The sequence below is a fragment of the Hibiscus syriacus genome, unplaced genomic scaffold (assembly GCF_006381635.1).
Source record: "Hibiscus syriacus cultivar Baekdansim isolate YM2019G1 unplaced genomic scaffold, ASM638163v2 tig00110988_pilon, whole genome shotgun sequence".
Lineage (NCBI taxonomy): Eukaryota > Viridiplantae > Streptophyta > Magnoliopsida > Malvales > Malvaceae > Hibiscus > Hibiscus syriacus.
The window spans coordinates 603165-654578 of NW_024062942.1; the positions used below are offsets into that span (position 1 = coordinate 603165).

The following is a 51414-nucleotide window of genomic DNA, read 5'->3' on the forward strand; positions in this document are numbered from 1 at the left end:
TATCGACAACATCATAAAGAAATGTTACCAGTTCTTAGTCTTCATCCATTCTGATCTCTTGGACCATCTACTTCAAGATCGCGAAACGCTTTATGTTCTGGCACCGCTTATTATTTTTCTCCAATAGAGGCATAATGAGCCTCGCCAGCTTCAAGGACCTTTCACATCTGAAACAGTCATGTTTGAAAATGTTTTCCCCCTTTCTCTTATTTTAGGGATAAAAGAATGAAAGAATTTTATAAAATATTGCCCCTTAATTCAGGCTCATAATCAAATCAAATCATAGACATGAGTTCACAAAATATCAAAAGAATCAATAGCTCTTTAATGTTTTCAGGGTTATAGCTCTTTGATAAGTGTCAAAATTGAGGGGTTGGTTTTAGGTTGGCTTCCTATTTTTTACGGCTTCAACCAGCAAAATACCATCTCTTTCTTGATCATTGTGACCATCGCAACATGCCCTTCTTTCTTGGCTTGGTATTTTAATCGGATTCGGACAAAATGACGCAACTAGTATAATCCATTACTAGACTTTCTAGAACACTTCTATTTTAGTTCTCTGAAATCTTCCATTTGTTCAAGCTTCGTAGACTTTTCTAACCAAGGCAGTGCAGAAATGTCGATCTAAAAATGAAATTTCTGAGTGCTCGTGTGAAATTGACTCTGACAGGTGTTCCTTAACTCCCTTAGTCCATCTTTACCGCAACTCCTTATTTAGATAAACTTGATTTAATTTTCCCTTGTCTGGCTAGCTGAAATCAGCTTTATTATAATTTTCCTTTATCGGACTAGCTGAAGGATTCATCTCATCACAAAGTCGTTGACTTGAAAATCACAGTAGAGTATACACCGAATTGCCAGGTACCCGATCAAGGTCATGGTTTGAATATAATCTATTCATAAAACCAGGGCTTTCGAGTTTCCTCTATAACCAATTGCCTTAGCGGAATAACTCAGCTTTATTGTATACACATATTATATATATATATATAGCGGATTCAATTTCTTAAGCTTGTCAAGAAGAACCTGTCATAGTCTAGGTGTTGTTAAAAGTCAGAAAATCTCATTGTTAGAGTTCAATTTCCAAGCAACTGACCTAAACTAGATTCACCTACTCGACTATTCCATCCGTAAAGATCATAATCATCATCAAATGTTCATCAACAAAAGTGTGATCTATTTAATTTCGTAACATCATACACAAAAGATGCCCCATGTTGTCCGCTCCAATGCATACCTGAATACCAAGCCTATTGTTCACTTCCTTATAAGAGGAGGAGGCTATATCGGTCTCTATAATAGAAAGATATGGTGTTCGAGTGTATCTTCTGGGGGTAATGTCCAGGGTCCTTGTTTTATCAGGTTTCAACCTTTCCATTTTGTCAAAGATTTATAACTCTAATCATTAAAGAGCTTTTAATTCAATTGTTATTCAAAGAATTTCAAGTCATGAATTTGGCTCAATGCTCACCATCCTTAAAGCAACATAAATTCATTTAAATATCATTGCAAAACTGATGAGAAAGCTTTAAAAAAACATGTTCAAACTAGATATTGCAATGAAAAAGTTTCATGATGAACAAAATGATTTCTGTGCAGTCAGGATGCCCCATTATTCTTTTGATGCAGTGGTGTTTGATTCGATCAGGTGCTATATATTGTGCTCTGGTGCCCCATTTCTTGTGTCAACGTCCCATTTTCAACCAGCTTCTCTATTTCTTTCAACAGCGGCCTACAATTCCCCGTAGAATGCCCCAATGCCTCCAAGTGAAAATCACAAACACTATCCTGATCATAGTTATGAGTAGAAGGGTCTGGTTGCACTTTCACTGGCCTCGGTGTGAGGTATTGACCTTTAACCAAATGGGGACATAAATCTGAGATAGAAGTTTGGAACACTTTCAAAGTACTTTTCGATCGTGGGACCTTCTTTGGGCGACCCGAGTAACTTATTGCCCCTTTTCTTTTACGGTTATAGGAGCTCTGGACGTGACGTTCATTCACCTCATCAGCTCTTCGCTCTTCATTTCTTGAGCTTTTAGAAGTGACTTTCAAGTTTCCCTTACTGATTGTATCCTTAATTGACTCTCTAACTAGCATAAGGTCCTTGAAGTCATTTGTCGAATTTCCCAACATTAACTCAAAGAAAGGAGCCGGAAGAGAATCGTGAAACATATGTGATATTTCCTCTTTTACCAAAGGAGGTTGAACTTGCGCTGCCACTCATCTCCATCTTAGGGCATATTCTTTAATGCTCTCATTAGCTTTCATCCTCATCTTTTGAAGGTGATGACGCTTTGGGGGTAAGCCTTTAACATATCGATATTGCCCTAGAAAAGCATCAGCTAGATTGACCCACGTCTTGATATGCTCTCTGTTCAACCGGTTATACCACACCACAGCTGGCCCAGCAAGACTATCATAGAAGTAATGAATCAACAGATTATCATCATCTAAGTACCCTTCTATTTTTCTGCAAAACATTTTCAGATGAAGTCGGGGGCAACTGGTGCCATCATATTTCTCAAAATTAGGCACCCTAAATTTATGTGGGATGACCAAATCAGGGACCAAACCGAGTTCTCTGGCTTCTAACTCCTTGTGAGTGGCATTAACAACCTTCATATTTTTCACGGCTTCATTCAACCACTTGAATTCGTTCTCAAACTGCCCATAATTGACTAGGCTCTTCCCTTGGTTTGAGTTAGATGCTCCGGGGCAAATTATCACTCTTGATGTACCAGTCTGATGAGATTGATTTCCTTTATCCTCTATTTTCTCTTTACCAACAGCTCGTGGTGCCATCACCTTGATCACTTGATTCGATACGCCTTGTAGAGAACCCGATGTTTGATTCCTCGTATCTTATTATAACTCAACCAACTGCTCTTGCAACTGATCTTGTGATTTCTCATTAGTTTGCTCCATTGCTTCCATTTGTTTGCTCATTGTGATAAGGAACAATATGAATGAATGATCTAGTTATTATTGTCACATAATCTTCCATAAGTTATTTCTGTGGTTTCATAATTAATGCATGTAAAATGCTTAAACAAATACATGCAATGCAAATGCACATGCTAAATGCAAATGTAAAATGTGTTAATTCTAAAGTGGCCACTATAGAACAACCTTCAGTTAGACAACAAGAATTCATTACATCATGTAGCCAAAATACAATTGTGATTATTCGTCTCTTCATTTCCTTGAGTCGTACTCTTCATGGAATCTTACATTGCACCCGTCAGTTGTTGGCGTATTTTATCACCTTTGATGACGTCGTACGTCCTTAAATTGAATCTTGGGATCTCCATCTTCACTTTTAACGCAAAAATAGTCTTCATGTCTTTGTGAATGGTCTTCTCATCTTTATGAATGGTCTTCTCGTCTTTATGAATGGTCTTCTCGTCTTTATGAATGGTCTTTTCGTCCTTGTGAATGGTCTTCTCATCCTTTTGAATAGTTATATATATCTTCTAAGTCAACATCTCGGCCTTTGCACCTTTAAAGGAAATCTCCAATCAGCTTCAGATTCTTCATTCATCGGGTGTCTTTCTTCGTGAATCATTTGAATGTCTCTGGATCTCCCGATTTTGACTCCATGGCTAAGAATTTCTTGCCTCATTATGACCAGCCTTCTTATTAGTCAATCACTTGCGAATTAACACCTTTGAATGACATGAAGATGCACATGCAATAAATCCACAATAAAATAGACATAAAACAAAAAATGGGTTAGTACTCATAAGATAAACAACAAAATAGTAAGTACCGTAAATATCAAGTAAAACCTATCCTCAAATGCTGACTACCCAATCATGCTTAGTAGATCCTACCCAACATGATATCTACCCCCATGCTTTGTTATTCACAAAAAATCCTAACCGCATGATATCAAAAACTTTTCCTTGTGTACCCTCCTCACGGGATTCCTAAGGTTCGGGCCAGACTTGACCTAAGTTTGGGCTCTATGTTCACTACATTCTGGGTTAGGTTCTAAAGTAATAGGTTCTCAAATTGTCATTGCCGGTGCCCCCTTGGGCTGTCGAACCCTCAATCCTGGCCCATCACAAGCTTTTGGGACCGAGTTCAATTTCGAGGGAATACATCTCTTTATGTCCATGCAGAGATGAATACCATCACGAGGACCATAAGGCATGAGCTCCAGAAGTGATCCACTATCCCATGCGGAGGTGAAAACCACACGAGGGAGTAGTCTCTCACTCCTACTTAAATAGGATAGAGCGGGGTTTTAGCTCATGTTATGCAAATGCAACTGTGCAGTGTGTGAGGAAAAGCGAAAATAAAACAACACATATTCACTTAAACACTCAAAAGATCAAACTTCTTTAAACACGTAATTAATCTGAAAAATTAGCAAACGGATCAGTACAACTATTTATTTGTTAATCAAATTCTGAACAAACACATTAAAACCAAATATGGGATCAAAAACCAAATTAAACCGAATTTATAACTTTCAATTGCAAAGACAATCAATTAATCGACTATAGACTTGACTCTCTAAAAAAGGTCCCCAACAGAGTCGCCAAGCTGTCGAAACGATTTTTGATTAGTGGGGGAGATTTGGAAAACCGCATCATTTTTAATTATACATTTTACGATTGATTTTTAATTAAAAACAATGTGATTTTAGAAAACCTCTCGTTTCGAAAATTTGAGAATTCATTCAGGATAAAAACACAGGTTCAAAGAGTCACCACCAATCTTTGATTAGGGTGTGATTGGACACCCAAAAATGTATTTTCATTTTAAATAAAAATTAATTTTAATTAAAACAACAAATTTAGGTTTGCATTACCAGAAAATGAGTTCGGGAGTCGGTTACGCGTGGGGAATGATTAGCACCACCACAGCGCCCTAAATTGACACCTCGTCGATTAATTAATGTCTTTGCAATGAAATTTACAAATTCGAGTTTAATTTGGTTTATGATCCCCAACAGAACAACACATGAATTTTACAACATTCAAAAACGCCAAAATAAATTAAATTAAAATTACCAAGCCTTTAGAAAGATAAAGAATATTCGATTATTTACAAATATCGAGATCAGATCTTAGATAAGTTCTAACTATCTTTTCTCGATAAATTTAAATAGCCGAACATTTATTTTTCTTCCATTCCCAAATTTTAAAGCAATGAATCCATTTCTTAGGTGTCACTAATGGGATACACTTTTAATTTAAAATCGTTAAAAAAGAATATCTAATAAGTTAAGACAACCCGCTTAAAATAATTTTAAATTAAAGGGTATTACCCTTAATCAAATTATGTAATAATATCAAGTTATGCACGTGAGGCTAATATGCATTTCATATAAAAATGATGTCATGTGATTTGCTATTGAATTATTTGCATACTCATACATATGTAAACACATCACCATGCGAGATAAATATAAACAATTAATTTAAGCAAACCACCCTAATAACTGATTAGATTTAACTAATTTTAAACTTAAAGAATTACTCTAAAAAGCTCTAAATTATGACAAAAGTATTTACAATCTAAATCTATGGATTAAAATAAATTAACATAATTACTAATGCGGAAATTAAGCAAAATCTCTAAACATGCATTGGATTGCAATAGAAAATTTTCAAAATAACAAACCAAATGTTAGAAATACAAAAAAGATTAACTTAACTAAAAAATAGGGACTAAAATAAAAAAACGGGTAAAATATAAATCAAATATATAAACAAGCAGAAACTAAATACATTACCAATTTAGGACTAAGCTTGAATTCGGGTAAAACATGGAGAACAAATTAAAAATACGCCAAACTCTATTCTAGGACGAGAATGAATTAAAACGAAACCTTACGTGGCCCAAACAATGAAATACCCATGCGTGAAACGGGTGCCCTAAACAGATACTAAACGACGCTGTTTTGATAAGTTAATATATATAACATTTTAGGATTAAAAACAACCCTAAATCCATTTGCAACATCTCCCATCCGCAATACTCTCTTTTCTCCCTATCTCCTCCATCTCGACAGCTCCACTCGAGAGCTCCAAAGCTCGCCCTACGCCGGCCACCGCACGCCGATGGCTAAAACCCACCTCATGGTAAGACCAAGACCTAAAACAACCTAGACCATCTTCTTTAACTCCTCTCTACTTCCTCTCGATTAAAACCCAAGCAACCTAAACCCCTAGCCAACAACAGCGCCGCTTCTCTCATTGAGTTGCCATCTCCTCTATGGTAACCCTAAACCCCGAAGAAAAATGAACCAAACGACCCTAAACCCAAACCTCCATAAGACCCAACTCCAAGATAACCTTAAGCCCCCTTTTCTAAACCCCAAATCATAGAAAATAAAAGAGGACTTAGGGACTACCTTCGACGACGAGAGGCTCCGCTTTTGCTCCGGTGACAGTGGCGATGGTTCATCCAAACGGGGTAAGGTTTCTCTATTTTTATTCATTCTTTCGTTTTCTGCCTGGGTTATTTAATGTTGATTTTCTGGTTGTGGTTGATTTTGGCTCGAACTCCCCCTTCGAATAATAATAGGAGAACAATGTAAAAAAAAAAGATTTTTCGAATGCTTCGTTTCTACCGCTTTGTATTCATTGCATTTTCTTAATATCCAGGAAGGATTTGTTACATTGCTTGTCCATATAGAAAAAAGAATAGGAATCCTCCCCTGTTACAATTTGTTTGAACCCCCTCCTGTTCGTGAACCCTTATTCGTGTTGCTTTTCCCTTCTTCTTTTTTATGGCCGATGAAAACTTGTTGGTTGATTTTTTTCCCCGTTGCCTCCTCTTTTCGTTAATGAACTCTCTCCTGTTACCAGGGCCGTGGCAGGGTTTTCGGGGGCCCTGTACAAATTCGTATAAATGGGCTCATATTTTCTAGATATATTCGATTTCGGGGCAATAATAGTGGCGTTTTCTTGACAAACGCCGCAATAAATCCATCTATAATGGCGTTTTATCAATAAAGCCGCAATAATAGTGGCATTTTTTGAAAAAGCATCGCAATAGGTCCATCTATAGTGGCGTTTATTGGTAAAATGCAACTATATATTTTTTTGGGGCCCATTTTTTGGGGGGCCCTGCGCGGTCGAGCAGTTTGCGCCCCCCAGCCACGGCCCTGCCTGTTACAATTGTTTTTTTTTGTCATCCCTCCGTTCGTGTTGCTTTCTCCTTTTTGTTGATAATCACTGATCCCCCATTTTAATTTTTTTTCCTGGTATTATCTGCTAATGGTTGGTGTTTTTCATGACCAGAGTTTGGGCCACTGTTGGTGGTCGAGCTGCACGTGGGAGGAAGAGCATGGACTGCTGCTTGGTTTGGGCGTGTCTGCTAGATATGGGAACTGGTATGGGCACAGTTATGGGGAGCCGAGCCTTGTCTGCTCGGGTGCAGTGCTCCACATGGCTGCACGAGCATGTGGGAGGCGGTAGTGGGTGTTGTGAATGGAGTAAGGCGTGGTGTTCCACGTCGAGGTTGGATGATGCCGTAGTGGAGCATGGGCAGGAGTTGGGGAGTCGAACCTTGTCTCCACGCATGAGTAGCATGGGTTACTGGGGGTTGCTGTTGGGTGTGCTGCTCGGTTGGAATGATCCACGTGGGAGCCATGGATGCTGATCAATTGTGGTGCATCACATGGGAGAGATTTGCACAGCTAGTGACCGGGTGTTGTGGAGCAGAACAAGGCCTTCACGTGGGGTGCTCGGGTCTTGGGCTTGTCTTGAGTTGTTGTTGGGCTCTAGATTGAGTTGTAATTATTTTTACTCTAATTTGGGCTTGTAAATGGACTCTAGACACTTAATTTTGGATTTTGGATTTCAATTTGTGTCCCGATTTCCATATACAATTCCAATTCCAATTGAGCACCTAAAGCTTCCAAACGCAAAATTTCCCGCTTCATCATTTGAATTAATTCTTCATCGAGCACCAACACCTTCAAATTAATTATCGGTCATCTTCAAATGGATTCAAATGGCCCGGACAAAATTAGGGTATTACAATAGTGTCTTGATCTACTATACTAAGAATAGAAATTCTCTGTCCCCTACCCCTTAATCTATTTTTCTTACATGTTTTTTCTTCGATAAATAATGATGCACCTTGTTTGTTTTGATTATAAGTATCATTTTCCCTTCTTTTATTCACGTTAATTTACGACTTATATTTTTAAAATTTATTTAAATTTTTAATTATATAAAGATAGAAAGTTAACTATAGTAAATAGTAAATAAAAAATCAAATTATGTAACCATGATATTTGATAATTTATATATCTATTATATTTTTATTTAATAAAAAATAAAATAAAATTATTTTTAATATAATACAAGTTTCACTCAAATAACTAATCAATATAAACATTTTATTATCTTTTTTGGTTGTCCTCCTATTTTTCTAAGGCTATGTTCTGACTAATCCGAACTGACACAAGTCACACACCTAGTTTTGTTGGGTGAGTCTCGTAGCGGAGATTTTCTGTATATACAAGAACTCGAACTTGAGAGATAATTATAAAAATAATTTTATTTTATATTAAATAAAAATATAATATATATTGTAAAATGCCACAGTTACTTAATTTAAATTTTTATTTTTTATTCATTATTGTTAACTGCACGAACTATCTTATCTCAATGGTTAAAAGAATCATTATTGTTCATAGATGTTACGAGTTCGAGCATCAGCGGTTGCAGCAAGGTTATTAAACATTCATTGTCAAATGATTCAGAGTATTTAAAACAGATATTACTTTGTAATCACAATCTTAGTTTAATAAAAAAATAATTAATATTTGTATAATTAAAATTAAAATAAATTTTAAAAATATAAGTCATAAGTAACGTTGTTTGGTTATTTTTTTAATAAACTACCGATCCACCTTTATTAAAGAAAAGCATACGAATATATTAAATTAATCTCATGTAATTTAATTAAATTAATGAAAAAAGAAAATACAATTTTATCGTGACTAAATATAGACTACTCAACCCAAGTAAAGGTTGAAACAAATTCTTTAAATACATGATTTAAAAATAAAAAAAATCAATCAAATAAATCAAGTTTAGATCCTAAATCTATCCACACACAAATATTTAGAACAATCTATTTAAATATTTTATTTTTAATACAGAATAAAATAATAAATAAAAATATTTTCTTTAAAAAAGCAAAAATTAAGCTAAACAAAGAAAGGAAAGACAAGCGTCAGATTATAAAGGGCGTCAAATATACACTAGTTGCATGGATTTACTTTTTATGCATCGTTTAGATATAGACTAGAAACTACGCGTATGAATAATCATGGGTGCATTGTTAAGGTTTCCTATATATATAATACACTCATTGGAAAAACAAGAGAAATAGGGAGTTTTATTTGGTGTTCATGAGAGGAACACGATTCTGGGACAAAAAACCAGAAGAATCAGGTGTTACAAGAGAGATGCATGGTCAATATCAGCCTGCTGCGTAGAGATTTCGTAGCCTTTTTCTTCTTTTCTTTTTTGGTTCTTTGAGAGGAGACTAATAAGAAATAAAGACAGCAAAATGTGGTACCCAAGGGAAGTACGAGTACATCCATGAAAAAAGGAGGTGGCAATGGGCTGGTAGCGGTAGCCATTGATAAGGACAAAGGCAGCCAACATGCTTTCAGATGGGCTGTTGAGCATCTTCTTTCCAAAAGCCAAACCGTTGTTCTTATTCACGTTGTTAATAAAAACGGAGCCAGTAATTTTCAAAACCCTAAATTATGCTCGGTCGGTTATCTGCATGCTCGATTCTCATAAGGTTTATTCTGGTGCAGGTAACGGTAGCGACTCATCGAACAAACAGCTGACGGAAAAGATATCCAAAGAATTGTTCCTCACCTTTCATTGTTTTTGTACCCGAAAGGATGTACGTTTATGAGGGAACAGACAAATCCTCGTGTCTTTGACATTTGTTAACGTTGTATATGGTTTGATGTGAGCTTGTCTCCTTTACGACAGATACATTCTCTTGATGTCGTGCTTGAAGATTCGGATGTTGTAAAAGCATTGACAGAATATGTTTCTTATGCTGCAATTGAGAAATTGGTTCTGGGTGCCCCATCTCGAAGTGGATTTATGAGGTATTTCTCCCCAACTTGATGGCCATGCATGATGTTCATTTCAGCATTGAAATTCTTATGCAAAAATGACCGTTCTGCAGAAAATTCAGGGCCGACATACCGAGCTGTGTGTCAAAAGCTTCACCGGACTTCTGCACCGTATATGTCATTTCGAAAGGGAAGGTATCTTCGGTAAGAAACGCCGTTCGTGCCGCCCCATTCGCCTCCCCGTTACTTGATCAAATTAAGAAATCTACTACCCGTAGCCAAGGCTTGTCTGTGAGCAAGCCCTCCCTGAGTAATCCTGGTTCAGGAAAAGGAGGTTTGTTCCCTTTCTACACTAATCTCCTTTCAGTTTAGTTTCCATTTACATCTAGACTAATTGGGAATGTAATATTTGCATCTTGACTATGCAGTAGATAATCGGTCAGCGAGCAAGCATCGGACTTCAATCGACTGCGGCTCCGGGCAAGTCTCGAGAAACAATCCTGTTAAGCAAAAGATGTTTCTTTTATGATGACATGACTTGCTGGTCAACTAACCATCATCTTTATAATACCAGGTTACCCCCTACAAGAGCCAGTCTCGCCAGAGCATTCGCGGATTTATCCGAATCGGATACTGATATATCATTTGTTAGCTCGGACCGACCAAGCACCGACTGTGGCTCTTCTTTGCTCTTTGATTCGTTCATCGACTCTAGTCGAAATATGCGGTTATCGAACTGCACAGACATTAGCGTTGGATCATTGCGTTCAGGAATGAGGTGGGACGACTGTAATTCTCAATTCGATTTCTCACAACCGTCGATTGACAGTGGAAGATCATCTTGTTCATCGCAGAATCTGGTACGTTAATCAGGTTGTCTCCAATGGAAGCTAGATTTAAAATGGACACCTGCAGGTTCCATTCATTTCTTATCATATTGAAGATAAATATTATTATAAACAGAACTGCATTTGTTTTTGTCTGAATATTCTCAACAAGTTCATACCGTTGATGGCTGGTCTAAATCGATTTTTCGACTTTTTTTTATCTAAAACCGAACAGGACGAAGTTGAAGCTGAAATGAAGAGACTAACGCAGGAATTGAAGCAAAAAATGGACTTATACGGTAATGCATGCAGAGAAGCAATTTCAGCAAAGCAACAGGTACAAGCATCAAGCATGTCATCTTTTTAGCCCTCTCACTGTGAAATTTTCTGAATTGTAGACTTACGAACCTCAGGCAATTGAGATAAAGCACGGTAAAAATCAAGAAGAGCAAAGACTGGAAGAGGTACAACGAGCCGAGGAAGCTGCAATGACAGCTGTAGAGAAAGAGAAAGCCAAGTGCAAAGCAGCCATGGAAGCAGCCGAAGCGGTACAGAAACGAGTAGAATCGAAGCGAATGTTGGCGAATACAAGAGGGGAGCGCTAAGAGAAACAGAGGAAATGAAGAGGATGTTGCAGATTCTATCCAACAGTAATATCAAATACAAGAGATACTCCATTGAGGAAATTGAGAAGGCAACAGAGAACTTCGCCCCCAATCGAAAAATCGGAGAAGGAGGTTATGGTCCTGTCTTCAAGTGTTACCTTGAACATACACAGGTTGCAGTTAAAGTTTTGCGACCAGATGCTGCTCAAGGGAGATTACAGTTTCTTCAAGAGGTAAACATAAAATTGATAATATAATCGACAAGGGATTCTTTAAAGACAGAAAATCATTTGAACATGATGCTGTTGATTATTGATTTGCAGATTGAAGTACTGAGCTGCATACGCCATCCAAACATGGTACTTCTTCTAGGAGCCTGCCCAGAGTATGGAATCTTAGTGTATGAATACATGGCTAGGGGAAGCTTAGATGATTGTCTATTCAGGAAAGGGAACAGCCCAGTATTGTCTTGGCAACTCAGGTTCCGAATCGCTGCAGATATCGCAACAGGCCTACTTTTTCTCCATCAAACGAAACCGGAGCCGATCGTGCACCGTGACATGAAGCCCGCAAACTTATTGTTGGATCACAACTACGTTAGCAAGATCAGTGATGTCGGGTTGGCAAAGCTAGTACCGGCCGTCGCAGAGAACGTGACACAGTGCTGCATAACATCGGCAGCCGGAACATTTTGCTACATCGATCCGGAGTATCAACAAACAGGTGTGCTGGGGTGAAATCCGACGTATATTCATTGGGGATCATACTTCTTCAACTCCTAACAGCAAGGCCACCAATGGGGTTGTCTCACTACGTGGGGCTAGCTATCGAGAATGGCACATTTGAAGAGATGCTGGACCCTGCAGTGACCGACTGGCCAGGTGAAGAGACCTTGTCAATGGCCAAACTGGCAATTCGATGTGCTGAACTGAGACGGCGAGACAGGCCTGATATCGACAAGGAAGTGCTACCGGAACTGACTCGACTCAAAGAGATCGCTGAAGAGAACATGCCCCCTAGCTGTCTTGCTGATAGTGGGGGAACTTCACCAACACATGACTAAGCTTCTTTTTTTATAAAAAGGATCAAGCATAAAGATAGTATTACTGCGACTGTTGCTCTTAATTCCAACCTATTTCATTTTGAATGTATGTTCCCTTCCCTCTCTTCCTACTTTGAACCGTTGGGAAGAAGAGAGAGTACTAGTACTCATTATTCCCTACTAGTACTTTCTTTTCTTTTACCTGAAATTCAAAGTATATTCACACTGTCACACCAAAAAAATTAATTAATTTGTGTTTAATCCTTTTTCTAGAACTCGGTTGAGTTTTGCACAAATGTCTTTAACTTCTTCTTTTTTTGGCTTGAATTATATTTGATTTTTTTTTATTTTAAATTAATATTAAGAATATCTTTTATTTTTAAAATAATCGTTTAAATATTAGTATAATTCGATTTAGTTTTAATTCATTTGATTTCTTTACTCTTCTCTACTTTTACCCAGGTTTGGATCAACCCATTCACTAATTTATAGAAGATAAATTTATGCCTTTTCTAAATTAGCAATTTGGGCTTATTAAATGAACAGAGAAAAAAAGGACCCCAACAGAGTTTTATATATATATGAATTTCTCCACTCCAGTTGTCCTATCCGTTTCCTAATCCCCCAGGCCAAAACCCCCAGAATTGTAGGTTTTTCAGCGGTGCTTCCTTCGTTGCAAGCCAAGGAAATGGAACAACCAGCGACACCAACAGCCGTTCCTCGAAAACTTAGTGACAGAGACAACAACAACAACACGAGCAGCAGCAAAACAAAGAGGAAAATCCCGACACCACAAGAGCTAATATCCCATTACGAAACCCAAGGCCTGGATGCCCAAGAAGCTTCCGTCAAAGTCATTGAGGATCTCCAGAACGTGGTGATGAGGGTCGTCTCGTCCAGCACCAAGCCCAAGAAAGACAAGTTCTTGATTGACGCTTCCAGAAAGATGGACAGTCTCAACAACAGGCTGGCGGTTGTGGATGTGAAGCTCGACTCCAAGCCTGGCTATTTGGAGTCTTTTGCGATTGGGGTTGCTTCCGGGGCTGCTTTCAATGGCATCAGCAGTGTTTTGCCTCATATTTTTGAGGGTATTGCCCAGATTTGGTCTTCTGTTAGGACTGCTACAAAGCCTTCTCCTTAAATGTGCTTTAGAGTTTTGCTTTAGAGTTTTGTTTTGTTTTGTCTGGCTTGTGTTGGTTTGGGAATTTGAGATAAGAGAACTTCAATGCTACTGAACTAGAATCAAATTATATAAATTTCTGCTCGTATTAATGCATGTATGTATTATACATAATATTGTGTGGTAATCTGCTATGGAAGTTTGTTGAAGGTTATTGCAGGGTAATTTTTCACCTTTGCCTTACAACTTTTGCGTTTTGTTTTCGCTTAACATCTTCATTGGAATCTTCCTGTAGGTAACCGAAGCTTTTCATACATTTTGAATTGCCTATGCTGCAGATTACAAACAATGTATGATAGGATTCGAATCTTGTGTGAAGCGGAACCGGTATAATGACCGAAAAGTAGAGCTACTTTGAATGAGAATTGATCTTCCAATGCCCTACCCAAGAGACAAATAATGATGGTTTTGTTTTATATTAGAGCTTGATCCTTCCCAGTTGAAGAATTCAAGCAGTTGGATTTATAAAACTATGGTAACATTTGAATGTGTAATGCATGTATACATTTCTTGAGTTGATCTAGCCGTGTGTGAAACTTTAGTGGTTGGGATCATAAAATTATGGCAACAGTTGAATTTTGTAATGCATAATTGGGTTATACTTGTTGAGAATTTTCTTCCCCGATGTCACACGGTAACTCAATATTAAAAAGTCGAGTTCCGCACGCCGAAGAAGGTAGAGGAATATGTCTGACAAGCTGAAAATGGTGGTCGGGCATCCCATGGCTAGTCAAAAATGTCATAACTAAAAATCAAGAAACAAGCACCAATACCTTACTTAATCTGAGTATAGAACTTCATTTAACAGGAATAAAACAAGAGTAAATTATATAAATGGACACTGAGCTTTTCAGAGACTTGCATTTAGGTCCCTCAACTTTTAAAACTTGCAATATAGTCACCAAACATTTAGGTCCCCGATCTTCTCTTTCCCGATTCCCATTTATTTCTCAAGGTCGATTCAGTGATTGTTTTCTTCACTTCAATGCTCTTCTTTTTAAGTTAAAATCGATTCTATTTGTGTTAATTTCATGATAAAATATAATAATATTTATTTCATTTTTCAGAGATAAACCCTTGATCTCTTTCTCTTTAAGCTTTCTCTTTATTTATTTTACTTTTTCTGCATTAAAAGTCAAAGATTGTGAAAAATAAAATGAGTATTTGTTGTTTTGAAGAATATTTTTTCACGGCTTTGATTTCATGTTCTGTAATTTTCTTTCACATAGGATATTAATTATGTGCATAAACATCAAGAATGCAGAAAACTAAAATGGGTATTCACTGTTTTTGAAAGAAAAAAGAATTAAAAGGGGAAATATTTTTTTTACTCAAAGTGTTGATCTTTGTGTAATTTTAGTCCAAAGGATTGATCTTTTGTGTGATTTTGGTCGACATAAAAGCTTGATCTAGTATATAAATAAAGCTTAGAATGAAGAGAAATAAAGTGGGTGTTCATTGGTTTCGAAGAAAAATGAGAAAATTTTTGCTCAAAGAGATTGGTAAATCTGAATTTTTTTTTATGTAAAACCGGTGCGCACCTTGGTTCTTGCATTTTCTGAGCTATCCGAGAATGTTCCATTTGTGAGCAGAGATGGTGGAGAGATTAGAAGGGAGAGAAGAAGATGTTGGAGAGAGTTTTGATGGTGATGGTGATGGTGATGGTGAGGGTGAGGGTGAGGGTGAGGAAAGTGATCAACTGGGTTAGGGATAATAGAAAATATATATAAATAATATTAATAAAATGTTAATTGATTAAGAAATTAATAAAAAAAATATCAGATCATTACAGTGTTAAGAAATAAACGATCGAGTGATAAAAAATTTAATGTTTAAAGTTTAGTTAATAAATTAAAAAAATTAAAAATAAGATGAGTGAAATAGAAAAAAAAATTCAATGAGTGAGCTTGTAATTTACCCTAAAAGTTTTAAAGTTGGCTCTATATCTACTTGAGGAGTAAAATTAATACCTGAATATGTAAAAAATATTTAATTATTAAAAATAATTTTATGAATAATATCCATTTAAATAAATTTAATTTTTTTGAAAATATATAATAAAAATATTTGATGCCATCCAAATATTATTATAACAATATGCATTTTTTAAATAAGATTAATTTTTAAAACGAGTGGATGATAATAGGATCCTTTGGAGGCTGGATCGTTTTTTTTTTAATTTACCTTTATGTCAAAATGGTTTGACCTTTCATTGTTTGACCTTTCATCTGTTCGTCCCAATTATTGATTTATATATCACTCATCATTAAAAATCTGACATAAAGGTAACGTGACAAATTCACTATTTACCTTTCATTGTTTGACCATCATTTTGACCCATCTTTCTCTTTCATCTCTACACTTCTTTTTTAATTTCTCAAAACTCATCATTTCTCTTTAGTCTTTCTTATTCGATCCTCACCGTACATACACTGCTCCTAGAGGAAAAACAAAAAAGCCATGCCGACCACTACATCCTACAACCTGGTATATACAAAAGTTGAGAGCTGTGAAAGAGGTAAAAGAGCTGTGGAATGTTTATTAATTTCTTTGTGAACCTTAACAACAAGTGCAGAATTTTGGGGAGCCATTTTTCCTTGTTATTTATGAGGGTGAAACGTTGACTGAAGTGCGAATTCGAAAAGATTACAGGTTCGAGATGAGGAATTTGCAGAGGTATGATCTCTGCCCGATAAAAATCAAGTTATCATGTCTGTCAAGATTGCATTTCTTTTCTGTTCTCTGTATTATTTTATCTTCTTTCTTACCTCTTTATGTTTTTTAATGGATTTAAACAAACTGAACCCTTGTTCAATTTTTGCTCGTTATTCCAAATAATTGCTCCACGGTATGATCTCGTCCCGATTGTCTCCAGGACTCTGTTGTAGTCTCTGCTCGTTTTTAGATTCTTTTTACCTTTATCATCTTGAAGTTTTGTATTAGTCACTTTCCTTGAGATATTGTGCCATTTTTACCGTTGTGCTTTTACTTTGTTCTTGTAGAGAAAGGATGTACATGGTGCTTGGGAACAATATCTTGGACTGGAACACTTCTACAATGAGCTTAAATTTAGAATCTTTCCATTTCAAACAAATTTCACCAGACATATGTTGGTTGGTAAGAAAGGAAATATGTCGTACATTGGTAAGATGCTTTATCATCTTGATTAAATTTTACAGAATCATCATACATTCGAGAAGCCAATAAATATCTACAATTAGATCAAGAATCAGATGAGCTACAACCATCGCATTGGGTGGAAATCAATTGTCGATGTCATATTCAACTGTGTAATAAGCGAAGAAAGTCGGAAGGAGGCTCATTGTTCGGTATTGCAGAACCGTTAACTCGGATAGATGAAATGTGATCCGTTCAGCACTTTGGGAAGATGTCAACCTATAAAACCCTTTGCCTGTTTTTCCTCTAGGAGCAGTGCATGTACAGAGTGGTGAGGGTTGAAGAAGACAGATAAAAGAGAAATTGTGGGTTTTAAGAAGTTAAAAAGAAGTGTGGAGATGGAAGAGAAAGATGGGTCAAAATGGTGGTCAAATAGTACATGGTCAGCAGTTAACGTGCCACGTCAGCTTTCCTTCGCCCGTAGTAACGGGTGTTAACGACGAGTGACATATTTGTTATAATCAATAGCATTAGTGACCAATTTGTTACTTTTGAAATTTCAGTGGGAAAAACAAAAATTTACTCAAACATTAGTGACTATTTGTGTAGTTTACCCAAAAATTAATTCCAAAGTTTTAAAAAAAAAATCATTAATAAGACTTTAGGTTTTTAAATATTTTAACTTGACCCTATTATTTATTCTAAAATTCTCACTAAAATTTTTTAAAAGTTCTGATTAAATCTCTAAAAATTTTGGAAATTTTAATCAAATCCGTTTAAGTACTTTTAAGTTTTAGCTAAGCCCCTCCAAAACTTAATATCAAGTTCCCCCACTATCAAGTATTCCCCTATATCTAAAAATAATAAAATATTAAGTTATTTTTTAGAATGAATGATAATCCAGACTAGATCAAGTAAGCTGAAATTGTAAAAATCCTTTGACCCGAACAAGCATAGATCAAAATTGATATGGCCTTAACTCCGTAATTAAATTTGAGTTGCAGTAGAACATGATATCGAGAAAGAAAGAAAAATGATGAGAACTAAGAATGTATTGTTAAATGTAAAGATGGGATCATCAAAGTTGAAATTTACACTAAATAGGAGGACATCAAGTTCCAACTGATTTTCATGTGTTTAGGCATCGATGCTACAAAGCGCAGGAGATCGGGCTTGCCACTTAGTCCAGGAGGCAGGGTTTCTGCATTCTCACTCAACAGCGGAAGGAACTTTGCAATATTTGGAAGGACAAGCTCCCTGCAATGCAGATGCAACAAGGGAACCTTGGACAATACACTTCCCTTCTGAACATCCAGACCTTCCGGCCTTCGTAACTTGTATGGTTTCCCTGTCCTTGGTTCAATATCAGCTCGAGGCATCTGCTTCCATTTCCGGTGGACAAACCAGCCATACTTATAGTCACCAACTATGGGAGTCCCTAGAGCTTCAGCACAGTGGACTCGGAGCTGCAAGAAATTGTAAGTATGAGAGATTGGGTGTGATTCATACAAATATATGCCTCCTGCGTACAACACTTGAATAAGATAAACAGAGATAAATACGGTACCTGATGCTTCCTGGTAGTAAGTGGGCGCAGTTCAATCCACGAGCATCCATTTATCATAGGACCTAGTACCCGGTACTCGGTCATGGCATCTTGAGAAGGTTCTAAACCCACATTCTGAGCCAAGATGACCCTCTCAGTCTTACCATCGTCAAGAAGAATCTAAAAATAAACAAAAGATACGTGATTAAAACTCTGGTCAAGGAAGAGGCAAAGAAAGATTGCAAAAGAGAACCTTCGAAAGAGGAGCACAAATTAAGCCTTCATTCTCCTTTGGAGTGCCTATCACCAACGCCCAATACCGCTGAAACTTTGCGTCACAAGCATCATTCCAAGCCTAAATGCCAGAATATTTGTAAACTAAAAGAACAGAAAATGTTCAACCAGCAGTCTATAATGCCTGTACAAGTTGGCAGCCACCGTGCTAATAAAATATACATATTAACAACATGGATGTAGGAAGCAGGCATCTGACAATTTATTTTCACTAGTTAGGGTACATGTTACCTTACAGGAGGATTTTGCCGGATTTATGTCATTGAACAGCCAATGAAGATGATTTATGCTTTCTTTAGTTCTCCCCATTAAGAGGAGGCCACTGCTTTCTCTATCAAGCCGGTGCACCTGACAGAAGTTCATAATAAAAGCATGAGTGAAAAAGTCAGACAGAATTGGCTTTCCAACAAAATAAAAAGTAAATCAGATAACGACTCATTAACAGCTACAAACTACATTTCACTTACAACTACAAGCAAACCTTTCAACATATAACTTACACTCCCCTAAGCCTTATCCCAAGTACACAAAAATTCAACATACATCTTACGTCCTTTTAAAGAATTAGCTGAATAAGAAGCACCATAAATCCTCAAAAAAAAATTAACTTTTTAGTCATCATTACTCTCAAGATATACAGTTTAACATCAATACATCAATGAAATAAAATAAAATTACTTCAACAAGGTCCAATTAACTTGAGACTTCAATATATGATAATGATAAAAAGAGGGGAGGATAAAATACTTTGTACTTTTTTAATCCTATTCCCAAACATATCTTGTCAGGTTGATACAGTTTTTACCACCGAAGCAAAAAAAAACATATTTCTCCCATGAAATAATAAGACGTGTGCTTTCTTTGCAATATTGAAGAAAAAATAAAATCAAATACCATGTTATGGATCTCTAAGCAGAAGTCAAGAATATATCTACCCTGAACTCTTAAGTCATAGCTACATGTGTGGTATCAGGCTATTATTCATCCCATATGCCTCACCATGATGCTAGCTCTGCTATCACACAAGAAAGCTTGTGTTCAGTTAAATCCAAAGCTTAACCATTAAGCAACATTCTATTATCATATGATGCTATATATATATATATATATCAGTGGATCAAGAAAAGTATCGACTTTTTACCTTTACTGATATTGGCAATAATAATAACAACCAGCAACGGGTAAAGGCATTCACCATATAATTTCTACAATAAATGAGCATACCAGTTTAGGGCCCTCATCATAATCATAAGACAGAGCTGCTGCTGCTAATGCATCCATGCTGTTATGTACAGGCAGACTTCCCTGAAGATATTGTGATAAACCAAAGTGAGAGGAAACACAATATGCTGAGACAACAACTCAAATACCTTTAATGATGTAACCAAACCTTTACTGGCAGCTTGGGCGGTTTATTTAGTACAAGTATAGCATAGTCCTGAAACATAAAACAGCATAAATAAATATAGGAAGAACATGTTGGGGGGGAAAATACCTTCAGACTGAAGTAAGGAACTTGGAGCATGCATCATCATTCATCCATCATGCGAAAAGTAGCATACTAGTTAGGACAGATGCTTATCAACTTAGAGGTTTGCCCCCGAGGACAAACGCATGCAATAACATATTAATAAGCACACGGATACCAAAGATACCAACAAGCAAATACATGCTTGTACAATTGCCTTGTACTTGACAAGTCTTCGCAAATAGTCAATCTCATCAGCATTTGGATGAAGAGTCCCACTCGGTATACAGTCAATCTCTTGGAGACTCGAGTCTCTGCAATCGATACAGGTACCCAAACTCTTGCCCTTACTTCCATCACCTCATTATGCTTGATCTGTAGGTAAGCTGTATAAGTACAGAGTAATTAAACCCGCACAGAAGGGCCCAAGAAAAAAATGTTTTTAATTCTGAGATTAAGGGTACCTTTCTCAAGGGTTTCATTTGCCCACCACTTTCTATGAAGGAATCAGCTGCACCACGATTTGAGGACTCGATCTCAACCTGCAACAAGAATGAGGGATATGCATATGTTGAATGCTGAGATAGGAAAGTGGCAGAGAGAACTACTTGGCCTAAAGCATCTAGCAAAGAAATAGGTCTCTTTTTATGTGTAATACTAAAAGGGGGAGTAGTTTGGAATACGTACGAGGCCCTTGTTAAAATGAGACTGAATGGCGGAGTCTGAAATTTCATCGAAGTAATATTTGAGCCAACTGATAGCAGTGATGCGACCAGTGGCAGAGTTCTTCCCAGGCAAAGGATAACCAGGGAAAGGGGGCAAGGAAAGGAGTTGGCGAGGCTTTGGACCCTGTTTTGGACTGCCTAAGTAAGCCACGTTATTGGAGACGCGGATGACCGGATCAGCATACGCAGGTGGAGGCGGAGCTACTCTGGAGTAGTGTCTCGCTAGAGAATAAAGATGGTGACCAAGCCTATTCTTCTGCATTACTAACCATTCAGATTCTTTTTCTTCTTTAATATGTAAAAGGAATTTTATCGAAAACTTGGTGTGCAAAAACTCGTTGCCTTATTTAGCGCACGGTCGAGTGGGAAAGCGCCTGTGGGAATTTTCCTTCTAGCTCGATCAAATATGACTGTCACCTAAATCAGAGGCTCATACAATTGATAATTAGCTTCATAGGTTAAATAACTCATGAGAAAAGAAAATATAAAAAATATAAATCGATTTGGTTTTAGAAAATATAAATTATTTTTATAGAAAATAAATAATGTCGAAGAAAATATATTGATTATAAAACTGAAAATGATTTCTAAAAATAAAATAAAAATAAGTGAAATATAAAAATAAAAAATTGTTTTCAATATTTTCATTAAATTGTTTTGGAAATTCAAAATATAATGAAACATTATATCTAAATTTTAACTTAACTCGCACATATTTAAATCATTCGAACAATAATTTTTTGATTTAATGGTTTCTGAAACCCAAAATTTTTTGTAAAAAAAAAGTCAATATGGTCCCTAAACTTTTTTTACACTCAATATAATCCTTAAATTAATTTTTTAATAATTTCATTTTTATATTTAATTTATTGAATATCTTAATAATTATTTATATTTTATGTTTTTAATTTAAATAATTTTTAATTTTTTTAAAAAAAATTAATAAGTCTTCAAACATTTTAAAATAATCAATTAAGTCCATCTACCAGATCATCTTCCATCGAGTATTACCACAACAGTCTAGTGAACTGTTACATCAATATTGTAGATTGTCATGTAAGTTTTTGAATTATCATGTAAGCGTCGTAATAGTCAAGTTTGACTCCGTTGTTCAAAGGGTTAGATTTTTTTTTCTAAGATTAGCGATCACATTTGGTGCAAAAAAAATTCAGGAACTACACTAATTATTTTTCCAAAAGTTTGAGGGTCTTAGTTATCACTATACACATTTTTTTATGTTAACGACACTTTTGTGTGCTACTATTTATAATAGTATTTTTTTGTATTTTTAAAATTTAATTAATGTCTAATATGCATTAACATTATATTCTTATTATAAACTAAAATAAATTTTTTGTTTTGGAATTTCTTATCGATTATATTGTTTTATATTTGTATAACTCATATGTTAAATTTATGTAATGGTTTTTAATAATTATAATCTAAATTAATTATTTAATAACTATTCTTTTTATTTATATTTTAAAAAGTTAGATACTAAATATATTTTTAGTATTTAAGTTTTGAATTCAAGTTTTTATTTACATTAACCAAATATGTTTTCTAATTTTCAAAAAATAAAAAATGAAAACTATTTTCTGAAAACTAAAAGAAGAAAATAGGAATAGAAATTATTTTCTAGAACCAAACGAACCCTAAGTGTTTGGAAATTAATTTGGAATATAAAACATTAGTTATAATGCATGTAGAATTTACCACGAGGAATAACGAGTTTCATAAAAATAGGCATAATATCAAAAATAGTCCCCCCAGCATTTATTAAAATTGTCATTTTGATCTATATTCTTTTTTAGAGCATTTTGACTCTCAATGTTCCATTTTAACTAAAAAGCCCCCTCTATAGATGAAAATTATTAGTTAGCACACAATTAACACTCTAAAATATGAATTTTTTACCTAAAAATGAAATATTGGTTGTTAAAATACTCTAAAAAATAATAAAGGTCAAAGTATTTTTTTCCAAATATTATGGGTCTTTTTGCCTTGAAATTCATATTATACATAATAAACATTGAAGCCTAATTTTGATAGTATACCTAACATAATAAATAATTGGAACTCTTCGTAAGAGTGTGATGAGTTTCATTCAATTTTATTTCAATTTATATGACGAGTTTTACTTTTTAAATATATTTTATGAAACTTATCGTCCGCTTGTGACAAATTTTGCATACATTATATTAAATGATCTAGATCATAAAATAATTCTCAAAAAACCCCTCATTTTCTAAAAAATATTGTGGCCATAATATTCTCAAAATTTGAACTCGATAATTATAAATTGTCTTTTCTATAAAAGTAAGAATTAAAGGGTGTTAATATTATTATATAATTGTAGGGTTAATTAAAAAATAATTGTTTAAATTATATTGTATACACTTTAAGCTTTTAAAAAATTTTGTCAAAAAGGAATAAGATGTTCCTATACTTTAAAAAAAATGTGTTCATTGTATTATTTTTTCTTAATGTGACCCTCGAACTTTGAAAACAAACCCAATGTGGCCCTTAATCAACGTTTTTCGTCGTTGATCATTACGATACTGATGTGATAGTTCAATAAGCTAACATAGGGTCCATGGTACAAATGTGACAATCCATTGTGGTTGATGATGTGATAGATAGGCTAAATTGATTTTTTTTAGTTTTGTTCGATGACTAAATTGATTTTTTTTAAGTTCAAGAGCTTATTTAATTTTTTAAAAAAATAATAAAAAATTAAAAATTATTTAAATATTAAATATTAAATATAGAAATAATAAAAATATAAATTGAATTACTAAAAAACTGAATATACATATTAAAAAACTAAAATTATAATATATTTTTAAATTTTAATGTATATAATAGAATATAAAATAATTACTTATAAATTATTAAAAAAATTAAAAAAATATTTTTAGAAAGATATATTATACATAACATATTCATGTAGCATATATGCATATTATCGACACTTATATAAAGTTTGGTGTATGAACAAATTGATTTTTGGAATGAATTGTTATTTTGAAAGGATTGAATTCAAATCGTTGGCTAATAATAGGTAATTTTAACACGGTTAGGTTTAGAAGAGCGTAGTGGTTGTTCTAACATGAGTTCGAGCTATTTACAGTTTATTGAATTTATCTCCAATTGTAAATTGATCAAATTACCTTTGAGAGGGGAGAAATTCACTTGGTTTGACATGGGCAATAAAAGGAATAAATCAAAAAATTTCTTATCGATGAGCAATGGTTCGTAAAAATTGAGAACATAGTGCAATTGGGTCTCAAGAGGGTTGTTTCAGATTATATTTTGGTGCTTCTATTAGACGGGAATGAAGACAATGCCATTCAAATTTATCAATGGATGGCTGTCCCTTTTTCCCATATATATGGGGGGTAAGGGGAGGTAAGATAGTAGGCTACCCCCAACACTAGGTTGAGAGCAGCTTCCGTAAGGAAGCTCCGAATTATGAAATGTTCTCCGTGGGACTCGATCCCACGACCTCAAAATTAAGAACCTTGTGCTCTACCAACTGAGTTGGATGGTCAGATGACTTATTAAATCAAATTGTAGAAGTGTAATCAACAAGGTACTCTAAAATGATTCGGATGTTAAAGCTGGATTTTATAGAAGACTAAGCAAGATAAAAGGTGCACTGAAGAAATAGAATATTGAATCTTACCAGAACTTCAATTCAAAAGTTAAAGACTTGAAAGACAAGATATATACCTTGGAAAAACATGTATTGTTAGTGAATTAAACGCACAAGATCAAATGAAATTAGAAGCTTACATGAAAGGGTTGTGCGATTCACTTATAATGCAATAATAGCTTGGAGTCAAAAATTTTGAATGGTGGGATCTATACCTCCTTCTTCAGTCGTTGCTTTCATTATTTCTAGTTTGTCCATGAATAGGAGAGGTGCGGTGGCATTTTAAGGCTTACCTTTAGGAAATTAAGAGCATTTTTCTCAAGGTCTGTTGATGAGACATCTGTTGATTTCACTGAAATCGTAGCCATTGAATTGGCATTGGTATTGTTTGTTTAGACTAGTTGGGTTGGTAAGATATCGTTGACAGTAAAATCGTGTTCCCTTATTATTTTATTTTAGATTAGTAATCCTTTTGGTTATCCTTTAAAGTGGTGGTCAGAGCTGTACGATATAAATATTTGGGGTTTATCAAATTAAAGTAGTGATGTTCAAATTGGTTCTTTTTCTAAAAAAGTTGTTGGTGCGCTTGTTGATGTCAAATGGTCACTCAGGGCAGGATGTGTTTAAAGTCTGGTGATAATTTTTGTGTATTGTTTGTTTGTTAGGGGTTATGTTTCTTGTTCTAATTGGTTGCAATATTTTTGTTCCTGCAGATGGTCTGTTTAGTTTGTTTAGGTGTCAGGTTATTTGTTGCTAAGAGTTTTCGATCTGGATGCATAGGTTGCTTTTCCTTTCATCTTTGGTGGTTTCCTTGGTTGCATGTACTCTTTTTCTTGGTAAAACGTTTACACAAATATGAAACCATAACCATTTACAAAGAGGGACCAAAATATAAAATTCATTGTAACAAATTCATATTGTTTGTCTCTAAAATCATTAACAACATTCACAACAATAATTTTTTTTAAAACTCTACAGTTCAAATCATAGCTCTAATATCGCTTGTTAAGAATTTGAAAAGAGTTAGGTAAATGATTTTTTTCTCTTAGAAATTTCTTTAGTGGGATTCGTAACGTGAAAAGTTTATATTTTAATATTAAACCAAAGAAAACACGATCGCAAGAATGATTTCTCCTATATCATTTAGATTGATTAAAATTCTCAAATAATTTAATTATATTATTTTATTAATGTATGATATATTTCTTCAACAAACAACATTTTAAAGTGTAGAACTTTGGGATGAACGACTAAGGGAAAGAAGAACTTGAAGAGAAGTATGTCTCCAAAATTTAAAACTCATTGTAGCAAATTAATATTATATGTCTCCAAAATCGTTAACAAAAATCGTAACAATAATTTTTTAAAGGGTAAACTACGTCAAATACCATTCATCTTTAAGTTCGGGCTCGAAAATTCAACTGACGTTTCAATTTTGCCAATTTTAGCACGGACGTTTATGTTTCACTGCAATTTTGCCACTTTGCCGTTAATCCGTTAAGGGGACGATGACATGACATCTTTATTTCGTGACAGCGATGACATGGCTCCCTCATCAAAACGACGTCGTTTTGGCACGACCGTTATGATGCTCAAAAAACTCAAAACGACGTCGTTTTGTTGATGAAAAAATATTTTTCATGGGGTTCGAACCGTAAACCTTTAGAATCCAAAATTCAATACCCAACCACCAAGCTTACTTAAGAACTTGGTATAATCTTAACAAAACGATTATAAATAAGAAGGTCGAACAACTTTATGTCCTCTTACAATTCTAATCTTCACATGGTCAAAGAATCTCAGTCTGTGCTTGCTATCATCTTCTTCTCTAATCCTAGCTATCGAGTTGCCCGTCGAGTTCGACCTGTAGAGTCTTTCGATCCCTTCGCGTCTCGTATGATGATTTCCCTTTGTATTTGAAGAGTTGCTTTGTGCTTTGGCTTCATTACCTTCCTCGATGTCTTCTTTAATTTCAATGCAAACGGAGTTGCGAAGCGGGCTATTTCGGTTTCAATTATTGGCTCTGATATCGTGCATGGAATTGCTGTGAAGAAGCACTGGAGATTTCTCCGATGATTTCCTCGATATGTTGAGCTCACAGCGACAAACCTATACCGGAGGCCTATAACTTACAACATTCTTAAGGATACACTTGCAAAAATGAATTGTGAAGAAACCGAATAAGAAGGAAATGAGGAAGATTGTTGTTATGATCACAGGTATCGGGGGATTGTAGGTTGGTGATGATGGTGGATGAGCAAGATATGTTGACATTGAATAATGAATACAATGGATTGCATATATCATTGGCTTGGGACCGTTTTTTTTTCAGGTTTTGTTTACCAAAATATGAGCATGAACAAGTGGTTAAAACAAGCTTTATATGTAGTAGTTTTGGGCATTGAATAATGATATCTTAGGAGTTTGCTCCATTATCAACAGATTCACTCATCTTGCCAGGGAGTTGTTTGACCTTCTTATTTATAATAGTTTTGTTAATATTATACCAAGCTCTTAAGTTAGCTTGGTGGTTGGGTATTTAGTTTTGGATTCTAAAGGTCTACGGTTTGAATCCCATGAAAACATTTTTTCATCAACAAAACGACGTCATTTTGAGCTTTTTGAGCATCAAAACAGTCGTGCCAAAACGACGTCATTTTGATGAGGGAGTCATGTCATCGTCGTCTTGGAACAAATATGCAATGTCATCGTCATGTTAACGGATTAACGGCAGAGTGGCAAAATTGCAGTGACACATAAACGTTCGTGCTAAATTTGGCAAAATTAAAACGTCAGTGACATTTTCGAGCTCGAGCTTAAAGATGAGTGATATTTGACGTAGTTTACCCTTTTTTAAAATTCTACAATTCAAATCATAACTCTGATACTGCTTGTTAAGAATTTGAAAAGAGTTATGTAAATGATTTGTTTCTCTTAGAATTTTTTAATGGGATTCGTAACGTAAAAAGTTTATATTTTAGTTTTATAAATTGATTCTATTAAACCAAAGAAAACATAATCACAAAAATGATTTCTCATATATTATTTAAAAACATTATTTAGATTGATTGGAATTCTCAAATTGATTTAATTATATTATTTTATAAATGTATGGTATGCTTCTTCAACAAACAACATTTAAAGTGCAAAATTTTGGGATGAATGATCAAATGAAAGAAGAACTCAAAGAGAAGTATAACATTTCAAATATTGATAAAAATATTTCATTAATTGGAATTATTGATTCAAGTGTGAATGTCAATCATGAATTCATTCACAATAATAATATTTCTAATATAATCAATTAAACGAAAAGATGATAATATAAAAATTCTTTATAAAATATAAAATCTTTAATTTTTTATTCAAAATTAATTCATATATTTTTATTAGCTATAAAGAATTTTGAATAATTTGTTTCATCAGTTAATTAGAACTACTGGTATTATAACTAATCTAATATATTGATACTTCTATTATTATACAATGTAGAAAAATATTGGTATTAAAGACTTTTATCAAAATATCAAATTCTAATTCTACTGAAGATCTAAATATGAGACTAAATGTGCTTCAATTGTTGTTGGTTCCTGTGTGAATTTAGAATGTCTTGAAGATATTGATGGAATTTCAAATAAATTAATAACTGATGTTAATCCAAATGCACGAGTTACTTCTTATAAAATTTCAGTGGTGCTAATCCAAATGCATGAGTTACTTCTTAAAATAATTATAATAGTGAAGTGAAGACTGTAGGTGAAATATATACAAAAGAAAAAAATAGAGAAATCTTTAATGTCATCCAACAAGCAATTAGTTATAAGGTTAACAAGATATTTATATCTATAATAAAATGAATGTCGAAAGAAGTATTTTATTTTTATGATATGATAATCTTGGAGTCTTTTCAGCAATTAGAGGAAATATTGTGATTTGTGCATTAGGTGGGAATTATGGTGACAAAAAAATAATAGATTCTTTAGCAACTTGCTTATTATAATTGGGTCTTGTAACTTTGGTTGTCGATTTTTCCTAAGTATTTCCTTAGGGGATGGATAGAAATTTAAGGTAACATTTATTTCATTTTTTATTATATAATGTTGATCAAGTTTACTAATATTACTTTTATTAATACAAAAATGTAAAACACAAATCATAAGTATTCAAGTATTACACAAAATCACCAAATGGACTATCTTTTAAAAAAAACATACTCACTTTAAAACATTTACACAAATATGAAACCATAACCATTTACAAATAAGGACCCCAAATTTAAAGCTCGTTGTATCAAATTCATATTATTTGTCTCCAAAACCGCTAACAAAATTCGTAACAACAATGTTTTTTCAAAACTCAACAGTTTAAATCATAGGTTTGATACCGCTTATTAAGAATTTGAAAAGAGTTATGTAAATGATTTAAGAGAAATGTTTTCATGAGATTCGTAATGTTAAAATTTTATATTTTATTATTAAAAATTGATTTTATTAAACCAAAGAAAACATAATCGCAATAATTATTTCTCCTATATTATTTAAAAATATTATTTAGAATGATTAGAATTTGTAAATGATTTAATTATATTATTTTATAAATGTAGGATATACTTCTTAAACAAATAATATTTAAAGTGAAAAAATTTGGGATGAACGATTAAAGGAAAGAAAAACTCGAAGAGAAGCATGTTTCCAAAATTTAAATTTTATTGTAGCAAATTCATATTGTATGTCTTTAAATCGCTAACAAAATTTGTAGCAACATTTTTTTTTTCAAAACTCTACAATTCAAATCATAGTTTTGATATCAATTGTTAATAATTTGAAAATAGTTATGTAAATGAATTTTTTCTCTTAAAAATTTATTTAGTGGGATCTATAATATGAAAATTTAAATTTTAATATTAGAAATTGATTCTATTAAACTAAAGAAAATATTATAACAAAATTGATTTCTACTATTTTATTTAAAAATATGATTTAGATTGATTGAAATTCTCAAATGATTTAATTATATTATTTTATAAATATATGATATACTTCTTCAACAAATAAAATTTAAAGTGGAAAACTTTAGGATGAACGATCAAAGGAAAGAAGAACTCGAAGAGAAGTGTAACATTTCAAATCTTGATAAAAATATGCCATTAATTGGAATTATTGATGCAGGAGTAAATGACAATCATGAATCCATTCACGATAATAATATTTCTAATATAATCAAAGACAAATGGAAAGGTGATAATTTAAAAATTCTTTATAAAAGGTAAAATATTTTACTTTTTTATTCAAAATTAATATATATATATTTTTATTAGCTATAAAGAATTTTAAATAATTTATTTCAGTAGTTAATTAGAACTACTTACGATAATACAATTATATTATAACTAATCTAATATATTGATATTTCTATTATTATACAATGCAAAAAAAATATTGGTATTGAAGAGTTTTATCAAAATATCCAATTCTAGTTCTACTAAAGATTTAAATAGTTATGAGACTAAATATGCTTCAATTGTTGTTGGTTCCTGTGTGAATTTAGAATGTTTTGAAGATATTGTTGAAATTTCAAATAAATTAATAAGTGATGTTAATCCAAATGATCGAGTTACTTCTGAAAATAATTATAACAGTGAAGGGAAGAATGCAGGTGAAATATACACAAAAGAAAAAATATAGAAATATTTAATGATATTCAACAATCAATTAGTGATAAGATTAACGAGATATCTATATCTCTAATAAAAATGAATACTGAAATAAGTATTTTATTTTTATGATATGATAATCTTGGAGCATTTTCAACAATTAGAGGAACTATTGTTATTTTTTGCATCAAGTGGGAATTATAGTGACAAAAAGATCATAGAGTTTTTAGCAAACAAACTCGTTATTATTGGGTCTTGTAACTTTGGTTGTCAATTTTCCTCAATATTTTGTTAGGGATTGATTGAAATTTAAGGTAATATTTTTTTCAATATATAATGTTGATCTAGTTTACTAATATTATTTTTATTAATACAGAAATGTAAAACTCAAATCTTGAGGATTCAAGTATTACATAAAATCACCAAAGTGACTATCTTTTTTTAAAATATACCCACTGTAAAATATTTACTCAAATATGAAACCGTAATCATTTACAAAGAGAAACCACAATTTTAAAACTCATTGTAGCAAATTCATATTGTATATCTCCAAAATTGCTAACAAAATTTGCAACAACATTTTTTTTTCAAAACTCTGCAGTTCAAATCATAGGTTTGATACCATTTGTTAAGAATTTGAAAAGAGTTATGTAAATGATTTTTTCTCTTAGAAATTTCTTTAATGAGATCCGTAACGTGAAAAGTTTATATTTTAGTTTTAGAAATTGATTCTATTAAACCAAAGAAAACATAATCCCAAAAATAATTTCTCATATATTATTTAAAAACATTATTTAGATTTATTGAAATTCTCAAATGATTTAATTATATTATTTTATAAATGTAGGATATGCTTCTTTAACCTACAACATTTAAAGTGTAAAACTTTGGGATGAATTATCAAATGAAAGAAGAACTTGAAGAGAAGTATAACATTTCAAATCTTGATAAAAATATGTCATTAATTGGAATTATTGTTCAGGTGTAAATGTCAATCATGAATTCATTCATGATAATAATATTTCTAATATAATCAACTACAAACGAAAAGATGATAATATAAAAATTCTTTATAAAAGGTAAAATCTTTTACTTTTTTATTCAAAATTAGTTCATATATTTTATTAGCTATAAAGAATTTTGATAATTTGTTTCATCAGTTAATTAGAACTACTTAAGATAACACAATTGTATTATAACTATTCTAATATATTGATACTATTATTATACAATGTAGAAAAATATTGGTATTGAAGAGTTTTGTCAAAATATCAAATTCTAGTTCTACTGAAGATCTAAGTATGAGACTAAATGCCCTTCAATTGTTGTTGGTTCCTGTGTGAATTTAGAATTTCTTGAAGATATTGATGGAATTTCAAATAAATTAATAAGTGATGTTACTCCAAATGCACGGGGGTGCTAATCCAAATGCACAAGTTACTTCTTAAAATAATTATAATAGTGAAGTGAAGATTGCAGGTGAAATATACACAAAATAAAAAAATAGAAAATACTTAATGTCATCAAATAAGAAATTAGTGATAAGGTTAATGTAATATCTTCATCACCAATAAAACGTATGTCGTAAGAAGTATTTTATTTTTATGATATGATAATCTTGAAGGCTTTTCAGTAATAAGAAGAAATATTTTGATTTGTGCATCAACTAGGAATTGTGGTGACAAAAAAATTGATTCTTTAGCTCATTGGCTCGTTATAATTGGGTATTGTAACTCTTGTTGTCAATTTTCCCAAGTATTTTGCTAGTGGATGGATCGAAATTTAAGGTAAAATTTATTTCATTTCTTCAATATTTAATGTTTATCATGTTTTCTAATATCACTTTTATCAATACAAAAATGTAATACCCAAATTCCGAGGACTCAAGTATTACACAAAATCACCGAAGTTACTATCTTTTTTTTAAAGACATACTCACTTTGAAACATTTACACAAGTATAAAACCATAACCATTTACAAAGTAAGGCATCAAATTTAAAACTCAATAATTAAAGTAAATAGTTAAAATATTACAATTTAACTCATTTGAATATATGACCTCTACATGCCTACTAAGTCGACATAGTTGTACTCTGGTACTTCGTTGAAACTCCTCCGATGATATCATTGTCCCATCACACTTCATAAAACTTGAAACCTGCAAACGGAAACATATTTCGAATACTGAGCTCGCAAGCACCTAGTCACATAATATCTTTGTTATACTACATGCATTCATAACATAAGCATGAAAACAAGTACAGTAAGAGAAGATATACTACTATTCCATTAAGCTACTAGACCATTTATTCAAGATGCATCCTCTATCATTATGGTATGAGTCTCATGTTTCCCTTATTCTACTGCTAAGGGCCTCGCTATGAGTATAGATATATTGGTCTCAAACCATAATATCATGCTATTATACATCATCGTATGCAACACACAAGCTAAGATAGGCATTATGGTGTAGTCGGAGGGTCACTTAGCATCTCTGGATTCACACCCCTCAATCCTACCCAAGGTACCCTAGATAAGACTCGTGTCACTTAGCATCAGAATTTTCATCTAGAAAGGTCATCGTGGCTTAGTACCTAGGATGCCTCAAGGTTCACATAGCATCGGAGCTTACGTCCTGCCAGTTTACTCGTCGAGAGTACTTGGGACGTCTTCGGGGTTATATAGCATCAGAGCCTATACCCAACTAGCATTTTAACTGCCTTGGCACTGACTTGGATATATGTGAACATTTCTAGCAAACAAGATGGTCGTCATAAACACACAAACATAAAAGGGTACACATAGGCCAAATATAACACCCTAAACTCAAATGGGCCTATAGTGTCACATTGGGCCGCCGAAGTAACCTTTAAATTTAAAAACCTGATTATTTTCATTTCAAACATATTGAATAGTATCCTAAAAGACATAAATAATAATTATAAAATATTTTATAAACCAGAGCTTCGTGACACATAATTTAAAATCAAAATAGTACAAACTCATAATTGATAAACCAAATACATAAGTAAGGTCCTATGAATACACATGCCTACTAAAGTTATAGTCAATACTTTAAAGGAGATGATGGAAGTTCTGTTGCGACGGTGCTCCACGAACGACTCAAGGTACTAACCTATGAACGAAAAATATCCAAACATTGAGATTACAAAACCCAATAGTATAATCGCTAATCTAGAGCAACATTATAAGTCTCATAAACATAAGCATGCTAAAGACATAGTACTAAGCAGTAGGTACACGTGCATGATCTTAATAAAGCGATACTTACTTAGGGGTCAACTAGTCGATCAATGAAGTAGGGGTCTCATGTTTCCCTTAGTTCTCTACTAAGGGCTTCGCCATGAGTAAATGTATATTAGGTCTCTAACCTCAGTATCATCCTATGATGTACAATCATGCAACACACAATGATAATACTTGATATCACAAAGCCGACAAGTTTGGTGTTTGAACAAATTGAGTTGTGGAACGAATTATTGATTTTGAAATGATCAGATTAAAATCATTGGTTAATAACAGGTGAATTTAATGCAGTTAGGTTTAGAAATGAGCGTACTGGTTTTTCTAACATGAGTTCGAGTTACTTACAATTTATTGAATTCATCTCCAATTGTAAATTAATTCTCTTGCCTTTGTGAGATGAGAAATTCATTTTGTTTGGCATGGGAAATAAAAGGATTAGATCAAACAAATTTCTTATCAATGAGAAATGGTTTGTAGAAATTGAGAACGTAGTGTAATTGGGTCTCAAGAAGCCTGTTTCAGATTATGTTTCGATGCTTCTATCAGACGAGGATGAAGACTTGGGTTTGATTCCATTAAAATTTATCAAATATGACTTAGCAAATCAAATTGTAGAAGTTTAATCAATGAGGTACTCCAAAATGATTCAGATGTTGAAGCTGATTTTTATAGTATACTAAAGAATCTAAAAGGTGCACTGAAGAAATGAAATATTGAATCTTACCAGAACTTCAATTCAAAAGTTAAAAACTTGAAAGACAAGATTTATACCTTGGAAAAACATGTATTGTTAGTGGATTAAACACATAAGATCAAATGAAATTAAAAGTTTACAAGAAAGAGTTGTGGGATTCACTTAGAATGCAATAAGAGCTTGGAGTCGAAAATTTCGATTGGTAGGATAATCTCAAGGTATGTTTTTTCATAAAAATTTCTTTATTCAATGTGTTCACCTCCTTCTTCAGTCGTTGCTTTCATTGTTTCTTGTTTGCCCAAGGATGGAAGAGGTGCGATGGCATTTTAAGGTTTATCTTTAGGAAATTAAAAGCATTTTTCTCAAGGCCTATTGATGAGACATCCGTTGATTTCTCTAAAATCGTGGCCATTAAATTAGCATTGGTACTGTTTATTGAGACTTGTTGGGTTAGTAAGATATCATTGAGAGTATAATCATCTTCCCCTATTATTTTATTTTAAACTGATAATCATTATGGTTGTCCTTTGAAGTGGTCGCTAGAGTTGTATGATAGAGATATTTGGGGTTTATCATATTAAAATAGTGATATTTAAATTGGTTCATTTTTTCTAAAAAGTTGTTGGTGCGCTGGTTACATGGGGTTTTGATTTCGATAATTTATAATATAGACCCTCGTTTCACTTATCGGTTTTATAAAGCCTTTTATGAGTCCTTAGGTACTAAACTGCACTTCAGCATCACCCTCTATCCTCATATAGAAGAACAATCTGAGCACGTTATTCAGACCTTAGATGACATGCTTAGATACACCATCATGGACCTTGAGGGTAGTAGGGATAACTATTTGTCATTAGTAGAGTTCACATATAACTACAATTATTAGGTAAGCATTCAGATAGCTCTATTTGAGGTTCTTTATGGACGCAAGTGTAGGACTCCACTTTGTTAGATAGAGCTTAGTGAAGGGAAGACCGTAGACCCATACCAAATCCAAGAAATAAAAGAGAATGTTAGGTTAATTCAAAGCCAGTTCAAGGAATCTTCTGAAAAATAGAGGTTCTATGCAGACATGAGGTACAAGGATATAGAGTTTGTAGTGGGGGACAAAGTGTTCTAAAACGTTTCCCCACGGAAGAAGGTGCTTCAGTTTCGGTGCAAAGAAAAGTTAACTTCACACTTTATAGGACAATACAAGGTTCTAGAGAGAGTTGGACCAGTGGCCTACCGATTAGCCCTACCCCTAGAGTTGGAGCATATCCACAACGTGTTCCACATGCCCATGCTTAGGAGGTATCAATCTGATCTTTCCCACATCATACCCTTAGAACAAATTGAGGTGAGTCAAGACATGACCTATGAAGAAAAGTCGATCAGGATCTTAGCTAAGGATGTAAAATAATTAAGGAACAAGAGAATTTCTCTAGTAAAGGTCTTGTAGAGGAACCATGGATTCAAAGAGATGGCATGGGAAATCGAGGAGTACATACAACTTCAGTACTTTTATATCTATATTTAGGTAAATTTTGGGGATGAAATTTCTTCTTAAGAGGGGAGAGTTATAACACCGAAACCCCAGGTCAATAATTTCGGGTTAACCCAAGATGTGCTTTGAATAAGCTCGGTAGTTGTAGGAAGCTCTAGTATAAGTTTGGGTGAAGTTGGCTTGGGTTGAGCCCAATTTAAAGTTAAAAGTGGCATTTTTGTTTTATGACCAAAACTTGAGTGAACAAGGAAATAATTACCCTATTTATATTTCAAAGGCTGGATACCAATTAATGGGAATGAGGTTACGACTAAAGCAAAGACAAAAGTTGCCTCCCATTCTCTTTTTCATCACTTACATTGTCTCATTCCTTCACCCAACATTTCATCTTGCTTCTCCCTATTCTTAATCAAATGTGATAACTTGGTAGCCTTATATCTCTCACTCTAAAGTTTTAAGGTAAGAAATAAAATATCCATTCTCCAAACTCCTATTTAAGCTCATTCATGCATATTTTGGCAATGAGGAACCTTATGTGGGGGTTAAAGTTGGGTTTTAGGGTTTAGAAATTCAAAGCCATACTAATCCGTTCTAAAGCTTAGGAATCATGTTTTTACCATATTAAAGTCTCTAGATGGGTTAGTAATCTATCTCATTACTTGTGTTCAGTGAAAGAGGTAGGGAAACTCTAAGGCAAGAGGCAAGGAAATGTTGGTTTTTGGGTGAGCTAAAGACGTCTTCTAGCAATCTAGCACTAAGGTAACACATTTCTAGCTTGTGCACGATTGGTTAGTTGAGTTCATGAAGCATGCCAATGCATTTTCATGGTGAATTTCAATTGTGATGTTTTTAAGCATGAAAGATGACTCCTTTTAACCTCTAATAAATCTCATAAGAATTAAACATTACTTAGTAGACGTAAGAGGGAGAATAAGTAGAGTCTCGGGTATATTTTCATACCCAAAACAGGGCATTTTGGGCCCAAGTATCGATAGTATTCTTCAAATGGTTCAAAATAAAGAAATTGGGGGGGTCAAGAGTATCGATACCAATTCATAGGGTATCGATACTCGGGAAGAGGTATCGATAATAAATTTTAGTGTTGTATTCTAGTAAGCCATTTTGGTACTGATACTCAGGGGAGTATCGAAACCATAGAAAATGTATCGATACCCTAGATAAAAGTATCGGTACTTACCTTATTTTTCCAAACATAGAACCAAAATTTTGTATTGATACCAAGAGGAGTATCGATAGTCCAACCTGTTAGTACCGATACTCTACTTATAGTATCAGTACCCTCATCATGATTTGGATAAGAAATCCATCTAAGTTAAACCTTCGGGTAGAGAGGGTCTAGAGTCGTTTGAACTTATGGAATAAGACTACAAGCGATAACACCTTAAATAGTTGTAAACATGACTAGTAATAGGATAGATTAGGATGATATAAACTAACCCTTGTTTGACGCTCGGGGAACGATCAAGACACCCGAGCTACTTTGGTAGGTAAACACGATTGGTTTGCTAGAGTTATCTAGATATGTCAACTAGTGCTAAGGCACTTCAACTGCTAACGGGGCACAGATGCCCCAAGACTTGATGAGTAAGTCGACCGGGTGTATGTTTCTGATGCAAAAGTTTTAGATCTCACCCCGATACCTGAAGGTATCCTAGGTAGGCTAGAGTGTCATCTCGAGATACAGAAAATTCCTCCGATCACACCACTAGAACTACCTCAGCATATACTAAATACTTCTATGTGCTCATACTTATACTCGTTAGCATGTTCATAAAATGAATGCATGTAGTATAGTATAGTTATTGGTGTGACACTGAGCATGTGAGCTCATTGTTCGAAATTTATTTGTGCACAGGTCAGTAGAGGATCGACGAGGAGCTTATAGCGCAAATATATTCTAGATCGGTCGCTATTTTAGAGTATGTCTTAAGTCTATTAGAGGGCATGTACTTTATGGACCCTATATTATTTCAAGTCATTACTCTGTTTTAACTTATTGTATTTTTTTAGACTTATCATTGGTACTTCCATGTATTTTGTAAACTAAATCCTTATTATGTTTTACTTTTTAACTATCAATGATAGTTTTATTATGGTTAATTCCACGTGGGTTTTTAAGAAAATTTTTGGGTCAGTTGCTTCAGTAGTCGGTGTAATACCTTAGTCTTTCGATCTTTGGGTCAGACCGGATTAGGGTGGTACAACTTTGGCACTTAATTGGTCCTAAAATCTTTGATTTCTACATTGGTCTGATTCAAGGATAGTTTGATGTAAGGGCAATTACCCATACAGTGTTCTCATCCCAAAAGTTGATTCGCCTAAGATAATAAGTTAGTTCTAGCCGATTAGCCTTTGCAATGTTTTAAAATCGTATCCAAGATGTTAGTGCATATGTTTGTGTATTGATGAAGCGTAGAGTGCATTTGTACCTGGGACATTGATCACGGACAATGTCATTACCGCTTTTGGGATAATTCATTATTTCCAACAATGGAGGGTAGGTCAAAAGGGTACTCTGCTTTAAAGCTTGATATGAGCAAAGTTTACGGTGAAAAAGTAGATTATTTAGCAATATGGAAAGGATGGGATTTCGATCGTATGGATTGATTGCCAGAAGAAGTGTGTGTGTACGGTCTCTTATTCAGTTGTTCTTAATGGGCTAGTAGGAGACAATTTTGAAATGCAACGGGGTTTAAGGCAGCGTGACCATCTAAGCCCTTACCTCTTTCTTATTCGCTTTGTTTCATTAGGCTGCTAAGTTAAATAACTTCCAGGGGGTTAGAATGAATCGTTATACACCCATAATTTCTCTTCTGTTATTTGCTGACGACTATCTTATCTTTAGAGAGTCAAATGCTTGATTGTCTGACTATTATGGTTAAGGAGATATTGCGTATGTATGAAGTAAGCTTTGGTCAGATGATACATTTTGGCATGTCTAGTCTCTTTTTTGGCTCGAACATGGTTGAGGAAAATATATGTGATGTTTGTATATCCTTGGAGTAACTAATACCTCAAGTCTGGAGAAGTATATGGGATTACCGACTATTGTAGGTTGGAATAAGAAGGGTGTTTTCATTCACATGAAAGACAAACTTTACAGTTGGATCCATAATTGGTGTACTCGTGCACTTTCTCAAGAGGCGAAAGAGGTTTACATCAAATTTGTCCTTCAATTTATTCCGTTATTTGCTATGAATTGGTTTTTGCTGCCTAAAAGACTTGGTATGGATCTGAATGTGATTATGGCTTGGTTCTGATGACAGAAATCTGAGAACCAGAGGGTATCCACAGTTGCACTTGGGAGAACTTATGTAGTCTAAAGGCAGATGGGGATTTGGATTTTCAGGACATGAAAAATTTTAATATTTTTTTTGGCAAAACATGGGTGGCAGCTTATCATTAACCCAACTTTGTCAGTTAGCAGACTGTTGCATGCAAAGTACTACTCTACCGGAGATTTTTTGAGTTCGATAGTGGGAGCTTCGTCGCCTTACATTTGGCGTATCTTGTGGAGCGATAAAGGCCTCCTTATGGATAGTGGGCTCGGGAACAACCATTTCCATTTGGAATGAGTTTTGATTACCATTGAATATCCCACGCCGAGTTGAATTTGATAGAATTGAGTCTGTAGAGTATGTTGTAGATATAATTGACGTTGATACAAGGTTTTAGAAGGTTGAGGTGATTATGGATCTCTTTCGAGAAGAGGAAGTAGATTTAATACTAGATATACCTCTCTCCAGTTTTATCCAAAAGATTGTTATGTTTGGAGTGACGAGAAATCGTACGTTTATAGCATGAGAAGTGTTTATCGGTTATTATTGGGGAGAGTGAAATCTTCACAAACTGTTAACGCTGTGTTAAATGACATATAGACTTGTGCTTGTCAACGAAAAATTAAAATTCAGGTTTAAAAGTTCACTTAAAATTTCATTCCCTCCATGCAGAATCTATACTTGAAACACAGCTAATAACCCTCTTTGCTCACAGTGTGTAAATATATTTGAATCAGGTGTCCATATTATTAGTGATTGTAAGTTGGCTAGTTTAGTGTGGTTGCGTATGAATTACCATTGGCCTACTGATGTTTCTGATACAAATCTAATTGATTGGTTGAGTTGTCTTTTTCTCAATATTCATCAATCAAGCATACTGAAATTCTAGTAATTAGCTCTATTACGAGGGTAAGCAAATGCAAGCAGGTGATATTGTTACCTTTATCCGTTCAATATGATTAGAGTTTGATTATGTCAAGGCTAGTCTTTAGAGTCAAGTCTCCAACGCTCTTGTTCGGTGGAAACTGTTTGTTTCCTCGCATGTAAAAGTAAACTTCGATGCTCGGTATTTACAATCACAACAAAAATCTTGGTCAAGAATCATTTTTCGGGATCATGAATGACGTATTTTGGTTGCATGTCAAAGAGGGGTTTTGAGATTTACCTCAACTTTCATGGCAGAGGCCACGCCGACGGTGCATGTTGTTCAGTTTGTTGTGGATTTGGGTCTTTGGCATTTCATTTTTGAAGGCAATGCGATAGTGGTTGTTGAGAAGCTCGCTTCCTCGAAACAAGATCTATATGAGATCAGTGCTCTGATCTGGGAAGCACGCCTTAATGTTGAAGTCTTTAGTGCATGTGTTTTCTAATTTACTCCTCGGATGTGGAATGTTGTCGCCCATTTGATTGTAGCTGACAAGGACCATGGCTCGACTGACCGTTTATGGGTTGAAGAGGCTTCGTCGTAGATGGAGCGGCATGTAGCAGAGGATAGAAGATTGATTGATCCTCCTTGTGTTTCCTCTTGAAATCACATCTGCTCGTTAAGCTCGATTTTTGTTTTTCCTCATTGTTGTTTCTCGATTCACTGCCCTTATCTGCTCTAAGCAAGGAAGATGAAAGGCCAACATTTTTTTTCTCTTTATGTTTTAGTTTCTAGTGATTGTTTGGGTGTTCTTTTCTTTCTTTTATTGTTTCGTCTCCTATTACAATAAGTGGGATTTATTGTCTTTAGGTGTGTTACACAGGGACAAAATTATGAGTTTTCTAATTGTTAATAAAATAGGTTGTCTTTTCACGTTAAAAAAAAGTACAAAATTTAAATTAATTGAGACTTATAATTTTTAGAATATTCGAAATTTATTATGTTTTCTAATTAACTTTTTGTAAGTATTGACTAATTTAAAAGATAATTATACAATAAGTTTCAATATAAAATATAATTAGAATACTTTGTATGAGTGTTGATGATATGTCTATATCTTATATGTATATATTATGAATAAGATCTTTTTGAAAATATTTTTTAAAATTTTTAATAATTTATAACTTATCATTTTATAACATATGATATATATTTAAAAATTATTCTTTTATAATATTTTTAGTATTTTTTAATATGAATATTTATTTTTTTAATAATTTAATTTTTTATTTTTAATAAGTTTTATATTTATTTTTTTAATACTTAGATAATTTTATATTTAGAATTTAAAATAGTTTGTATATTTTAAAAAAAATCCTTGAACTTTAGAAAAAATCAATTTGATCATCGAACAAAATAAAAAACAACAATTTAACTCATCAATCAAGTCATCTTCCATGTCATCAACCATCATGGACCGCCACGTCAGTATTGTGGACTGTCATGTCAGCACCGTAAAGGTCAACGATGAAAAACATTGATAAAAAAGTTATATTAGGTTTGTTTTTTGAGTTGGAGGGTTATATTAAAAGAAAAAATAATACGAGATTTCAATTGAATTTTTTTTTAGAATACAATGCCTCTTATGCCTTTTTACCAAAACTTTTTTATTAAGATAAGTATTTAACGTTGTTGAAGTTACTATATTTCTTAATTTTAATAAAATTGGTTGTTTTTATTAAAAAATGTATTTATATGTAAGATATGCCTTCTTTCTAAGAGTCAAATATTGGAGAAAATGTGATTCTTGTTTTTTATTTTGAATGATTTCTTAAGATTGGCACTCGAAAAACTGTGAGATTGATGGATCTATTCTATCGAGTTATTTGATCTATCGGGTTATTTGAAGATGCAAGGTAGATTCAAAAGAATTAGTTTATTTGTGTTATTTATAATATTCGTTATATTATTATTTTCGTAATATTATTAATGATATTCTTTTTTTATTTTTATTATATATTATTCTATAGAATTCTATTCTAATAAAATATATATAGCACTTAGCATTCATACAATATAATATAGATTAATTTGAATTCTTATTGAGGCTTTTTCTTCCTAAATTATATATTTATTTCAAGAAAAAATAATGTTGTTACTTTTTCTCCTATTTTATTCACTGTATTTTTAAATTTTTTAATTTGTTTATTGAACTTTACAGATTGAATTATTTTGCTAACTCTGTCGTTATTTCTCTAACGTTATGACTACATGTCATTTATTATTATTATTTAATATAAAATAATTGAAAATGTAAAGGGTAATACATTGTTCCTCACTGAACTTATTATCTCTCCTATTTTGTTCATTTAACTATAAAATAAAATAAAATGTGATCGGATGCCACCGTCGGTCACCGTTGACAGCTGTAGATGGTGGTCGTTCGATCCCAAATTTCATGGGTTACTTCGCCTCCACACCTTGAGTCAAATCCGACCTCTATTTTATCGAAACTTGCTCTGGAGTCCACAAATTGAAGATTGAAAGTGAAGAAGCCAAAACGTTTTAGTCGAGATTCATGGATTTTGGGACATTTTCTAGTGATACAACCATCAAATTCAGACTCAGGGGTTGAGACGAGCTGACCCATGAATTTTGAGGCTGAATAGCCACCATCAACGACGATAAACGGTGGCCAGAATGAAAAATGACGTAGTGATCGTCGACAACAACCGATCACTTTATTTGCAAAATATGTAAAATGTGAAGAAATAAGAGAATTTGAGATGCCATTTTTGTGTATATTTGAGTTTTTTAAATTTACGTCGTTTTAATACTTGTTTCATGTCACAACACTGTTAAAAAGTTAACAACAGAGACAATAATATGATTCAATTTATAAAGTTCAATAAGTAAATTGAAAAATATATATAAGTACGATGGATACAATAAGAGATAAATAAAATTAAGTGAGAACGTTATAATTCACCCATTACAGAATTACGCATTGTGCTACTTACTATCGGGGTGTGTGTGTAATGTAACAGTATAAAGACACAAAGGAGAAAACCCTAAATACTAAATCCCAAAGACAAACCAAATTCCCTCTTCTTTCTCTTTCCAAACCCCCCAAAATCTATGTGTGTGTTGGGGCTGCCGCAGGCACGTCGGTTTCCTCATTTCTCCTCTTCTAGTTGTTGCAATTATTATTCACAAAAGGAGAGAATTGAAAATTAAGAGATATTTCTTTGCATATCTGATCAAACTGTTTTCCTTTTATTTATGTTTCTGATCTTCTGAGTTTGACAAGTCTGAAATTTTGGAACAAAATTTTATATATTACAGTGAAAAGTAAAGTAGTAATAATGTCGATAACTGGATCTTGAATTGCAGAAGAAAAATTACAGGGTGTTTGGGAACATGGTGGTGGTTGTTCCGAAGGAGCTTGACGAACTCGAAAAGCCTATTTCTTTGCATTCTTCCAAGCCTTTTGAGATACGATTTCAAATTCCCGATTTGAGAGCTACAATTAGAGTGAGCTTCTTTTTCCCTTTACTTTTTCTTTTCCCGCCTTTTTATAGTGTTCTTGCTCTAAGCCTATGCTCTGTTCGGGTGCCGAGAAAATAAAGTTTAAGAAAACTTTTTTTTTTTGGAATCCCACTTCTTTCAAGGCAAAAGTTGCGGTATAAAACATGTTTTTCTGCCTCATATTATTTTCTATTTGCTATGTTAAAAATGTTGGCTGCTAAGAGATACTGAGAAAAATTTCACACCGAACAAAAGATATGAAAGAAATCATCCCTCTTATGAAAATGGTTATTTTGGCTATTTTTCATCGAATCTTTCTGTAAAATTTCAATTTGCTGTGGCGGTCTCAAAGATTTTATGGACATCAGAATTATATTGTTCCAAATGAAAGAAAAAATATTGTTGGAAAATTATATTTGTTTTTTATTTTTATTTTTATGGATATTTATGATCCAATTCTTTACAATGGGCCTAAGATGGTTACCCGCATTAGAGTTAGGTTGAGTTATGAGAAATCTTTTTATGTAATTCATTGATTTTTTTTTCTAAACTTCCATTTGCCGGCAGCAGTAGAATTGATTTTATGGAAATAAAAGAGATCTTAAGATTAAAAGTTCATTATTTCAATTAACTGTTTTCCTTTTGTTTTTGAATCCTTTTGATTGTATGTATAAGGGCCAACTGATTGTTGTTGATATTACAAATGCATGCTCTGATTGTGATTCAGGATTTCTTGAGGAGTAGGGAAGTTGGTGAGTTTCTTAGTGGAGCTTTAGCAGGGGCTATGACTAAAGCTGTTCTTGCTCCTTTAGAAACTATCAGGTTGGCAGACACTTTGTGTTATATGGTTTCATTTTTAGTTTTCTGAGTTCTTGTCTTTACCAATTACCATTATATCTAAAATTTATGTTTCTTTATCCAGGTGTTTGGTAAGTGTAATTATTTTTTCAATAAGCCTGAAATCTGTAAAATGATATGGAAACTTACCTAGAAAATCTTGAACTATGGCTGACAAACTTTTGTCAACTCGTGGAACAGTCGGTTACTTATTGTAATGATTCTTGTGGACGTCTTATTTCTTTCCTTGTAGTGCAGTGTGGTCCACTTCTTCCTCCTGTGAGTTTCAAGTTTCCTAGTGTTTTATAGGATTGAATGTGGGCACCATTAGTTTTTTTTCTAGGGTATACTAAATTGTTGACCTGCAAAGTTTTGGATATCAAGTCATTCTTGAAATCATAGAACACAGAGAAATATCTTATTCGTGATCCTTTTTGCCGTAAATCATTATCATGTGTTTGTCACCAGTTTATTGCACCTTAAACTTCTGAATAGTCATGTTAAGACACAGAGAAATATTTGTTCAACTCATAACGTCTGAGTTCTGACTTGCAGGACCAGAATGGTGGTTGGGGTTGGATCCAAAAACATAATTGGTAGTTTTGTTGAGATCACTGATCAGCAAGGTTGGCAAGGACTGTGGGCTGGAAATGGAATCAACATGATTAGAATAATTCCCACCCAAGCCATTGAGCTTGCAACATTTGAGTGTGTCAAGCGTGCAATGACATCAGCACAGGAAAAATGGAGTGAGATTGAAAGCCCACAATTGCAAATTGGCTCTTTGAACGTTAACTTTTCTCTTTCCTGGATTTCTCCAACTGCTGTGGCCGGTGCAGCTGCTGGAATTGCTAGCACACTTGCATGTCATCCTCTTGAAGTTCTCAAGGTATGTGATATATCATGAATGGATTATCTTTCTTCTTTTTTCCCTGATTAAGAAAAAAAAGAACATTCCACATCGTGATGAATTGTTTCTTTAGTTTTTGTTTTTTGATACTAGTTACAGATGAAGTGCAACTAAGAGTATGGATTGTATAATGATGACATCCAACTCATCATTTTTATTAATGCCTCATTGACCTCGTAGTATCTCACTTTTGTGAGCACTGAGCAGTGGTTAAATTAGTTGATAGCTCATCTTAATGTTGTTTAGACACTTGGGAAAATAATTAATCTGAATCTGATTATGTTGAAATTACTATAGAGTTTCTCATTTTTTGCTTTTGCTTATGGAGCTGAATGTTCCCCTTGTAATTCTTACAGGATAGGCTGACTGTCAGTCCTGACACATACCCTAGCTTAAGCATTGCAATCAGCAAGATTTACAAGGATGGTGGTGTCGGTGCCCTTTATGCTGGTCTTTCTCCAACTCTAATGGGCATGCTTCCATATAGTACTTGTTACTATTTCATGTATGACAAATTAAAGACATCCTACTGCCAATCAAAGAATAAAAAATCTCTAAATCGTCCAGAGATGCTTGTACTTGGAGCTCTTGCAGGTGAGTCTTGGCCCAAACTGTTTGCTTTATTAAATGGGGTTTCCCATATATCATTGATAAACCTTTGTTTTTGTTTTCTCAAAACACACACACACACAGCCTTTTTACCCTTCCTATTTGTTGTTTTGAACATTTGCATCAATGCTTAAAAAATAAACTGGTTCAATTGAAATGGCCAGGTTTTACTGCTAGCACCATAAGCTTTCCATTGGAAGTAGCCAGAAAACGGCTAATGGTGGGAGCTTTACAGGGCAAGTGTCCACCAAACATGGTAGCAGCACTTGCTGAAGTAATCCGGGATGAGGGCTTAACGGGTCTTTACAGAGGGTGGGGTGCTAGCTGTTTAAAAGTAATGCCCTCCTCTGGTATCACCTGGATGTTTTATGAAGCTTGGAAAGATGTATTGCTTGTTGAGAGACGCATATTATGATGGCTCTAGAAAAGAAAAACTCTTCCGGTAGCTGTTACTAGTTGAAGTTCCTCTCTTTAAAGTGCAAAAGAATGCTGTGCTAGCATGGTAGTAGTTTCAGGGTTGTTTATGGGAGCTCCACATGATGGTATTTAATAGTATCAGGATCCATATACAGGTATGACTAAACCTATCAATGTCTATATTTAAAAAAAATTGTTCTTCCCAATTATCAAGTGAGCTTCAATTTTGTTCGGCTTGACATGTACCAACAGATTTCTTATACATCACATGAGATTTTGACCAATTTGGTCTCTATATTTACCAATCTCTTGTTTGAATTGGGATAATTTAGCAATACCCATATTTTTCCTAGAGATGATTTTTTCCATCAAAAACTGTTGATCTTTGAAACCTGATATTGCATTGCAATGGCCGTCTGGGAAGTGGCACGGTTGTGGTGTTAATGGCATTGACATTTTGTTCTGTGTGAAACATGAGATTCTTCCTGCAATTGTCAATGATATTTTGAGCTTATAATTATTGATTCTAATTAGAATTGTTGATATAATCGGGCGTCCTAAGTTAAAAAGGGGAGAAAAATCTTCCTGCAATTTATTGGTAAAATATTAACAAGAATTATCGTGTCAACAAATCATCAAGCATAAAACGGTTCTGGAGTTTGTACTTCTCATTGATATATTGACGTTGGACTTACAGGGACCATCAGTGCTACAAATGTGCTAAAACTGGCAAAACCAAAAAGTTGGAATTACATTCTCGTAGATTACATTCATTTTATGGACGGAAAATAATGAACTAAAGATCAGTAATACATCTTACAGTCTTGGCCAAAGTATAGCAAAAATCAGTAATGCATCTAACAGTCTCTGCCAAAGTACAGAAAAATCAGTAATACATCTTACAGTCTTGGCCAAATTATAGCAACGATATACAACAAGGCTAGGTATAAAGCTAAAACAAAGTTTGGAAACTTCAACTTGCTTTCCCGTATGTTCAAACTGCACTTGCAATTACATATATCGTCTTCAACAGTGGTGCCATTTCTTTGCCTCTGTAACTGGGGAATGCATGTTCTGATTGACTGCGAGTTTTCCACAAGCATGTAAAGGCAGAACAAGCATAATCCTATTTAAGAAACACAGATTTTTTTTAAATTTTCCATAAATCTCAGAAGGATATAGAATTGAGGAAAAACATAGAAGAAAAAAAACCATTTTATCAAGCATGCTAAAATTTCTGGTTGTTAAAATTTAATACATAAAAAGCAAGTGTTCTTTGTTGTAAAAAATAGCAAATCATTTTTTGCATATTCCCAAATCCTGTCGAGGGGAAGTCAATGACATCTAAATAGTATTGATAATACGGTGATTGCTCCAAAGTGTTCTATATGAAATACCCAAGTGCATAAAATAATCAATGGTGCTTGAATGAGCAAAAGAAACTTGACAGGAACTCAAGACAAATAGAGTGTGCTTCATTCAACATTAACCAGTTCAAAGATATGTCACGTTTTAGCTACAAATATTAAAGATGCAATTGATTTCAACAACAAAAAATGGGAGTTAATGGCAAGCATACCTGCATAAGCAACTGTAGCACCAGAGACCAATCATCCAATGGCTGATAGTATGTAAAGACAAACGACGACCTGAAGGTAGACATGCATCGGATTAATAACCATGCAAGAAAAAAATCACAAGATAATTGCAGTACGATTTTGACATAATAAGTTTCAAAAGGCATCAAAGCAATAAGCAATTCACCAAACAAGAGAAAAACAGTTGGCCAGGGTTCCAAGGAGAAGGGTGGGTCTTGGAGGTTAGATGAATCAAGCCCTTTGAGATGTATATTCAAAGGATATCAACTAAAGCAGAAGAATGAGGATCTAATTAGCAAAAAGTAGCAAATTTTATGGTGAATAGTTATTTAAAGTTGCAACAGTTCACCCCCAAAAAATAGTCTTTTGTCGTGTCCAGTTGCTGCAACCCTTAAAACTGACTCAGCTGCCCCAACAGTATTCGCTAACCATGCAAAAATGCTAGTAGCGGCATCCTGTGATATCTGCCACTCAAGTGGATCTACTGGAATCCTATAGAACATCTTTTGCATTATGAAAGTGAAACGATTGAAGGCTTCAAGCATAAAATTCATTACTAGAATGAAAAAGCAAAATCATATGAATGCCATCAGACAAGTCACATTGCATATATGCACATAAGATACCGTAAACACACAATTTGATCAACACTGGACTAAATTTAATAGTTCAAGTGAAGCAGAACAATCAGACGAAATAGAAAAAAATAAAAAAATAAAATAGAAGCCGTGAGGAAAGGGGAAAGAAATATAGGAAATACATGACAATATTAGATGAATGGGGGGAAAAGGAACACCAAAACTGGAGGTGGATTTCAACGCAAATCAAAATCTAACCATAATTCAAACCTATTACAAACAGAAACATCTTCAGCACAATTGGAGCCTAATACAAAACGCAGTTAACTCTAAAGCCCTGATAATTCACTAGATATGGTGAAAGTTAAGATTGGATCGAAAAAATACTTTCAAAAAACATCCAAAATGCTATATTATGTTCTTATCAAACAAAAAAAAATCAATAATTAACATATTGATAAGCACTCATAATTTCTGCTGTAACCATGATTAACTAAACCTAAATCAAGGAGACTACTGCAGTCACAAAATAAGAATCTTACTTTATTGTAAATTTAAAAAAAAACAGAAAATTGGTCTTCACAGGAAAAGAGTTCAACATCAATCCTAAACAAGCAATACCATAAATAAACTAAAACCCCAACAAATAAAAATGATAATTTGAAAGAAACCCAGAGGTGTACAAGAGAAGAAAGCGTACGAGATGTTCATTTGACGAAAGAGGAGGCCGAGAATAGCAAGATAGCAAAGGAGAACGATTTAATACATCGGAGAAGAGAGAGAGAATTGTTGAATTACGGTAGGCACAGTGGCAATACACCAAGGTACCACATATCAGCAATCCCAATGCTTTCCCCACTTCGCTCCTCCCTTCGCCTTCCATCGTCTCTTCTTGGAATCTTAAACGCCTTGACCCAATTTATTTTACGGTAAAGTACATAAATAGTCCCCAAATGTTTAGGGACATTGCATTTTGTTAATCAACTTTTAAAACTTTAAATACAGTCACCGAACTTTTAGTTCATTTTCAGTACGGTTTCTAACATTATCTCCCGTTAATAATTATTCTCTTCTCCTCCTTCTAAACAAGTATTCAACATTACATTCATATAAAGAAGATGGGCCATGGCTACTACCTAGCAAGCTGCCTTCACTGGCCTTGTTTTGCAGTGACTTGTGGATGTATTTTACTGACAAAATCTTCAGAAGAAATAAGATTTAAAGTTGTACGAACCTACAATAAAGATTTTCACGATGGAAAAACGTTATATAACGAGTTGGAAGTTGTTGAGGGCATGCTCATTTCTCCTTTGACAGAACTAGAGAATCTCTTGAGTCTCGAGTTTTGATCAAGTTATGATGTTGCTTATTCAATTCATTGTGTTATGGCAGGAATTAGATGATCCTCTTATCCTAATTCACGAGAAGAACATATCCAGCTTGAATGCTGTTGTAAAAGTACTAGAGTTAGCTTTAAAGGTAAACATATTTTTAACAGATCATTCATACACCCTTTTGATTAATCATCATTCATTTAGATGTTTTTCTCATTGAGACTATTGAAATTAAATTTCCTTCATAACATTAATATCTTCTATGCTATATTTGTTCAGAGGCAGAGGCCGTTGCTGATCATAGCTGAAGATGTAGAGAGTGAAGCACTTGCTACACTCATTCTTAACAAGTTTCGTGATGGAATTAAGGTTTGATTTCCAGTCAGATATGGTTTCATGTGTTAATTCTCCTCTTTTTAGGAATTCTTGTGAACATAAATGTATTAATTATGGTGCAGGTCTGTGCCATCAAAGTCCCTGATTTTGGAGAAAACATGAAGGCTATTCTGCATGAGCTTGCTGTCCTCACATGAGGAGAGGTAGGGGCGGAACTAAAAATTTATTATAATCAGGTTAAATTATATTTTATTTTTCATAAATAAAAATTCTTTTAATTGAAGAGGATATGACATTTTTAATATATATATATTTAATATTAATTAATATTTTAAAAAATAATTAGTGGGGCCAAAACTCTCCTTGACCCCATGATGTTCCGCCACTGAGGAGAGGTAGGGCAATTTCATCTTTCACCTATATGATAGTAACTTGTTCATTGTGTATAGTTGCTCTGACATAAATTTTCATAACCTCTTGATGATGTTATCGATTACTTCTCGTGTGTAGGTTATAACAGAAGAAGAAGGATTAACGGAAGGTGACATGTCACGCCAAATAAAATTAATGAGAGGTAACATTAGGAGCCGTATTGAAATAAGATTAAAAGTTTGGTGACTGTATTGTAAGTTTTAAAAGTTGGGTGACCAAAATGAAACCGTGATCTATAAGAACAACAATGATTCTTTTAACAGCTGAGGTAAGTTGGTTCGGGTTATTATTTAAATATTTCAAGTATGATATAAATTTAAGGGTAAAGTATAGTAATGGTCACTGAACTTTTCTAAAGCTTTCATTTAGGTCCCTCAATTTTTAAAACTTGTAATACAGTCCCCCAACATTTAGTATGTTTGCAATATGGTTCCCAACAGTTACGTCGGGGACCATATTGCAAACGGACTAAATATTGGGGGGACTGTATTGTAAGTTTTAAAAGTTGAGGGACCTAAATGAAAGCTTTAGAAAAGTTCAATGATCATTACTATAATTTACCCTAAAAATTTATGTATCGTCAATAAAATTTATAAAAAAAATTAAATTAATGTTATTTTTAAAAACATATTATCATATTGACTAATAACATATAAAATTATACGAATAGAATCGAATATGACTGCTATATATGAGAGGGCTATGTATATACGAGTGGTGCGTAGTGTGTGTAAAGTATATGACTAGTGCTGTGTTGTGTCCTGACCAAATGCCATGTTTGGAAAGAGTTTGGGTCTCTGAGTTCTCTGTAATGCTTTAAACTCACAAAGCATTTTATTCCCTTTCAAGGAAAACCCATCATACCATTCCTCCCGCCCGACATTGCCGGGGACATGCAAACTAATACCATCCCCCCCCCGACATTAACGGGAATCAGATTACGGGGGAAAAAGCATCCAATAACTCACAAACCCTAATTACATACAACATCAACCCGAATATTCATATCATATTTCATATCTATTATAAA

At 33.8% G+C, this 51414-nt stretch overlaps 3 protein-coding genes and 2 pseudogenes across 3 annotated transcripts; 3 read left to right on the forward strand and 2 right to left on the reverse strand.

The window, feature by feature from the left end:
* The first annotated feature begins 9388 nt into the window (after positions 1–9388).
* Positions 9389–12573, forward strand: LOC120149045 (annotated as a pseudogene).
* A 599-nt stretch (positions 12574–13172) lies between these two features.
* Positions 13173–13786, forward strand: LOC120149110. Its single transcript, XM_039162005.1, has one exon. The coding sequence runs from the start codon at positions 13241–13243 to the stop codon at positions 13691–13693; it is 453 nt and encodes a 150-aa protein (XP_039017936.1). The 5' UTR covers positions 13173–13240; the 3' UTR covers positions 13694–13786.
* A 4083-nt stretch (positions 13787–17869) lies between these two features.
* Positions 17870–21190, reverse strand: LOC120149109 (RNA pseudouridine synthase 3, mitochondrial-like). Its single transcript, XM_039162004.1, is given in 10 exon segments — positions 17870–18315; positions 18417–18575; positions 18649–18750; positions 18921–19037; positions 19914–19994; positions 20080–20127; positions 20375–20451; positions 20454–20532; positions 20622–20699; positions 20845–21190. Coding segments are annotated over 10 exon segments (1416 nt in total). The 5' UTR covers positions 21145–21190; the 3' UTR covers positions 17870–17940.
* A 21879-nt stretch (positions 21191–43069) lies between these two features.
* Positions 43070–46390, forward strand: LOC120148965 (probable mitochondrial adenine nucleotide transporter BTL1). The gene is made up of 5 exons (XM_039161917.1): positions 43070–43339; positions 44061–44155; positions 44726–45059; positions 45437–45674; positions 45854–46390. Exons 1-5 carry the CDS (start codon positions 43226–43228, stop codon positions 46102–46104), a joined length of 1032 nt encoding a protein of 343 aa, XP_039017848.1. The 5' UTR covers positions 43070–43225; the 3' UTR covers positions 46105–46390.
* Positions 46391–46877: 487 nt separating this feature from the next.
* On the reverse strand, positions 46878–49176 carry LOC120148966 (annotated as a pseudogene).
* Between the last annotated feature and the right edge of the window lie 2238 nt (positions 49177–51414).

Bases quoted from the DNA above. Each gene is read 5' to 3' on its own strand.
- LOC120148965 (XM_039161917.1), top strand. From the start codon at position 43,226: ATGGTGGTGGTTGTTCCGAAGGAGCTTGACGAACTCGAAAAGCCTATT. The intron at 43,340-44,060 runs GTGAGCTTCTTT...ATTGTGATTCAG, and splicing joins ATTTGAGAGCTACAATTAGA to GATTTCTTGAGGAGTAGGGA. The intron at 44,156-44,725 runs GTTGGCAGACAC...TCTGACTTGCAG, and splicing joins GCTCCTTTAGAAACTATCAG to GACCAGAATGGTGGTTGGGG.
- LOC120149110 (XM_039162005.1), top strand. From the start codon at position 13,241: ATGGAACAACCAGCGACACCAACAGCCGTTCCTCGAAAACTTAGTGAC.